The sequence below is a fragment of the Mesoplodon bidens genome (assembly GCF_964165515.1).
Source record: "Mesoplodon bidens genome assembly, chromosome: 17".
Taxonomy (NCBI): domain Eukaryota; kingdom Metazoa; phylum Chordata; class Mammalia; order Artiodactyla; family Ziphiidae; genus Mesoplodon; species Mesoplodon bidens.
Window position 1 is genome coordinate 77,247,729 of NC_138174.1, and position 68,717 is coordinate 77,316,445.

At 58.7% G+C, this 68,717-nt stretch overlaps 2 protein-coding genes across 3 annotated transcripts in view; one reads left to right on the forward strand and one right to left on the reverse strand.

The window, feature by feature from the left end:
• Window positions 1-1,800: 1,800 nt before the first annotated feature.
• Window positions 1,801-34,327, forward strand: TMEM255B (transmembrane protein 255B). 2 transcript variants are annotated; one of them, XM_081214681.1, is made up of 9 exons: window positions 1,801-1,945; window positions 8,201-8,340; window positions 11,150-11,212; window positions 18,307-18,396; window positions 22,682-22,762; window positions 24,555-24,640; window positions 25,683-25,842; window positions 28,950-29,093; window positions 33,711-34,327. In XM_081214681.1, exons 1-9 carry the CDS (start codon window positions 1,891-1,893, stop codon window positions 33,876-33,878), a joined length of 987 nt encoding a protein of 328 aa, XP_081070807.1. In that variant the 5' UTR covers window positions 1,801-1,890; the 3' UTR covers window positions 33,879-34,327. The 2 variants fall into 2 exon arrangements, with proteins under 2 accessions (XP_081070807.1, XP_081070808.1); XM_081214682.1 differs by lacking the exon at window positions 1,801-1,945 and adding an exon at window positions 6,611-6,739 and having other exon boundaries at window positions 8,198-8,340.
• Window positions 34,328-45,271: 10,944 nt separating this feature from the next.
• GAS6 (growth arrest specific 6) overlaps window positions 45,272-68,717 on the reverse strand; it is a 33,507-nt gene continuing 10,061 nt past the window's right edge. The window contains exons 3-15 of the mRNA XM_081215197.1: window positions 65,871-65,895; window positions 64,441-64,503; window positions 59,942-60,064; window positions 59,049-59,171; window positions 56,444-56,566; window positions 55,772-55,893; window positions 55,012-55,130; window positions 54,545-54,734; window positions 52,562-52,726; window positions 51,381-51,549; window positions 47,943-48,115; window positions 46,549-46,777; window positions 45,272-45,695 (exon numbers count right to left, since the gene is read on the reverse strand). Of these exons, the coding sequence (XP_081071323.1) occupies window positions 45,544-45,695; window positions 46,549-46,777; window positions 47,943-48,115; window positions 51,381-51,549; window positions 52,562-52,726; window positions 54,545-54,734; window positions 55,012-55,130; window positions 55,772-55,893; window positions 56,444-56,566; window positions 59,049-59,171; window positions 59,942-60,064; window positions 64,441-64,503; window positions 65,871-65,895 (1,776 nt within the window). The 3' untranslated portion in view covers window positions 45,272-45,543. The remainder of the gene's footprint in view (window positions 45,696-46,548; window positions 46,778-47,942; window positions 48,116-51,380; window positions 51,550-52,561; window positions 52,727-54,544; window positions 54,735-55,011; window positions 55,131-55,771; window positions 55,894-56,443; window positions 56,567-59,048; window positions 59,172-59,941; window positions 60,065-64,440; window positions 64,504-65,870; window positions 65,896-68,717) is intronic.

Sequence of the window (68,717 nt, forward strand, 5' to 3'; positions counted from 1 at the left end):
AGGGCAGGACGCAGGGGAGCAGGTGCGGCTTCCAAGGGCAGCGGGTACAGGAGGGAAGGCACGGGGTGAGGCCGGCAGATGCCGCTGGGCTGTCGTTTGGCTGGTGAGAGTCGGTCTCGGTAAAGGAGAATTTATTTCCTGTTTTTGGCAGAAGGGGGGACTTTTTCTGCTCCTTCAGCTCCAAATAATTTTTATGTCAGAGAGGCACATACTTCGGGGTGACGTGTTCTGGTTTCCTTCAGCCTTTCCTGTTGAAGGTGGGCTGGGGGAGGAGATGCCGCAGCCCCGAGGCCTGTTCTCAGTGGGATCTGCTGATTCCCCCTCCCCGCAGCCCAGGCCACCCCCCAACACCCTCCACGGACGGAGACTCTGGTTTAGAGCCCTTAAGCCTCACACATACCACTGTGTATTGTGGTTAAAACAACACAATTTATTCTCGTGCAATTCTGGGGCCAGAAGTCCAAACTCCGGCTCACTGGGCTGAAGTCAAGGTGTTTAGGGGGCACCCGCTGTGTGTCTGCACGGTATGAGGTTGGTGTGACCATGTCTCACCGCCTGCTCTACACCACGGTCACTTCTCCCTGGATCCTAACCGCCTTTCCGGCCTCCTGGCTCCCATCCTGCTGCACTACAACCCCCTCAGTGACCCTTCTGATGTGGGCTCCCCTGGGGCCCTGGCGTCGCCGGTAAGACCTCCTGCCGCCCACTGCGTGCCAGGCCCACCCCCGGTCTGCCCAGGGGCTCCTTCCCAGACGGCCGAGCGGCCCCACCTCACGCCCCCTGGGCGGGCGGGACATCTCCTCTGGTGACCAGTGACCGAGCCCTGCTCTCCGAGTCACTCCCTCCTGCCGCAGCAGGTGTGGCCGTCTCAGGCCCCCCGACCCCCCGCATTTTCCTCGGTGATTGTATTTATTGGCCACTCTCTTCTCCGAAGGGTGCCCGCTGCACCAGGACCTCTGTCCATTGGCCCTTCCCGAGTGCAGGGCACGGTGTCTAGCACGTGGGGTGGGTGCCCAACGTGGCCTGCGGAGGGCCACTGTGAGCGAATGGTACCGCTTTCCACGCCTGAAGCCTGTACACGGGTGGTGTTATACTCACCTCGACACCACGAACTGTGGTTTTGCTCCACGCTGGGTTCGAGTTTTTCCTGCTGGTGCGGGAAGCCTCACCACGTAGTGGACACGTAAATCTATCCCTCGTCCTGGTGTTCGTTGCTTTGCCGTTACACACAGAGCTGTGTTGCATATTTTGCGTGCAAACCTCACACGTCAGGGTTTTTCTGCCCAATGGAGACCCTTCAGAATGACTGGGGCCCCTAACAATTACTTCACTGCCAGACATTCGGATTGGACTGGTCTGGGTTGGCTCAGGACAGCAGTAATTTTTAAAAAGAGGGTCTTTAGATGATTCTCAGGGCAGCCTGGGCCTGGAACCACAGGTTTTGGGCTTGTCCTTACGCAGGGAATTGCTGGCTTGTAGGGACCCATCTTCGACTTTCCCAAACACTGCTGTGGTCACAGCGGGCGTCACCCCACCAGCAGCGCACGCGGGTTCCTTCCCCCAGATTCTCAATACTATTGAGAATACCGTCCCACCTTTAAAGGTTTGCCAGTGCCAAGCCCGGGGCAGGGGGCGGTGGGTGGGAGCTGGCTCTCAGTCCCCCGCTGCACCGCCTTCCCTTCCCTGGTGCTTGCGCTCCGGGAAAACCGGGAGGCGGGCAGGGGGCGGGGCGGGGGCGGGGCGAGGGGCGGGGCGCAGGTAGGAGGCGAGCGGACAGACGCTGACCGGAGGGGCGGTGCTCGGGCATCTGGTCCTCGCGGCCACCGCGCCCCACGGTCGCTGTCGCAGCGGGAGAGCAAGCAGCCCCTCCCCCCCGGAGCAGCCCCCGGGATGCAGCCGCTCCCGCCGCCGGTGCCCGGGCCCTTGGCCCTGCTGGACACGACAGGTGAGCGCACAGGTGAGCCAGGCTCCGGTCTTCCGGCGCCCGAGCTCCGCCGGGGCCCCTGGGCGCGGGCACAGGCCCTCTCCCTCCGCTTTTTCCTGAGCGTCCAGACTTGGCGCCCGTCTCTCCCGGTCTCGTTCTCCGCTGTCCTTTACTACGAGCAATAGACGACGATCCGTATAAACCTTACAACGCACTCCTTTGCCATCTCTTCCACCCCATTTCAGGCTCCAAAAATTTCTAGGAAAAGGTCATTTCGTGGGGCCAGGTGGCTTCTTCCTGCTTGAAAGTGACCAAGGCCCTTAGGGCATTCTTCGCGCGGCTGTCCGCCTCATCCGCGCCCTCCCCAGGCTTCTCCCCCGTAAATTCACGGAATCTCGAATTCTCGTATTTCCCACCAAGCCCGATGCAGCTGAAGCCAGGCGGCGGGACACAGGAAGCCGGCGCCTTTGTCTCTCTACCGGGAAGTGGCCGGGAGGGGAGTAATGGGGGTGTTTTCCTGACGGGGAGGCCGGGAAGGCTTCAAGAAAAGAGAAGGTAGTTCCACGGCGAGGCGGGCTCTGACGGACGGGCGGAGGGGTGGTGAAGCCTCGGGGTTCGCCGCTGCTTCACAGGGGGTCCAGTGGAGAACGCAGGGGTTTACCACCCAGCCCTGTGTGCAGTGGCTTTGCAAAGTCTCTTAAAAAACCAGATTAGATTAGTGATGTTGCTTGATTTTTAAATGATAATCAAGGCATCCGGCTTCTTCCTAAAAGAAACAATTCTATACCCACCGCCCTGTAAAGCCAAATGCTCTGTGACAGACTGACCTACACGTGTACCATCCTCCTGGAAAACAATTACTTATTATAATGACAACTAGTTGTTATGACTAGTTATTAACTACTTACAATTATTACCATCATTATATTAGAATGACTTGATTTCAAAAATAGCATTTTTGACTTAGAATTTTCTTCTGAGGAGGAACTTTAAATTTAAAAAATACTGAGAGTTGGTTTTTTATTTAAAAATACTAAACTGGAGTGTAGCTGGGACAGGATTATGGGTATTTTCTACCTTACATGTCTGCACTCGTGCCCTGGGGGATGTGTTCTGTGTAAAAACAAAATAAAAGGGAAATTGTTGGCTGAGGGTACGTCCTTGTGCCTTTGTCTGTTTCCCTGGGACAGTTGCTTAGCCCCCACGGCTGCTGTCGAGATGACATGATTAAATGAGCTCATTCTTCTTTCTGGGAGGCCCGGCCCTCCTGGCAAGGAGGGGGTGACGAGGTGACTGCCCCCACCCTGGTCTTTGTGACGCCCCCTTCCTGGCTCCACTAAGTGGAGAAGGTGCGGAGGGGGGCAGCCCCTGTGTCTGCTCCATCCTTGCACCTGGTCGTGGAGCCACAGAGGCTGGGAGGAGGCTGGGAGGGGGAGGCTGGGAGGGGAGGCTGGGAGGAGGCTGGGAGGGGAGGCTGGGAGGAAGCTGGGAGGGGAGGCTGAGAGGGGAGGCTGGGAGGAGGCTGGGAGGGGAGGCTGGGAGGGGAGGCTGGGAGGAGGCTGAGAGGAGGCTGAGAGGGGAGGCTGGGAGGAGATTGGGACGAGGCTGTGAGGGGAGGCTGGAAGGAGGTTGGGAAGAGGCTGAGAGGAGGCTGGGAGGGGAGGCGGCAGGTGCAGGGAGCTGGCAGGGCTCCTGGGGAGCGACATTCTGCACAGGCTGGAGTCAGGAGAACAGTGAGCAGGCAGGTGAGACGCAGATTTGGCCTCAGCCCCACAGCCCCAGACGTGCCCCCTCCGCTCCCAGGTGGAGAGCACCGGGTAGGAGTAAGTGCTGCTTCACCTTAACGCTAACAGCACCCACGACCATATGTCCATTATGCACACAGATGCGCATCTGGAATTCTCACGGATGTTCTCTCACTGCATCCTATCACAGTGAAGAGGCAGGCAAGCATGGGGTTGTCATGCCCCCTCTTTGCAGATCAGGAAACCGAGGTTCCCTCATTCATTCAGCATGAGGAGATACAGGCTCGGGGACCGGCATCAAGCAAGATCTCCAGGGCCCCTGCTCTCAGGTCCTCCTTCTGCAGGGCTCAGAGCGGGGGGGGGGGGGCTGCACGCGATCACTCAGCAGGTCTGGCAGCCCCACGACAGTTAGGGCAGCGTTTGTGTAAGTTGCCACCAGTGCTATAAGCCTAATAGTAGAGATTTTAACTAGGAGTCAGGGCACCGCCTTAAGGATGCTTCAGTTGTAACAACACACACAGTAAGACTCCTGCTAATGGGACAGGATGGCCGAGGGAACAATTCAGGGAATTCTGTTTTTTTCCTTCAAGGTGGATCCCCTTTTCTCCAAAACTTGACCTAAAAACGCATATGTCTTACGGCAATTAGAAAGATACCCTACCTTCTTTTCTCGAGGTTATTTCTCGTCTTATTTTTTATGCAAAGCCCTCTATTTATAAAGACTGTTGAAGGTTGGGACTCTTCTCTTTGTCATCCCTGTTGTACCTGGAATCAAAATATTCCAGTTTATGTCATTGGGATGAGGTCACTCAGAAGAAGCATTCCTTTCCCACCTGCCTGTCTCTCCAGACCTCATGGTAAACTCGGAACTCGCAATACGAATCCTGACAAGGAGGACAGCTTGCATCTTGTGATTTTTGTCATGTAGAAGTTTCAGAGGGAAAGTCATACTAGGGAAAGCCTGGTGAAATGGTGAAGTTATACTGAAAATGGCTCCTAGGAAGCTTTACACGGTCCCGAAGGAGATGTTTGACGTAACCTGTCAGAATGTCACTAACGGACTTGACAAGGTCCCAGCAAAACCATTTGCCTGGTGGAGCCCCTCAGGTCCCTGCTCATCACGCGACTGCCCTAAAGGGACAAATCAAAGCGGAGCCAAGAACCTTCAGAACCAGAATATCGCCACAGGGGGTCTGCCAGACGGGCCCACAGGAGCTAAGAGACAAAGCCCAGCGGCTGGAACTGTGGTTTGAAGCGGGTGCTGAGACATCAGTTAATTATTTTGAGCATAAATAGATGTGTAATGCATTAAATTAGGGAAAATAGCAAAAAGTCCTTTGAGGAGGAGGGCATTCGATAATTTTCTCAAATACTTAGTCCCAGAAAATTTACTTTCAAGAGCCTTCTTGCTCTTTTTAAAATTTATTTATTTATTTTTGGCTGTGTTGGGTCTTCATTTCTATACGAGGGCTTTCTCTAGTTGTGGCAAGCGGGGGCCACTCTTCATTGCGGTGCGCGGGCCTCTCACTATCGTGGCCTCTCCTGTTGCGGAGCACAGGCTCCAGACATGCAGGCTCAGTAGCTGTGGCTCACGGGCTCAGTTGTTCCGCAGCATGTGGGATCCTCCCAGAGCAGGGCTCGAACCCGCGTCCCCTGCATTAGCAGGCAGACTCTCAACCACTGTGCCACCAGGGAAACCCCTGCCTTCTTGCTCTTAAAAGACATTTTACAATGGAGATAGGGACGGAACCTCAGGAAGAACAGTTGAGGAGAGCCGCTGATAAGGAGGCGATGCTGCTCTGGGTCCATCCGCAGGGGCTTGGGGACTGGCAGGGCGGGCGGCACACGGGAGAGGTGACCCTGAGGGGCGGGTGGGCGGGGCGGAGTCTGGAATGCCACCCCCTACGACTGCTGGACGACCCTGGCGTGAGTGTCTCATCAACTTCCATGGTAACAGCTTCACTAACTTCCAAAACATAGAAGAGGGTGTGTTTTCAACGTTTGTGTCCATTGTTTTCCAATGTACCTGCCTTTCTAAAGTTAATCACCCAGAGCAGAATGTCGCCCGAGGGGAGCCTTCTTTTTTCCTCTCACGCACTCATTTTCAAAGTGGCTTTGCCATTTCTGTCCCGTTTCCCTACAGACACCCCAGATCAGCTGTAACTGCTGATCTTTCTGACTCTGGGGCAAACCAACTTGTACTTGTATCCTCGGTTTCAGGCTCTAAATACATGCAAGGAAAATAAGTGTTTGCTGTCTGCATGCACACGACTTTGCAAGTAAGAGGCCATGAATAATAGCGAACAAGAGAAAAGCCCACCAAAGGGACCCCAGGGCTGCTGGGTCCCAAAGGCGTAAATCGTCTCCTAGCACCTGTGGCTGTGCTTCTGTAGACACTCCTATAAATGGTTCACCCTCAACAGTTCTTATATATTTGCAGTAAAAACTACGAGAAAACAGCAATGAAAGGGCACGTGAAGGGAGGTGAGGGCCTCGCAGGAAATGAAGTGACCTTCCTGAGAGCTTAGCCCTCGCCAGGCCAGTGGGTAGAAGCGGCGTTGCCGGGCTGGCCAAGTGATTCTGAGTGAGCACGTTGACTCAGAGTTGTGTGTAATTTATTTCTGAGTGCGTGACAATCCCTTTCTTGGGTGGCGTGACCTTGACCTGCCGTTAAACTTTGCTGACGAGACTATGGACGGGCGTGTAAATCTTCAAGGGCACAGTCTGGGCGGGGGGCCTGGGGTCATCTGAGACAGGGGTTGAGGTCAACTGAGCAGCTGCTTCCGCACCAAACACACACACACACACACACGTCAATGTAAAAAACTTTGTTGTGGGAAGAAGCACCACGGTTTTCTTTCATCCTGTTTTGTTTTGGGGTCACAGGGATGAAGATGGTTAACCTTCCAACAAACGAAACACACCAGCATGGCTGTGTTCAGTGTGGAGTCTCGTCCTGCCCTCTGCCTGGCCTGTGTCTCTGCCTCCGTTGTGCGGTTGCTGATGACTACATAGGAACAGGCATATCTGAGATCGAAGAGCTGTCATAATTATTACAATTACAGTTCTTGTAAGTGAGGCTTCCTTGCCTTCCCTGAGACACACGAGAGGAAGAACGGTTCACACGAAATCCAGAAGTCAAGGCTTGAGGGAGGAAGGTGCCAGTGATGGAAGGTTTCCTTTCTTGCTTTCTTGAGTTCTGTGACAGTTAAAATTAGGTTTGGCTACAGATACCAGTACCTCCACAATAGTGGTTTCTAGTCTGGAGATTCCATTCTGTTCCCTAATCAAAGTGTGGAGGTGGACGTCCCAGGGCTGTCTTTCTGCTCCGCCTCTGTGTGAGCGACTTCTAGTGTCAAGGTTCCCTCATGGTGCAAAGTGGCTGCAGGGGCTCCACCTTGATGTTCACATTCCAGGCAGCGGGAAGGATGAAGGGGAGAAAGGCAAAGGGACTGGCTCCTTTAAGAGATTTCCTGTAGGTCCCACCCAACATTCCCTGTTGAGATGGAGATTATTTGCTGAGAACACAATCACCCAGCTGGAGCAGAGGCTGGAAAATGCCACCTTTCAGCTGGCGTGTTTCTGCATCCAATAACTGGGGCCTGTTGACAAGGGGAGAGGGTCATGGACGTGCAGGTGGGCAGCGGCGGGCTCTGCACAATTTTATACTTTCTTTCCACCCCCTCCCATTTGATCACCCGCGTGTTTGGCGCTGAGCCAGGTACAGGAGTGGAAGAACAGCAGGATGCCGGCCCTCCGGGGAACGGCTCGGTGTGGACACGGCGGCACAAGTGCACCCACGGAGCGGCGTGGACGTGCTGGCCATCCCAGAGGGAAGCGTGCCACCTCTCTGTGTGGGACCTGCTCGACCTGGCCCAGGGCAGGATGCAGAGGTCCTCTGTGCAGTCGTGGAGTAGGGCAGGGCCCCGGGTCACGGACTTGGCAAGGCCCAGGGGTGCTTGGTAATGCAGGTAAAGTGCTCAGTAAGACCAGGCGCGGAGCAGGTGCTCCATAAGCGGCCGGCGTGGCTGCTGCCGTGTGGGGTGAAGCCAGGGCGGAGGCCGTCGGGGGACTTGGAACCTGGGGAGGGCTCAGCCAGCCCCTGATATTTACGGAGAACCTGCTATGCGCAGGCACTGTCTCAGGTGGCAGGGACGCAGCCCACCCTCACGGGGCTCGTCGTCCGGACGTGTGGGTGGTGACGGTGCCTGGAAACCCCTGGGTGCGGTGGGAGCCGCAGGGGAGGGCGGCCGTGCAGGGGTACCGGCGGGGTCTGGGTGCCCTGTAGGAGGTGACGGTGAGTCCTCAGGGCGGGCGGAGGGGTGGCGAGGGGTCCCGCTCTGAGGACGGCGATGGGCGGGGAAGAAGCAGGCGGTGGTGGTCCCTGGGGAGTGCATCCCAGGCTCCTGCCAGCGACCAGCGGGGCTACAGCAAACAGCCAGGCTGACCCGGGATGCGCTCGAGGTCCTGGGGCCCCCCTCCCCAAGCCCAGCCCCTTACCAGCTGGCTCCTTGTTTGTCCTCCCCAGAAGGGTTTGCGAGAAGAAAGAAGACTTCCCTGTGGTTTGTGGGGTCTCTGCTGGTGGTGTCCACCTCCATCCTGACCGTCGGCCTGGCTGCCACCACCAGGACGGAGAATGTGACCATGGGCGGCTACTACCCCGGGATCATTGTGAGTGGCGCGGTTCCTGGGGTCTGCCGGTCGGGGGGCCTGGGGGCCGCGGGGACACAGATGTCCGTGTGCTGCTGACACTCTCCACCCTAGTCCCCCGAGGTGGAGGTTTAGGGCGATTATCCTGCATGCTCAGGTGGCCCAGTGGGGCACAGGGTCCTGAGAGGTTGGGGGGGGGGAAGGAGAGGGGTTGGAGCCAAGAGGCGCAACAGGCCCTGGCCCAGAGTCTCCCCAGAGTGCCTGGGGAGAACCAGCCCTGTGACACCTGGATTTTAGCCCCATGAGACCAAGCTGAGCAAACCACCCCTTGGAAACTGGACTCAGAGCTTTAAAAGATGCCACGAAATCTGGATAGAAGGTGCATTCGTGGGACCGCATGGGATCAGCAGGAAAACGAGCTGACGTGGTCCTCACTTCCGCTTCTGGGCAATAACCCCACGAGGTAAACCCACAGCCCAGCCAGACCTGGCAACAGCCGCCCCCAAATCCATAATCATCCAGACTTCTGAACTGTGGAATTATGTCCATTTGTGGGCAGTAAAATTTGCTCCAAGCATCTGCATCGCACTCAGGGAGCGTCTGTGAAATTGCTTTTTATCGGATATGATGCCCTGCAAATGTGCCAGAGCCCTGAGGGGCTGTGTCACAAAGTGCTGAACCAAGACTTTAAAAAATGAAGCTTATTGAATCTCATTACTCTCACTAGAGGTATCGTCCAGATTAGGCCTGATGTTGAGAACATTTTTAGCAAGGATGAAAATATTTTAAAATATTTTACAAATATCATTCATTTTCTCTTTATATTTTTCTTTTTGTGTGTGTGAGGTACGTGGCCTCTCACTGCTGTGGCCTCTCCCGTTGCAGAGCACAGGCTCCGGACGCGCAGGCTCAGCGGCCATGGCTCATGGGCCCAGCCGCTCCGCGGCATGTGGGATCTTCCCAGACCGGGGCACGAACCCGTGTCCCCTGCATCAGCAGGCGGACTCCCAACCACTGCGCCACCAGGGAAGCCCTATTTTCTTTGTTTTTATGTTTTATCTGTGCTTTATAAATCTACATTATCTTCCTGTGTATACTTTCTGAGTAAACCTACATAAATAGTGTCTGTGCAGATAGTTTTCTCAGTGAACTCTTGTGAGACTCTGCTTCCCGGCCTGTGTCCTGGACAGTAGGGGAGCCGGGGATGTGGAGGCCAGTGGCTGTGAGCACGCATCCCCCCAGGTGACCTGCAGAGCAGGTCAGTCTTGAGTAGGATTTTGCAGTGTTCTCTACGCGTCACTGGTTCAGGAGTTCACCTGGAGGTCACCTTCAGAGCATCCTGGGTGTGCTCAGAGCCTCGCTCTGCAGAGAACCTGACTCCTGGGTGAGAACCAGAGTGAAATTGGCTTCAGCTCAACCGTTCTGAAAGCAAACAGTGGACATAACAGATGAGGTTTGCTCAAAGAAAATGTGGATAAGAGTCACTTCTGTGGACACACGGCATCCGACCTTGAGACTTACAGCAAGGGCGGGTCTCAGGAAGACACTGGGTGAGAAGATGCAAACACCTCAACATTTTGGAAAGAGGAATTTTTTCAAATCCAAAAAAATGCAACTTAGCGAAACTTAATAGATATATTTTAATACATTTATGTTGGAGTGGGATTGTGATATTTTGAAGAAAATGCTCATCTTCCCTCACTCCTTGAGAATTCTTAAATTATTGGTGAAAACCACATCTGTGCATTCACGTCCATCTCTGTCGATATAATACTTGTAGGTAAAGACATCCTTGGACATAAATAGGTCTCATTTTTAGTGCATTACATCTGGCACCATGGTTAGAGATGCCACAGCTGCGTGGGCCAGTCGCTCGGCTGTCCCCAGGCTGCTGCCCCTGCTTCGCGTGGTCACTCAGAATCTGACGGGCCGGGCAGAGCCGCGGGTCACCCACTGGGCGGGCTCCCGTGCGGGGTCTTGGGGCAGCCCTGTGCCTCTGAGAGGGGCTTGTCACCGGCTGCTTTGAGCGGTGCCTCCCCTGGCGTTGCTGGAACTCTGTTCTTCAGGCTGAGGGGAAGCTTAGGAGTTCTTCCCAGGTGGGTGGGTGGGGGATGAGGCCACCAGCACCCCGGGGCACACTCGGGTGATGTAAGACGAGCACAGTCGTGGTGTTTCTTAGATGTCCCAGCGTCACCTGCACCCAGGCTGAGAGCTGAGGCCGAGGACTGGTTCTCAGGAGCCCCTGGGTGCCCTTCCTGCCTGGGCTGGAGCCCCCGTCCCACCTCTTCCTGCCCCAAGATTACCTGTCTGCCTGCTCACCTGAGTCAAAAGCTCATTTCTAAGGGGTGTCAGCCGTGTCCGTGTCTGAAACACCCTTGGTTCCAGCTTCCTATGATCCTCCCTGAGGGGTCAGCCGTCCTCCGACGATGGCCCAGGAGAAGCTCTCAGGCGGGCCTCTCCCTGACCACCAGGCGTGGAGGATGGGTCACCATGAGGAAGTTCTGCTGTCTGGGTGGGGGGCACGTGACACTCTTTTCCCGAAATCGAGAGTTAAACTGACGTAGGAGTTAAAACATTTGAACACAGAAGATGAGACAGGTCTGTTTCAGCAGCTTCTATTCCGATCACTGGCTTTGATGGATCCCGAGAAGCCCACCCCAACGGGCATGAACCTACCTGCCACTTAGTGCTTCGGGCTCTGTGAGTGGGGGATGGCTGGCCTTGCTTTTTGATAGGATGTCCTGAGGTGGGTGGTCACTGTTCCCTGTCGGCATTAGGCTGCCAGGCGTGTAACCTGAGCGCTTTCTCCCTTGTTTTCCTTTGGTGTCAGCTGGGCTTCGGATCTTTCTTAGGAATTATTGGCATCAACCTGGTGGAGAATAGAAAGCAAATGGTAAGAATGTGCATTGTTTCTTTCAAATGGGGTTCGTGGGGCTGTACGCGGTGGCGGGGGGGAGTGCTGCCCCTATAGCTGTGGGTGTTCCTGGGAAAGCCCCTGCCCCAATCCAGCACCCCCAGGGTCAGTGCCTAGCTTCCCAGGCTGTGGACGGTACACCCCAGGACTCAGGGTTGAGTGGGTGCCATTCACATCTTAGGCTAAGTGAGCATTGCCCCTGGGATTGTAGGGTACATTCTACAACCTCATGTGGTGTCTTAGCAGCTAAGGTTGGGCCACGGGAAGAAAAGTTTAGGGGATGGGGTGGGTTGGGAAAGTTGACAATTAGTTTAAATCATGGTGTATAAGGTTCAGGCAAAAACACGCGTGTATGATCATCTGTCCTTGAGTCAGGAGCCTGGCATCTCCTCCTACGTCTGGGGTGTGACGACGGCTCTCCCAGACTGAGAGAGAAGGGGTCAGTGGAAAACCAGGAGAACCGTGGTTCAGAGGTCTTTGCAGAGGGAATGTCTACAACTGTTTGTCTGTGGGACGTATGAGGGCCAACCTTGATCAGTCAGGTTACAAACCTGACTTTTCGTTGATCATTTCAATTTGGAATCTGTCTTGTTGATGCAGTGCTTTGGGGAAGAGAGCTATAAGAATAGTTAATTCTTAGTTAATTCACAATAATGAACTTTGCCAAATCATTGTGCCGCCAGTGCTGACCTCTGAGAGGGTTCAGGGGGATGCGGTTGGACCGCATGCTGGTTCTGTCTCATCTCCAAGTCATCGTATCAGCCTGTGCTGGTGTTTCGCCTCTACCTGCACCGGCCATCATCCTGACGTATCACCAGGATCACAGTGGCTGCCCTGGGCTTTCACGGGTGTGTGAAGATGTGGACGCGGTGGAGACTTGCACACAGCTGGCGGGAATGTAAAATGATGCAGCCACTTTGAAGAACAGTCTGGCAGCTCCTCAAAATGTTACACGTAGACCTACCATGAGTCAAGTGTGTGCTATCGTCTGTTTCTACTCTGGCCATTCTGTTGGGTGTGAAGTGGGGTCTCATCGTGGATTTGTATTTCCTTGATGACTAATGATGTTGAGCTTCTTTACGTGTGCTGATTGGCTTTTTATATATCTGTTTCTGGTTGTTATTGAGAAACATGTATTCAAGTCCTTTGCCCATTTTTATTTTTATTTTTATTTTTCTTCTTATTTTTTGCGGTACGCGGGCCTCTCCCTGCTGTGGCCCCTCCCGTTGCAGAGCACAGGCTCCGGACGCGCAGGCTCAGCGGCCATGGCTCACGGGCCCAGCCGCTCCGCGGCATGTGGGATCTTCCCGGGCCGGGGCATGAACCCGTGTCCCCTGAATCGGCAGGCGGACTCTCAACCACTGTGCCACCAGGGAAGCCCTTGCTTTCTCTTTATTTTAATTTTTTGCAAGAGAAAAAATCTAAATATATGCAGAAGTGGACAGAATAGTATAACAAACCCTCTGTATCCATCTCCCAACTTCATCCATTGTCGACTCATGACCGACCTTGAGTGGTATTTTGAAGCAAGTCCCAGACATGGTATAATTTTGCCTGTAAACATTTTACTCTCCTCAAGCTAAGGGGTGGAATCTAATCATTACAAATGGCTCCTCCACGATCTCTGCCCGTTACGGCATTAGTCTCCAGTGATGTCCAAAGAATGCCCTCAATGGAGTCAGCTTTTGTTTGTTTGTTTTTTTGTTTTGTTTTGTTTTGTTTTTTTTGTTTTTTGCGGTACGCGGGCTTCTCACTGCCGTGGCCTCTCCCGTTGCAGAGCACAGGCTCCGGACGCGCAGGCTCAGTGGCCATGGCTCACGGGCCCAGCCGCTCCGCGGCATGTGGGATCTTCCCAGACCGGGGCACGAACCCGTGTCCCCTGCATCAGCAGGCGGACTCTCAACCACTGCGCCACCAGGGAAGCCCTGGAGTCAGCTTTTGATATTTTCCCATTGACGAATGAGTTCTCGCTTTCTCCTTGCCCAGACATCAGAGTCCCTGATTTCACCAATAGCTCTGCAGTCCAGCTTGGTCCCCACGGCCGGGGATGGAGAAGTTAAGGGCTTAAAGCAGCTTGTTAACTGCCGCCTCCGCCCACCCCCAGCCATATGTACGTGCATGCACACACAGACACACGCACACACAAGAGACACATACACGGACACACACACAGACACACACACACAGAGACACACACAGACACACATATACACACACAGACACGCACACAGACGCATACACTGGAATCTTCCTGGAACATAGTTTAAAACCCCCTGAACTAGAAGGACTGATGGGATGTCACTTAGCGGTAGAAGCGCGTTTCCCACAGAGGATTAGGGTACCGGCCTCCGTCTGTTGGGCTTCTGTTCCTTCGAGTGTTGTGCTAGAGGGTCCTGGCTGTGCCCTCCGGCACCCCCTGCTCTGGGTCTTGACATCACGGGAGTCTCCTCGGCCGTTCACCTTCCTGTGCAGAAGCCAAGCTGGTCTCTGCCCCGCCCAGGACTGAGCTGGGTGGGGCTGAGACAGCAAGACCTCGAGGGCTGGGCAGGCAGACATTGGGGTGCTGGGGGATCCGAGGGCCATCGGGGAGGAAGCCTGTGAGGTCCACGGTGACCCACGTGGAGGCTGTGCAGGGGGGACTGGGCTTTCCCCGTGAGGGCCCACTAGTGACGGGGTTCCTGGCAGGCAGGGGTGGGAGGGTGGTGGCCAGGTTCACACGCTGTCCCACCTCCAACCCCGTGCTCCACCAAAGGGCCTGCACACCGTCCAGTTCTTTCTTCACCAAATGCTTCCTGGAACAGCTGCACGATGCTGAGCTGGGGGCTGGGGCTGGGCGGTGGGGGAGGCCCTGAACTCATGGGGCTTCGACCTGTACATGCAGCTGGGGGGCCCTTGGGGCGGACAGGGGAGAGGCAGTGAAGGCAGAGAAGGGCTGGAAGGCCTCTTCCCAGGCCGGGGCAGGAAGGTGGACGCTGTCGGCAGATAAGGCCGGGCACCAAACAAGGCACGTCAATTGTGTTAACAGTTTCAAAGAACCAACCTGTGGTTGCCTCGATTCTCTTTGCTGCTTTTCTGTTCTCTGTTTCTTTTATCTCTGCTTAAGCCTCTCCTGGTGCCTTTGCTTCTACTGGTTCTGGGTTAAGTTTGCTCTTCTCTTCTAGTTCTCTAAGGTGTTACCGCCTTCTCCTCGGTGTGTGTGTCCACAGTTCTCACTTTCCCTGGTCCTGGCTCAGCCGCGTGGCCTCTTGCCTGGACCCTGTGGTCAGGGCTAATTGCTCCTGTCTCTCTCCACTTTCTTCCGTCCCTCTGGCTCCAGGCAGCCTCCTTCTTATCACACCCTTATCTGTTTGGTGTTTGTCTTTGAAAATCACTTTCCCCTGTTGGAATGTAGTAAACTCTGGGGGCCCAGCGGAGATCTGAAGATGACCTTCCCCCAGAAGAGACCCTGACAGGACAAGGAGACACAGTCCCAACCCTAATCTAGCGCCTTCCTTAGTTGCTAGAGTCACAGACAGACCTTGTCTGCAACATCTGTCGGGTCTGGCAGCCCTCGTATTAGAGAGCGGCCTTCGGGGCGTGGGCGGGTCCTTGCGCGAACGTTGCTAAACCACTAGGCTGCTTGAGGGGCAGCAAGGCCTGGAAAGGACGTGGCGGCTGTGACCGAAACCAGGACGTGCAGGCCTTGGCCGAGAGGCAGCGGCTCGTCCTGGCCCGTTTCCTATCTCCAGCCCGAAGCGTCGGAGGAGAGAACTTCCAGTGTCTTTCCCAGCACTGTCAGCTGGACCCTGGTGGTCCCCGGGCAATATCGCGTGTGTGGTCACCCCAGGGCCGAGTTTACCACATGTGAGGTCGTGACTTTGACTTTTTCCAGGGCAGCGGGAGGACGGGCAACCAAGCAGAGTCAGCGGAAGGTTGACGAGGACGTTCAGGTCATGGGGACGTGTGCAAACCGGGTCAGAACACGTTTACACACCCAGCCGCGGGCAGCCCTGCGTGCTAGGAGACACTTCGGAAGTTGTGTGCTTTCTGTGGAGACCTGGATGAAATCTGGTGGAGGTGTGATGTGAGGGTCTCTCGGCCGAGACTGTGGCTGAGCCACAGTTGGGTCGGAGCCGGCCACTGGCCAGCGTGGAGCAGGGCGTCCTCTGAGGCACTGAGTTGGTGCGTGGAAGATTCACCAGGGCAGCGGGTCCGACGATGGCTTTGCTCACCCGCTGGTGGTGAGAGAAGCAACAGGGCCTCAGGGGCCACTTCTGGGAGTGTCTCAGGCGACTGCAGTGCTTACTGGACTTCCTGAACCAGCACCCGTGCTGGAGCACACGGGGCTGGGCAGACACCCACTTCTGACAAGATCCCGGGGACCAGGCTAGCCGCAGACCCACTGGTCCTAGGAGAGCCGTTGCTGGGGACAGCTCCACTCCTTAGGGACACTGGCAGCGGCCCTGAGGGAGGTGGGGAGGGGGAATGGTGCCATCCCAGGGGTGTCAGGCCGCAGGCTGCGTGGCTGTCTGCAGGAGCAGGTATCCCGGACCGAGTGCACGGCTGGACCCGGTGCCAGCCCGGCATCTGGGACAAAGCAGGTGCTGGGGGAGTAGTTTGTCTCTCCCGTTGCTTTTGTGCCTGAAAGTCGTCCTCCCTTGCTGAGGTCACAACTACTGGGGGGTCTGGGAGGGGCCGGGGCTGCGTCTGAACTTGACTGTAGCTGTGGCCTCTCCGTAAGGGTTGGGTGGGAATTCCAGGTCAGAACCGGGGCTTTCCCTCCCTACGCGGCTGGGGCGTCAGGATGAAAAGGGTGCCGTGTGCTGAAGGACCCGGGGTTCCAAAGCGATGCTGTTCAGGTCGCGTCTCTGTGTTGGGCCCCTCTGGCCGGAAGGAACCGTGTCCTTCCCGTCGGGCTACGGCATCCAGGGGCCTTGTGGTGAGGCACAGGAGCTGCCCTGCTCTCCGGCCGATGCTAAGACGAGACGGGGCGGCCTCGCGCTCCAGCCTCGACGAAGCATGAACCGTGGGCTGAGCGTCTCTGTGCGAAGGGCGCGAGCCCGGGGGCGGCTGGAAGGTCCGGGGAGGAAGCGGGGAGGACGCGGCGGCCAGAGCAGACGCAGGCCGTTCATTCGCTGGAGACGCGGGCCCGCCTGGCTCCCCGGGACAGCGGAAAAGTGCCTTCCGAGTCTCTTATGTGTTTTCATGTAGTTTGTCACAAGGCAGTACAAGCCTGGGAAGGCTCGGTTCGGTGTGGTTTCTGCAGTGATTTTTCCCAACACCCTTTAGCCAGCCGCGTTGCATTTATGTGCAGTAACTTCACGGGAAGGGACCACGCGGTCTTCCTCCCCTGAAATGAGGGAGGCTCTGCCCCTGGCCTCCCTGCTTGGCATCGAGGCCCTGCTGGGGTGGGACCCCCCATCGTGTCTCAGGGCAGCTCCTGCCTCGTGGACCTAGAGCACCTGGGCGGAACGTGGGTCTGACCGGGGCTCCGCAGAGCCGCAAGGCGAGGTCGCTGCCACTGTTCAGAAGCAGGCACGGTTCTCTGCATGGCTGCCCACAGGGCGTCCCCAAGGTCCTTTTTGTTCAATTCTCCATTACTGTCAGAAGTGTCACATGGGGGGAAGGGCCAACGGCAGCAGCCAGGCTTGTCACACCTGCATCCACACAGCACCTGCAGGGCATGGATCCGACGCATGGAGAGGTCAGCCGCACGGCTCTTTCTCCGGATGGGGACACAGGACCAAAGGGATCAGCAGGGCAGAGACCCCCGCAAGGCTGGGCGACAGCTCTGACGTGCGGTGTCAGGGGACAGGTTTCACTTGGAAGCAACATGTGGGGCTGGGCCTCAGGCCTGTGGGCTGCGAGGAGGGAGCCCGGCCACCCTCCCCCTTGGGACAGCCTTGTGTGGCCCTCCCGCCCATTCTGTCCCTTGAGTAGCCACTGGGAGTCTCACGTCAAAACGGAAATCAAAGTTGCAGTCTGTCAAACCAGCCCACGTTTCATGCCAATCCCTGTGCTTTGTTGAAGAAACAAATCCCTCAGGCTGCTGAGGGTGGGAGGGCGAGGCAGGTCAGTAGCCCCGGAGCCTGACTCGGCCGCGGGGCAAGAGGCAACCAAGGACGCGGGTGGTGGGAGGCAGCTGCTGGCCGTGTTCTCCAAGTTGAAGGCAGACGGCCTGCACGCACGCATCGTGCTCTAGCTCGCAGCTTGTTGTTCACAAGGTCTGGGTTGGAAATCCCGGTTACTGTACACACCTTCTAGGACGGAGTAAATGCACTGACGCCATGGCTCGTGGCTGCCACGGGGGTCCTGCCGTGGTTGGCGGGGTGGACACTCGGTGTCGCCAGCGGCAGGACATACAGGAATTTTGGTGCCACTTTTGCTATCTGTTTGCTATCTGAAATTGTTCCCCGAGAGAGAGAAAAAAGTTTAAAGAAATGGCCAAACAGACGTAAGAACAGGTTCTCAGCCTTGATAATAACAGAGAAATGCACATGCAGTGACAGTGAGGCTTTCTGCCGTCAGATGGCAGAACCGAGGAACGAACAGCCAGCCCTGTCCTTTGGGCCCTCAGGGGGTGGGCGTCTGGCCGTGGGGTGCGGGAGCGAAACGCATGTCCCCTCAGATTCTGACGTGCAGAGACCCCCCACCTTGTCCTGTTGGCAAGCTTGGGTCCCTGTGTGTTCCAGGAGAGGGTCCTGCAGAAACACGTGTGTGTGAGCCCAGACTTTTATGTAGAATGTAGTTAGGGTCTTTGTAGCAGAGTCTGTCAAAGCAAGAAATTGCAAACCGTTTAAATACCCTGGGAGGCCCGCCGTTACCCACAAGGCCGTAGGTGGGGGCACAACTTCCCATCCACAAGCTCCTGCCTCCTGCTCTGTGAAGTAAACAAAGCAACCAGGATGGGCTTTGCTCAGTGGGATCGGGCCTGGGGCGCCGCCCCGGCCGTCGTGGAGGGTGTCTGGAGAGGCCATGGTGGGAAGTGAGGACCCTGCAGAGCAACCTCGGGGGTCGGGACAGGGGGCCTCGAGTGGGTGGGCGCTCGGGGAAGGTTTCTGACAAGACTGAGCCTCTCCTGTCTCTGCTTCCAGCTGGTGGCGGCCATCGTGTTCGTCAGCTTCGGCGTGGTGGCCGCCTTCTGCTGCGCCATCGTGGACGGCGTGTTTGCTGCGCGGCACATCGTGAGTTCTTCCCAGTCTCCCTCATTCTGTTCTCAGTTGCTCTGTGGGTTTAAGGAATCTTCAGAAGTTCAACTTCCTCTTGCAGGACTCAGCTCGGTGACCTTCACAGTCTGACAAACACAGATTGTGTTGGCCAATCGCAGTCTCTCCTCCTGCCCCTCCCCTCGTTTCCTCCAAAACTGACCCAACACGCAGCCCCTACCCCAGCCGTCACATCATTAGAACCAAAGTCCTCAACTTCCCAGCGACACTCCTCAGGACCCTCTTTAATCAATAAGATGAAAGATGTCCCAGGGCCAGTGCCCCACGACTTTCCAGGCTTTTCACTCAAATACATGCGTTGGGACCTCCTCACTGGACCCTGTGCCCATGAGGTCCCTCTGCCTCTGTCATCCTAACGGTGGGGAAGCCGGGGGAGGACAAGCCACGTCAGACACTCGTGCTTTGGAACCGTGGGGCGGTGGCCGGGACCTGCTCAGAAGGAAGGGCTGGGCACTGCTGCTCTGTCCACCTGGCGCCCCGTCCAGGCCGGGAAGGACCCGCCGGCATTTCTCTGCGGCCCCAACGGGTCGTGTGTGAGGTGGGAATGCGACACGAGCTCAGGGCTTTACGTGCACTCGTTCACGTCGATTAACACTGAACTCTCTTAGGTTATAAAAAGTGCCGGCCCTGGTGGGAATGTTAGGCTAAGCTTTACAGTCGCTATTCTTGGGACTATTCGGTCAGTTTGAAATTATTTCCAAATAAAAGGCTTACAGAGTGCTGGCCCTGGGAATCCTTACCGATTCCTCTCCAGGAGAGGTGAAGGGCCAAGGAAGGCGCAGTTTCACCCTCCCAGTCAGGTTTTACAACTAAAGAGGCAGGTACGCTTGATTCCCGCAGCCTCCCTGGAGCCTCAGGTGTGATTGAGCACCCCCTGTCCGGGGTGTAGGGTGTGGAGCTCCGTCCCCACGCCCCTGCGCTTTTCTTTCTTTATTCCTTAGATGGGTTTCCAGCTTCCTCTGGCTGCATGTGGCCAGTGTGCCCAGGATTGGCCGCCCCCCCACCCCAAGGCTGGGCCTCCCAATCAGGAACTTGGACGTGAATAGAGGGGCTGAGTTTCCAGGTTGAAAACACATAGCCTGAAGCTGCAGGGAGATGGCTGTGCTTGAACTATGGAGAATCAATTAAAAATGCCCTTTTCTGCAGCTTGTAACTGGCTATCGGCACTTCCCGAGATTACAGCTTTAAGATGCCAACAGCTGGGATAGAAAAATGTGTGGAGGGTGCCCCCAGGGCAGGCGAGCTGTGGACGTGTCGGGTGTGATGGGGTCCCGCAGGCTGGCACCCAGCAGGGCCCGGGAAGACTTCATGAGAATCCACGACGAACCCGACCCTCAGGGGCCTGTGAGCCCGTGCCCGCCGGCGTGTTGCCCTTCAGGTCGATTCCAGCCTCTGGGCTCAGTCTCTGTCTGGACCAGGCCCTCCTTTCTTCCTGTAACCAACTGACCCGAGGAGGATGAGGGCCCGCGTCTGGGAGGCAGCCTTAGGGAGCCCCGCCTTGCTGTGGGCAACAGAGGTGGGGTCTCAGCCATGTGGGCCGCTCTCTCGGGCCTCAGCACCCTCAGCCCTCCCTTCAAACGCACTGGCTTCCCGGGTGGAAGAGCCTCCCCGTCTTTCTGTAGGAGCGAGAATGGCCCTGCCTTGTTTCAGGGCTGCACAGGACGCCTGAAGTGGCACCCCTGCAGGTGAAGACTCACAGCCTGCAGGCACCTCCTTCCCAGCTCCAGAGCCAGGAGGCCCTCCCGTCAGGAGATCTGTCGGGAGTTAGCGCACCGGCTCACCCCCAGACGGAGGGGCCGCTGTGTCGCCCCCGTGCTTCTATTGAGCGGCTGCTCAGGGGCATCCACACCCGGCACAGCATCCTCTTGCCTCCAGGCCAGTCCTGTTCCTGCGTTTGTCCCTCAGCCGCTGACCAGGCCCTTCCTGTGCACCGGGGCCGCTGGCCTCTCTGGAAGGGCCAGGAACTCAAATGTTAGGCTGTGGCCGCGTGGCCTGTGTCACAGCTCTGCTGTCACGGCACAAAAGAGCCCCAGAAGACACGCAGGCAAATGTGCCGATAAGACTTTATTTACAAGACCAGGCAGGGGTCTGGGCTTGGCCCAAGGGCCGTGGTTCCCCAGCACTGCAGGAGACACACGGGATCCTCCCTGAGCTTTAATGACTGCAGTCTGATGACCAGTGTGCTGATTGCCTCGGCTTTTGTCGCTGTGGCACGGTGAAGAAACACCCGTGACGAGGCCTCCCTGAGCGAGGCGCCCGCGTCCTGAGCCACAGGGCACCCCGCTGGGCTCTATCCAGCCCCACAGGAGAGCAGAATTATCCCCGGAGGACAACTTCCTGTTTCATCACGAATTCAAAACCTAAGTTTGTGTGATTTCCCTAGGGCTAAAATAGGTTATAATTTTATTCAGCGCAAACTAATAAGAATTCTTTCACCCCGATCGAAGAGTAAAGATTAGACAGAAACTGAAAGCAAACCACTGGTGCCACTGTGTTAGGACCAGGATTCACTAAATGTCCAAGATTTGCACCAAGTCTTCATTGCTTTGGGTGGAATGTCCCCAGGTCCATACATCGGAGTCCTAACCCCCAACGCGATGGTGTCTGGAGGTGGGGCCTCTGGGAGGTGCTGAGGGTGAGCTGAGGTCACGAGGGATTCGTGTCCTGAGAGCAGGAGGAGGGCAGCGAGGCAGGAGGAGCACCCCCAGACCGGCCATGCGGCACCTTGATCCTGGACTCCGGCCTCCAGACTCGGAGAAGCGCCCTGCTGCTGTTTAAGCTGCCCCGTCCGTGGCGTCTGTTATGGCGGCCGGAGCAGATGGACCAGTGGTGACATGCTGTGGGCTCCCAGCCCTGCGGAGAGGGCGTGACGGTGACCTCTGGGCACCGGGAACCTGGACTCTTTTGGCCGGGGGTCCCTGTAGTGTCTGAAACGCGTGTCTGCCCGACTGCAGGCATGAGGAAGGATGGGGTGTGAACCTGAAGCTTGTCACCCGCATGTGGGGCACCCACACGAATCACGCCCGGGGGAGCAGACGCTGACACCAAGGCCGTGTGTGGACCGGGCCGGTGAAGAGACAGGAGGGGCGGAAGCTGGCACGGCACTGGCAGAGGGGCTGCCGCAGCGGAGCCAGCCCCGTCACGGGCCGGGCTGAGTGTGGCAGCCCCGCTGGCCTCCCCGGCGCCCCCGTCCCCGTGTCCCACAGCCCCTCCCAGCGCCCGCCACGCTCCACACGTATCTCCTACACCCTACGGAGACCCAGCTCCCTTCCCTCACTGCGGTGTCTCCCTAAAGGCCCGGCTGCTGCCTGGAGGAGGGGCTGCCGGACCGTCCTCTGTCGCTGGTAGTTTCATGCTTCCTTCTCAGGTCAGAAGCAGGAATGCTGTGAGAAATGTGACGGACAGAGTAACAACACTAAATACAGTTATCGGGACCCGGACTCATAACTTACGGATGAGGCAGCTTCATGGCATGTCACGTGTGCCCTTGCTGTTCACTACCATGCAGATGACAAGCATGCTGCAATTGTCAGTTTATTGGTCTCTCTCCTTCACTGATCCCCTAAGGGCAGGAACTTGTCTTACCCGGTGCCCTTATGGTTTGGCACCATGTGCCCTATGAATGTCGGGGACAGACTCATGGATGGATGGTTGGATCGGCACGTAGGTGAATGTACACTCCGGTGGCTGGTGAGTGGATGGGTGCATGGAGGGAGGGGGATGGATGGATGGATGAAAGGATGGACGGATGGATGCTTGGATGGATGGATGGATGGAGAGATGGATAGAAGGATGGATGCATAGATGAGTAAGTGATCAGGTGGATGACTGGCTGGTTGGATGGATGAATGGATTAGGCTGAAATCCACCTTGCTCCCTCCCTCGTGGGAAAATTGTTGTGCTTTGAGGAAAAGAGGCAGGAGCCAAGGGGTGTCCTTGTTGAGACTTGTACAGGAGCATGACCACCTCCCTCAGCTGCCCTGCGTTGACCGATGGGGAAGCTGTGTCCCCTGGCCGGTGGGACGGGGTGTCTGCTTCCCTGCTTCCTGGCTGCAGGAGCCCAGCTGCTCTGGGATGAGCCCTGGCATTTCCTGCTCTTTGTACTCCTCCTGGGAGGGGTTCGTTGGCCTTGGCCTCTCTCCTTTGGGCTCAGAGCCTGTGGCGACAGGTCTGAAATCACCTCCGGTCCCTCCTGATATGGGGGTGAAGCGGTCCCATTCCATCTGTGCTTCTTGGTCTCTAGGAGCCCAGGCCCCTCACCGCAGGAAGGTGCCAGTTTTACTCCAGTGGGGTCGGCTACCTGCACGACGTCTACCAGACGGAGGTAAGTGCCAGCGCTGGTCCTACTTGTTAACCTGTGTCCCTGGTCCAGATCTGACTGTTCTGGCCCCAGCACGCCCTCACGTCGTCCTCACCCGCACCTGGTGAGGTGCTTCACTCCGGGGTCACAGCTGCCGACTGCCTTTGATGTGGCCCCGAATCCACCAGTCCAGTCTGTGCGGTCCAGTCTGTGGGGCTTTTACGATGAGCTTTCTATTGACGTTAATTAGTGCACTAAAATCTAGGATGCTACGTTTACACTGGCCCCAAACTCGCCGGCTGTCCCTGGGCCGAGGATGTCTGCAGGGTGATGTCACTTCTCTTTCTGAGAGTGGCCGGCGTCTCCTCGTGGACCATCCCAGGTGGCTGCGTGGCTCCCTCTGTCCTGGCGTCTCACTCAGCTCTGTGTAGATTGATCGATTTAACTAAACGTGGCCTCTGACACTGCGCACAAATGTCAGGAAGGAGGGGCGCGGGGCGGGCAGCGGGGAGAATGCGGGGAGCAGACGCCGTGGCTGAGGCCACGTGGCTGGCGGCGGGGGCGAAGGGGCCTCTGCAACTGCCCCTCAACAGGGGGCGGCACACCTCGTCTCCGAAGGCCCGGCCTGTGCTCCTGGTCTTTCTCCCGGCCGGATGGAGCCCTGGGGACTCGTCCTGTTCAGTGGGGGTCACCGGGCCCTCCAGGCCCTTCCCACGTGCCCCTTGCCCCACCCCCAGGCCCTCGTGCTGCTCTGTCCTTCCTTCTTGCTCATCCCAGTGTGTTCCGTGCGGTACTGGGGTCACAGAGGTGACACCTCCCAGGAGGGGGCACCTAGGGTCAGGGTCAGGGTTAGGTCTCGCGACCTCTAGCTCGCCGTCCTGTGGCTCTGACCTTCCCATGTGCTGGTTGCCAGGCTCAGAGCCCGGCATTGCCCTGACTGCTCCCCTGCCCCGCTCCGTGTCCTCCAGTCCTCACCTGTCAGGCCGTCCGCCCAGCCCCCTTCCAGGCCTGAGTCACATGGGCTCCCTTTCATGGCTCCCAGCAGCCTGTCTCTGGTCTCCGCCCCGTCGGGACTGTTTTCCCAGATAAATCTTTCTAGGACCCCTGCTCAAGGCCTCCCACTCCTGATGTGGGTGGCTTTCGGGAGTTACCCACAGAACCTTGAAAGAAAGGCTACATGCCCAAGGGTCGCTTGAGGTGCTGCTAAAGGGGCCGGGGCCTCACGGGGGCCCCAAGGGCCTCTGGGGTCAGGCCCTGCCCCGGGCGCCTGGCCTCTCAGGCGACCCCAAGCCTCTGCTCGAACCTCTGTCCTCACTGGTGCACGGCCCTCCCTCCAAGTCCTTCTCCCCAAGGCCCCCGTCCTCTCTCTGCAGCTGGGTGGTCTCTGCCCCACTTACCTTCCACACGGGGGTGGTTACAAAGCGCCGGGGGAAGGAGGGAAGGCCTCCGTGTGACCTGGGGAAGGGCTGGCTTGGTCAGACTGGGTGGCCGGGAGCTGTCCTCTGGGAGCTCAGGAAGGGTCTCCCACCTGAGGGGTCCCCACCTGCAGGCTCCTGGGCACGTCTCCCCCTCCCTCACCTCGTCCAGCAAGCTTTGGTCGCCTGGTCCTCTACCTGTCCCTGCAGGGAGGGCCCTGTCGCCCCCCAGCCCTGCTGCACCTGGACTGGGTGGAGGAAAGGGAAGGTCAAGAAACATGGGCTCAGGAGAGGCAGCTGCCGGGCTGATGGGGCAGGGTGGTGGGTCCTTACCCCCAGGGAGGCCCCTGCCCGCTCCGGCCTGCGGACACGGGGCGCCTGACCGCACTCTCTGCTCACAGGTCACCTGCCACTCCCTGAACGGTCGGTGCCAGCTGAAGGTGAGGAGTAACACCTGCTACTGCTGCGACCTCTACGACTGCCAGAGGTGAGTGGCGGGGAGCCCGACAGCCGGTAACCCCACGTCCCTGGACGTACCTGCCCCCACTCCGCACCCCCGTCCTTGCACGCTGCACCCACGTCTCATTCAGCCCTCAGACATTCTTGTGAGGCCAGGGCGTGGGCTCCGTTCCACAGATGAGAAGACCGAGGCTCAGGGCTGCCGGGAGGTGGAGGGGAGGGGAGGCCTCTCGGGGAGCCCTGTCCTGCTGTGGGCTGTGACCGTCACAGGTGACCCGTTTCTTCCTCCCCGGGTGCTGGTTCCCTCAGGGTCTCCACCCCGGAAGGCCGAGACCCTGTCTCTGCCTGCTGGTCTCTCCGGTCTGGGGACGGGGGCGGCAGTTTGCCCTGGGTCCCCCCACCTCCCATGGGGCCCAGAAGAGCTGCTCCATCCAGTCTGTCCAGCTTTTCACCTGTCGTTTGGACCAGTGCAAGGTCCCAGCGCCTTGGGAGTCAGAACCCTCCCCACATTGTCTTTTAAATTTTGTGTTAATAGCTTGAATACCTACATTAAAGCCAACAGGAAGTTTAGTGTTTGTGTCTTGGAGACCCCTCCCTGAATAGTTGAAAAACCCAGGGGTGGAGGCTGCAACACCCTTCCCCCAGAGCAGGAATTCACCCGATTTCCAACCCAAGGCTGTGGTCCAGAGCCTGCACAGACCACGACCACGGGGCCCAGGCCACAGGGCCAAGACGAGTCCCCTCTGAGGCTCACCCTTCTGTGTTCCCTGCCAAAGCGGCCAGCAGCCGCTAAGCCCTGCCGGCTCTGAGGGGACCGGGTCGGGGATCTGTCTGCCCGGCCCATGTTTGGGGCAGGCTGTCCTGCTCAGAGACCTGGGCCCCCTCCCAGATGGATTCTGGGCTCCCTGGGACAGCCCTGCCCCCAGGGCCCCCCTCTGCCGCCTGAGGGGCCTGGGCCCTCCCAGCAGAGCCCCAAGCCCATCAGTACACGGAGCGTCTGCCCCGCTGGCTCAGGCGGCGAGGTGGCCCCCCTGCAGCCGCGGGTGACGCTGAGGCCCCTCCCCACACAGCGCCGAGCACCCGCCCACCTACTACGAGTTCGTGGGCGTCCGCGGCTGCCAGGACGTGCTCCACCTGTATCGGCTGCTCTGGGCCTCGGCGGCACTGAATGTCCTAGGCCTGTTCCTGGGCATCGTCACCGCGGCCGTCCTGGGGGCCTTCAAGGACATGGTAAGTAGCGTCTGCCGCGTGCTGGGCAGACTCACCGATGGTGACATGGGCCTGTGGAGCCGCCAGCCGTGCTGACCACAGCCTGGGGGCACTTCAGTCCCTCCTCCCCGAGGCTCGCGCCACCTGAGCCGGTCCAGGGAGCGCAAGTTCAGCGGCAGAGATGGGCACCGAGCCTGGCGCCTGACGGCCGCGTCAATCCCTTGGTGGCCCGCTGAGCACGGAACCCCAACACCTCCGATCCGGTAGATCTGGGGCTCAGGCCCGTGCTTCCCAAAGTCAGGTAACTCCAAAGTGAGCCCCCGAGAACGTGCTTCAGCATCTGGGCGGTCCTGGGCAGGGACCGCACTGCAGGACCCGTGCCTGAGGCCACCCTGCAAGTCTCTCCGTGGGCAGCGTCCTCTCCAGGAGACCAGCTGTTCCAAGCCGTGTTCTCGCGCGGGGCTCAGATGGCACCTTCTGGGACCTGACACTTCATCCGTGGAGGTGCCGCACGTGAGGCCACAAATGCCAGGAAGAGCTCACAACCGCCCACAGACCAGCAGCCACCCGCCCCTCACCCGGTTTTAACGGGGAGGCAGTGCAAATGCACGTGCAGACAACCCCGCAGGCCAGACCCCATCCGCAGCTCACACTGCCGAGGGGTGCTTGTGACCTCTGCCCAGAGACTGTGGCCATTGGCCACACTTCTCAGCCTCACCTGGAGCCTCCCGAGATCAGTGACATGTTTCTTGGAGGTTTCCTGACCCCAGACAAAGCCCGAGACACCACGGGAGACCCTGGCGACCCCCCGCCCCACTCCCACTCTGGTGGTGCAGACGCCAGGCCCAGCTCCTGCTCGGTCGCAAGGTGTCTTTCCGTGCGTGCACAACAAGCATCCGGTCCTTTAAGGACGAGAGGTGCCTGCCCCCGGGACACCTGGGGTCTGCAGGTCCCACAGTGCGGTCTGTGGGCTCCCTCGGTGGGGCTTTTCCTGCTGTGGCCAGGTCAGAGTTTTCTCTCTTGGCAGATTCCCAAGGAGAGTGAGGTTAGACTCGATGGCTACACAGAGTGTCTTGTTCGGGTCCTGCCCCTGGGAGCCCGGGTGGAGGCTGTTGAGCTGTCCCCAGGGATGGCCGTCAGCCCGGTGGCTTTTCCAGAAGAGGCCCCTGTACTCATGAGTTTATAATAAAACTTCTGGAGCTTCTCTCGGGAACGTAGCGACGCCCCAGAAAGGCCGCTTGTCACACGGGACACAGAGTTACCTGTCAGCCCCGCTCTGGAGAGTTTCCTTTCTCATACCCAGAGCTCAGGGGTGTTGTAAGAAGCAAGTAAGGTGCTTCCTTAAAATTTTACACCTACGAGTAGATGCTCTTGTAAGGTAATGGATCTTATAATTTAAGAATTATCTTAAGGAACGAAGACACGTCACTAGCCACCCAAAGCTCTGGGCACTCAGGGCTCCAGAGGGCCGGTCACAGACAGCTCGTCCCGTGGGGTGCTGGGTGGGCGGGTGCGCAGAACGTGGAGTCTCGTGTCTGCAGAGGGTCTCTCGAGGTGGGGTTGCCCTGGCAACGTGGCCACGCTTACAGCCCAGCCTGGGTGCGGAAGGGTCTGCGTTGGCCTCAGGTATGAGAGCTGCAGGTGGACAGTCCTGCTGGCCCAGGTGGGGTCTCCTTGCCGTCCTGGGAGGCTCGGAGGTGAGAGGGTGCACGAGGGGTCAGGGCAAGACCAGGCAGTGTAGGCAGCCAAGGCCGGAGGAGGCGCCTAGCGTCCCCCGCAGAGTGGCCGTAGTTCCCAGAGTGAGGCCGCCTCTGGGAGACCCCTACACCTCCACCCCATCCTCCCCAGGCCCCGAAATGCTGAGCCAGGCCAGGCAGCTCCTCTCCAGCCCATGACGCCCTTTTGATCCTTGACCCACGACCCTCACCAACCCCCTTGGCCCGGATCCCCTTAGCCAGGCCTCAGGCCCGAAACACTCTCCGCAGCCCTGGGGCCCAGCTCCGGTGGTACCGGGCCATGTCGGGGCGCACACAGTCGGCCCTCAGCTGTGCTTGTTCGTGAATAAGGCATCAAGGCATCGAGGTGGCTGGGCTTGGGCCCCGTCTTGAGTTTTCCGTCCTCTCCCTGCTTTCAAGCTGCCTGTTCACTCCTCAGAGTTTAACTGACTCGACGCGCAGACCAGAGCTCCTGGTAGGAAAGGGCGGAGCACTGGGCCTGCGGGATGAAGGAAGCGCGATGGCCCTCCTCCTACCTGGGCTACCTGCGTCCCGAGGGCAGGGGCGGCGAGGCAGCTCTGGGGTGCTCTCTGCCCGCTCCGGCTGTCTCCTCTGGGGCGGAGCGCCTGGTGCACTCCTCGCTGCGTTCCCCCCTCCTCAGGACCCTGCTCTGGCACCTCCGGGGCTTGATGAGTTTTCAGATGCTCCGTCTGTGCTGCTACCCGTGCTGTCGCGGCCCCTCCCGACTCTGCCCCATGGGTGTCAGGCGGGATCCAGGTTCTGGGCTCTTAGGGAAGCATGCACCTCTGGTCTGGGAACCCCGAGCCCCCCGTCGGGAGCGGCTGGCCTGCCTCTGGAGAAGGGTCCATCCTACAGCCCATCCTCTCTGGGGGCAGGTGAGAGGTCAAGAATCAGGGCCCACATTCTGTTTTCCTTTGGGGAATCAGAGCCTCCCATGAGCTAAGGAAGCCGGAGTTCGAGGAGTTTGGGAAGCTCTGGTCTTGGTTGTGCTTCTCCAGAAATCCCTGCGGCCAGAGCCCTACCCCCGCCTGTGCCACCCGGAGCCCCTGTGGGGAGAGGGCCCTGCTGACTAGAGCCGGGGGCATCTTTGGAATCAGCGCCCCTCGGAGATGCCCGTGACACACGCTCCTGGAGCAGACAGATGGGGTTTCCTCACTGTTCCAAAAAAAACCCAATAGAGCCTGGTCCTAGCTGGGCCTCTCGGCAGATCCCGGAACAAACAGGAAAAGGAAAAGCAAGAAGAAACCCAGCTTTGGGGCTTTAGTTCTGGTTGGAGAGAGGCTGGTGGAAGGACTCGGAATCTCTCCCTCGGGACTCCACCTTCCTGAGCGGCTGCCGGACGGGGCTCCCCAGAGCGGGGCTCGGCTGACATGTCTCCATCCTTTGCGGCAGGTCCCGCTGCCCCAGCTGGCCTACGGCCCATCCACAGCGCCTCAGGTCCTCTACAACCCCGCCCAGCAGATCCTGGCCTACACAGGCTTCTGCCCGGTGCCCCCGGCTGTCCCCACCTGCTCGTCGTACCCGCTGCCCCTGCAGGTAGGCCGAGCGTCCCCGGGCCGGAGCGGTGCTCACGTCCCAGGCAGCTGTCATCCAGGGAGTGCTGCTCGGGTGGGACACGGGAGTGGGGGCTTGGGTTGAAGGAAAAGGGGGGGTCTATGGCTCCCCCTCCCGATTTAGACAATGGGGTGATGTAGCTGGTGTGGACCAGCAAAGGGGGTGGGACGACTGAGGGATGTGGCGGGTGACCCCAGGCCCCGCACTAGACCTTCGGCATCCCCGGCGGCATTTGGGGCACCTGCTCCGTGTGGCCCTGGTGACCCAGCCAGCCACGTCTTTCGGGGCCTTGAGATTTTCTGACCCCTGACCAGGTCCCACACAAGTTGGCTGCAGTTTCCTGGCCAGAGCGGCCAGGGATGTGCCAGCTGCCGGGCCCCTGTGACAAGGCAGAGCCACTGAGTAGAGCCGAGGGCTTGTCAGCACCCACGAAAGCGGCAGGAGCACAGGCTTCACCCGAGGACAGCTCTGGTGGCCTTGGGGCTGCTGTGGAAGGGGGCACGCGGGGGTGAAGCCTGTTCATAGAGCAGCGTCCCGCCCAACGAGCTGCCACTGTGGTGACCAGGACGTCCCCAGATATTGCCCTGTGTCCTCGGGGAGCAGGGGTGAGCACCTCTGGCCCAGACAGCCTGTCAGCCTCTGTTTTGTCGGGGGCGGGACGGTGGCCTTGGCACGTTCTCTGGTCTGTGTCAATGACAACAGCCCCTGAGCAGTTCTGGGAAGTTCGCAGGGTCAAGGTACCGGAGGGGCTGCGTCTGTGTGTGTGGGCAGGTGGGGTGCTGAGACCCCGGCCGCTTGCTGTGAGGTCGCACATCTTCATCTGCAGCTCGGGGTCCCAGGGCCCGAGAAGTGATGTTGACGGGACGTGAGACCTTTTCAGGGCCAGCGGCTGTTTAGGACAGGTGTATGTATCCACCAGCTCAGGGACAGAGGCGGCGGCCAGACTTGAGGAGGGGCTGAGGGGAGCGTGGTGTCCCTCTCCGCGGCCCCTTATGACGCAGAGGAACGCGCAGATTCGGCCCGGCTGGCCGCCCGGGGCTGCGGCACAAGCCCGGCCAGCGAGGTCCACGGTGGCCTCCCCAGGCCCGGCAGCTCGTGGGGCTGGAAGTGGGTGTGGGCTCTCTGGGCCCCAGGGCGCAGTGGGTGTGGCGAGCCTCCATCCCGCCCGGGACAGGCCCGCTGGGCGGGGATTCAGGGACCACTCCACCTCCCCGTGGAGGCGCAAGTCCTGCCTCTCCGCACCTGGCTCCTTCCGCTCGCCACGAACATGAAGCTGGTGGCTGCGCGCCCAGGGCTCCGGGGGCCTTGGAATTCCCAGAGGAGGCTGTGCCACGGTGGCCTGGCCTGAGGGCGGTGCCACGTCTGTCTCCGAGGAGTGGTGGCCCACGGGCTGTGCCATGGGAGGCCTTCTCCTGCCCATGAGAGCCGACCCCTTAGCCGTCCCACCAGTCCCGAGCAGGCGCCCTGGCCGCATGGGGACCTGCAAGCTGAGTCCTGAGTCTGGGAGGGGCCTGGCTCGAGAGTCTTCCCATTTCTAAGACACGGAAAGGAATTATCCAAGCGTCAGGAGATGAGCTGGTTGCCAGTAACCCCCGGTAGCGTCACTTCTCAGGGCGGGTACGTCAGCTTCCCCGACACCCAGGTGCCATCCTTGGCAGCCCTCGTCTTCCCTGGGAGCGTCACCTGCATCCCACCTCCAGGCCACCCTCCCTGGTCCCCAGCACGGGAAGGACCACATCGTCTGGGCGTGGCCTGTGTCCTGGGCGCTGTAGTCTGCCCCTCATCTTCTTAGTTTGCCGAACCCAGAACGTGAGACCCACAGCTGGAGGGAGGGCTGGACCCGTGGCTGGCTGGCCACCTGTGGTCTCAGACACCAGCTTGGAAATGCACAGACGTCGAGGAACGGGCGTGCTCCACGGGCCGGCTGTCTCCAGTCCTCCCAGCGTCCCCCCCAAGACCCCACAGTCACGCCCGCACACGGGGACTCCAGGCAGCTCTGGGACGTGGCTGGGGGCAGAGGCGATCCCCGCAGGGCCCTTCCTCCTGGCTGAGCCCCGGCGTTTGGCTGGTTTGTCACCAGCCTCCCGCAAGCTTGGCCGCAGGGAGGACCCGGAGAGGACGGCACCTCATCCGGGCGCCTGCTGCTCTGGGTCCTGACCCGAGGCACTGGCAGCCGTCCTGCTCCTGTTCCTTCGGGAGACGGGGCTGCAGGGGGCGGGCACGGTCTCCCCTCCTTACCGCTGGTGCTGGTGAACACGTGGCTCTGTTCCGGTGTCGTACTCCAGCCTCATCCACCTTCGGGCCTCTGGCTCATCAGAAACAGCAGATGCGCCCAATTCTCCCTCCCAAGGGCGGCCTGGGCTCCCTCCACAAGGGCCTGATCAGCTTTTATCACCAGCACACGTAGGAGCGTAATTACACACACGTCAATCATCAGATTTTGAGGAGCTGACAAATCAATGATGCTATGTGTCTCGTCAGGAGGGAAACGACAGATTGATGTTTCTGACTCTGTTCCCATCAGAGGAGGAAAGGGATATTGCAAGTGTCCTGTCCAGTCCTTAGCAGCGGAAAGCACTCCCACATAAGAGAGGGAGTGAGCAGCTCTTGGGGGCTGTTTGGAGCAGTTGGTCACAAGAACAATCACCTTAGAAGAAAACCCACCTTCCTTATTCCCAGAGTCGCCTGGTCAGGAAGTGCAGGCACAAGGACACGCCAAGGATTAACTCACATCCTGTAACTAAGGACCTCGCATCCTGTAACTAAGGACCTCACATCCTGTAACTAAGGACCTTGCATCCTGTAACTAAGAGGCTTTTCGTCTGCCCCCAATGGGATTGCCTGTGTGGACAGAGCCTAGTTTCCTCTGTGATTCCTGGTGGTTTGCTCTGTGGTTCCTGGTGGTTTTCCCTGTGGTCTGTGGTGGTTTTCTCCATGGTTCCTGGTGGTTTGCTATGTGGTTCCTGATGGTTTGCTCTGTGGTCTGTGGTGGTTTGCTCTGTGGTCTGTGGTGGTTTCCTCCGTGGTTCCTGGTGGTTTTCTCTGTGGTCTGTGGTGGTTTCCTCCGTGGTTCCTGATGGTTTGCCCCGTGGTTCCTGGTGGTTTACTCCGTGGTTCCTGGTGGTTTACTCTGTGGTTCCCGGTGGTTTACTCCATGGTTCCTGGTGGTTTACCCTGTGGTTCCTGGTGGTTTATTCTGCAATCCTTGCTGGTTTGCCGTGTATTTCCAGCTGTCTCCTCTGTGGTTCCCACTGGTTTATTCCGTGGTCAGTGTGGTTTACTCCCTGGTTCTCTCAGCTGCTCATTTCTGGTAAAGAACTGACCACACACATGCCTGGTGGGAGCTGGGGACCCGCAGATCTGAGGGATGTTCTCTAGAGGTTTCCTTTGTCCCCTGACGTCAGAAAGAAGTGTGAATTTGAGAGAAAGAAAGCAATGGAGGTGTGCAGGGGCCCAGGGCCCTTGGATCCCTAGAGCCCTGACTTGTGAGGAAATTCTCTCCAAAGCCCGAGGTCCGGGGTTCCTCCAGGGAGAGGGGGCAGGCAGGCTGGCATCCCTGGTCCCTGGGCACCTGCTGAGCAGAAAGCAAGGAACCACCTGGCCCCACCGAAGACGAGAGCCTGCACACACTCACCTGTGTCCCATCACAGAGGGGTTGCTTGCTTTATTTAATGTTGGTTTTAAGCAGGCATTTTTAACCTCTAGAAGTTAAAAAAAAAAAAAAGAAAGAAATTTAAGAGGTTGTTGGCAGGTGGAGGAAAACTGGAAATTTTATTAATTTAAAGTCTGTGGCATGCCCCAACATTCTCTTTGCAGAATCACTTTTTGTGTCTATGTGTATTAGTGTGGGTTCTCCAGAGAAACAGAACCAATAGCATGTGTGCACATAGTAGACACAGGTAGAGATATATTTATAGAAAGAGATGATACAAATATAGATATATAGAGGGAGAAAGTCCAAAATCTGCAGGGCAGTCCACAGGCTAGAGGTCCCAGGAAGAACAGATTTTGCAGTTTGAGTCTAGTCAGTTTGGAGGCAGAATTCCCTCTCCCTTGGGAACCTCAGTCTTTTCCTCTTCAACTGATTGGACAAGGCCCACCCACACCAGAGAGGGTGATCTGCTGGTCTACATGTTCATCATGGATACCAAACACCTTCAAAATGACATCCAGCAGTTTGAGCAAACATCTGGGCACTGTAGTCTAGCCAAGTTGATGCATAAAATTCACCATCACACTATGTGGAAAATGTTGATGTTCTTGGTTTTTTCTGTAAAATATGAAGTGTTGAGTAAACCCAGGACCCCAGATGAGCTGGGCAGCCTTTTCCTTAGACGGCGTTTGCACGTCCGTGCATCCCGATGTCAGGTGGTCACCAGCCACCCTCCTGAATGTCAAGACCGGTGCCCACAGGCGAGAAGGGGGCCCAGTGGGGCTGAATCGGGGCCTCCCTGCGGCCCCCTGGGAACGCACACTGATCAGGGAGCGGTTCCCACCAGGAGGGCCTGGGTCTGGGGGTTCGGGCCAGGGTGGGCTCTGAGGAGCGCCAGTCGTGCTGGGCTCCCAACGGCTGAGGAGGCTTTTTCTGTTTGGTTGCAGCCCCCTGGTGGCTTCCCGGCCTCACCTGGCTCCGACCTCTCTCTGTCCGAGGATGTGCAGCCTCCGTCCCAGCCCGGCTCCAGCTACCGGCCCCCCCCGAATGCCCCCCCCATCTTCACCCTCACCCACTTCCTCCCCGGGGAGAAGCCTCCCCCCTACGCGCCATGATGCAGAGGGTGGAGATTGAAAACTAGTTTTTGGCTTGTTAGAAAACAGAGCAGCTTTTACGAACCCTGCTTCTGCGGCCAACCTCCTGGAGACGTCCGAGCCCTCCTCCCCTCCCTGGGCACATCTGGGCAAGGAGAGGCCGGACCGTGGCAGGGAGCCCTGGTGGTCAAGGCCACCTCACTCTGTGTGAAGCCACACACCAAGCTGTGCTAAAATGCCCGCTGGAGCCGCCTTGCTCTGGTGGCATCACTTACAAAACAGTTTCATTTTCCTCCTAATTCGTTATCACTATGATGGTCAAGGGGACTGTGGCAGGTGCCCCCGTGTGAGGGAACGTGCTGTGTTTGTATTTATATGTGTGTGTCCCTGGCGAGGGCAGGGTCGCCACCCTCAGTGCTGCCCTCCTGGTACCCATTCACTCGAGTGAAAACTTGTCCCAGCTCAAATATAAGTGCTGTTTCCAAGGCCTGCGAGTGGTCTGAGGTCTGCGTGTACTCTGTTCCAGTCGCGTCCCGCAGCTGCATGTGCCCTGTGTACGGTGTCTGGGCCCCCGACTGTCAGCCTTTGTGGAGAATCCAGGGGAGCCTGGTCTGTTCTGCGAGACACCCCGTGTGGGACCCCACCCGCAGAGCAGGTGCCCCTAAGATGCAGCCTCTCTGCTGAGAGACCCCTGGAGGGGGGGGCCTCTGTGGCCCAGCAGCCATGGCCTTGGTGAAGCCGTGCCCAGGACAGACCAATGGCTACCAACTGGGGCCCCATGTGCACCTGCCCACTGCCAGACACACCTGAGGAAGCAGGTGAGCGTGGCCTTGGAGCCAGTCAAATCCTGGTCGAGAGACAGACCGGAGTCTGTCTCAGAGTTACAGTCATGGATCATTGGGGAAAAGAGATGGCGGAGCAGGGACAGGAGGGAGGAGAGGTGAGGGGAAGGGAGAAGGGAGGGAGGCAAGCGGTTGAGTCTAAACGAGACGCGGTCTCCTCTCCCCCTGCTGGCTGGGAACGCAATTGTGTCCAACAGACAGAATACTCCCAGCCCTCACTTTCAGAAACGCTTCTCACTACATTTTCTGAGCATGTGGACCGTTTCCTTAGAGAGGAGGACACGCGTGGATGCGTCTGGCCCCTTGGCCTAGGGAAGGCTATTTGTCGCAGACGAGGCAGGAAGGACCTGGTCACTGGTCAGAGCATGCAGATTGTTGTGGTCCCTGCAGCGCCCCACGCCCCCCACCAGTACCGCAACGAGGGGAGTCACAGAATTCTTGGTTTCCCGGCACATGAAAGTGATGTTTACACCATCCTGCAGTCTGTTGCCAGTAGCATTATGGCTAAAGAAACAATGCGCAGCCTTAATTAAAAACACTTCATTCCTAAAACATACCAAAACAGTGGGGGCTTCCCTGGTGGCGCAGTGGTTGGGAGTCCACCTGCCAATGCAGGGGACATGGGTTTGTGCCCCGGTCCGGGAAGATCCCACATGCCGTGGAGCAGCTGGGCCCGTGAGCCGTGGCCGCTGGGCCTGCGCATCCGGAGCCTGTGCTCCACAGCGGGAGAGGCCACAGCAGTGAGAGGCCCGTGTACCCCCCCCCAAAAAAACAAACAAACCCAAAACAGTGACAAGAGTAACATCAAAGATCACTGGTCACGAATCACCCTACAAATATAATAATAATGAAAAAGTCTGAAATATCATGAGAATTATGAAAATGTGACACAGAGACACGAAGTGAGCAAACACTACTGGGAAAACGTGCTAACAGACTTGTTTTGCACAGGGCTGCCCCAAATCTTAATTTGTAAAAAAAAAAAAAAAAAAAAAAAGCAGTATTTGTAAAGCGAGATGTGACTGTGTTTTGTTAAACGTGGGCTCGCAGGCCCAGTGTTTCCAGGCTGGCCTGATCCGCTGGACCCAGCGTGGCCCTGGCCTCTGTGGCCTCCATGGCCTCCATGGCCAGGGCGTGGCCCCACCTCCTGTTGTCCTGGAACTTCAGCTCTAAAAGCCACGAGCACAGCAAAGTCACTCCTCCTCAATTTGGAATTTTAGGCCAAACTCTCAAGTGGCCAATCCTCCCTAATTGACTTGCTTTGGGCATATCGTAAAAAGTAACAAAACTAGCAGAATTTAGGAGGAGTAATTCCATTGGCTGAGATGGAGCCCGTGGCCACACTGAGAAGCAGCGTGAAGTTAGTTTTTGAAGCATCCTTTGTCTCCCTTTTAGCCCGATTTTGACCCGATGGTCTTGCTGTCCCTCCACCTGTCCGCCCCGTCACCAGACTCACTAGTCTGGGTCCCAGTTCCTCACGGCTTTGCTCGGTAGCCTCTGCGGCTAAGCTCTCCCTTTCGGGGCTTCGCCGTCACAGTGGCAGGCATTTGGGGCCTGGTGGGGGGGGGTGCCTAGTGCGACCACAGGACCAGCATCCCTGTGCCCAAAGCGGGCTCTTGCAGGACGAGTCCAACTCAGCTCTGCGACTTGGGGAGACCATCTTTCACCAAAGAAACCTAGTTTGAACATCATGTAAAACAATGGAGTATGAAAGGAGAATTCACGTGACCGACTGTGTTCCCTGCCTGGATTGTGCAGAGAACAGGGAAGATGGTTCTTCATTCTGAGGCTCGTAAGAACCAGATGGGTCTTGTTTTACATAAGGAGGATGATCTCTTTCCCACGGAGGACCCTCTACAGCCCACTCGAGACCTCAGCTTTGCTAGAGGCCCATCAGGCATCCCTGCGGCCTGGGGGCCAGGCAGGGGCAGGAAGGGGCTGCCTGGACACCAGCTGGAGCCGGGTAACAGGACAAGCTCCTGTACTCCCCCTAAACACAGCCAGTCCTCATCACGAAGGCAAAGAGGCAAACTCATTACTTTACAAAAGTTACACGTATAAATTTAGGGACTTTCCATAAAATCTAAGAACTTAAGAGTCACTGAGATGCTTATTTATGTTGAGAATTATGTTAGGATATTAGTGTACAAATCACAAACCATCAGGTGACCAGAGTGGGGTGAGACCAGGTCCCGGCTTCCCCCCTTCCAGCCTGCCTGCCGGTGCGGCAAAGCCCAGGCCTGGCTTCAGGCTCATCCAGGTGAAATCCACCAAGAGCTCCCTGTGTGGGGACTTGACGCCAAACCTGCCTTCCCAGCCTCGTCACATCATCATCTGTTCATTTTGCTGCGTCAGATAAGGTCCTGGCAGTCCCGTTTCTCCCTCGCGGCGTCTGTTGGGAGATGCGAGCTCACTGGCACAGATTTTGTCAACATTTATTGGGGACACCTGCGTGGACCCTACAGGCACTTAGGGTTCCGCATGTGAGGTGCCCAGCCCGGCCTGGTCGGGGCCAGCGCCTGCCCATCCAGCCGCCTTTCCCTGCATGCCCACCCTGAATGCGTCAAAAGACGACACAAACCAAGCCGCGCGGTACTGGATGGACAAGCGTCCCTTCCAGCCAGGGAAACCTCAGCCTAGTCTGATGGGATCTATGAGAGATTTTTCCTTCTCTGGGTGACTTTCCAGTGGATCCTCGGTTTTATGTTCTTGGTGTTTTTGGTTCAGCGGGCAAAGACACGTGACATTGAAATGCCCGCAGCCGTGTTGCTTGGGAACACCCTCCGGCAGCAGGGCCGTGGCTCTGACCGTGGGCCTTGCCCTCTGCCCGCAGCCAGGTCAGCCCCGCATCGCAGCCTGGAAACGCCTTCACCTGTTTTATTCTTTCCACCTTTGTTGCTCCTAGAAATGTCGGTCAAGGTGGAGATACTGCCTGATCACAGGACCCCCTGCGGCCCCTGGGCTAGAGCCTCTGGGGGGAGGACGTGCCCTCCCCCGTGTCCGTGCTGGCCCTGCTGCTGCTCCGTGGGGCTTCGGCGTCCTGCCCTTCAGGGGGCATTTAACCCAGTGCAAACCGTACCAAGCAAAAGCAGGAGAGGAGAAAGGAACTGGGGCTGGGACTTGAACGGGATGTAGGGGCTGAGCCCCAGAGCTGCTCATGTGGGCACTCGGCTCGGAGCTACCAGAGGGAGGGGGCTCCACGCTTGACCAGAAGCCCTGCATCCACAAGGCTGGACCGTGCTCAAGAGCAAGGAGGAAATTCTCTTTCCTCCACGTCTCTGGGTGCCCCCCGTACGGTTTCTGCACTCAGATGCGAGCCCCGGGACTGGGGTGTCCTGGAGACAGAAACCCCTCGTCCATCAAAGGCTCCAGGTGCCCGGCCTCCGCTTTCCTCACGTGACGGCGGGGCTCGAGGCTACTGTCCGCTCGGTCCAAGGAGGGGAAACCAGACGGGGCCAGCGGGCACAAAGGGCCGACTGCACGCCCAGCCGCACCCTGAGGGTCAGGACGTCCACCGGCCCACTGACCCGCCCGGGATCCCGCAGCAAGCCCCTCTTCTGCCCAGAGTTTAAGACCCATAGCGTCCAACCGAGCCAGGGGTCTGTGGTCCGAGACGTCGATCCCCTCGGTGGCTCCCGGACCCACGAGCGCCCGGGCCAGGAGGGACCTTGGCTCTGGGCTGTAGGGAGTGAAGCCGCAGCCCCTGGTCCCAGCAGGCCCATGACTGCCTTCGGAGCAAGTGTCAGGGAAGCCGGTCGCAGGCCTGGACGCGGGATGACCTGCAACCCCTGAGCACAATCCAGGGTGGGGTCTGCAGGGCCGCAGGGTTTCCCCGGACGTCCACACCCGCGTGGCCTGACCCACACTGTCTGCCCTGCCAGGTCGTTTCATCTCGCCGAGAGCCGGGAGCTGATAAAAAATATCAAACTCCAAGGCCAACAACTTTGCTCCTGCCCACAAAAATGTCTTTATCCCTCACCCCAGCCACAAAGAATGTGAACAATTCAGTTCCCAGCCTGCTGGTGGCTTCCAGGCACCCCCATCCCCAGTCCCCGGGACCCCCCAACTCCGGCTGGCCTCAGTGTGCTCTGGGCGCCGTTCCCTGGGGACCCCTCTCTGCCATGCCCTCCCCAGAGCAGAACCCGGCCAGGCTCCGCCCGCGTCCTGACGTGTGTGAGGCCCGGCCCTGCAGCTCTGACGGGCTCCACCACGGGGTGGGGATTGGTGGGGCCTCTCCCCCGGCCCCTCCCTCTGCTGAGCGGCCCTTCCTCATCCTCAGTCACAGACTGAGCCCGGTGCTCCGGGGACCGGGCTGGAGGCTGGTTGGGTGGAAGGGGTCAGGGAGGCTGCTGATGGGAACAGGGTTCCCTGCTGCCGTGGTGGAATGTTCTGGAACTGACAGTGGTGATGTTGCACAGCCCTGTGAAGGTGCTGAAACCCACTGAATTGCACGCTGTTAGGGGGTGAACATTATGGTATGTTACTGGGTCTCACTGGAAAAACACTCAGGGCAGGGCCGGGGGATAGTACGTGCTTGGTTAACAAGAACGACCCTCAGCAGCAGTCTGGTCTGGTCCGAGCAGCCTGCGCTCACCCGCACTGCCCTGCCCTCCCCACTCCCGCCTTCTCAGTCCTTCTGCAGCCCGACTCCGCCACCTCTGGGTGTAGGGAGAGAACACAAAGCTGGCGGAGCAAAGGTGCCCATTGGATTAAGGGGACGTGCCCAGCCGAGCATCGTCCAGCCCAGAGGAAAGGAGCCGGGGCAGGCCTCGCTCTTTTAGCAGCTCTTGGGTGGCACCATGACATGCCTATTGCCCTTTCCCATTTGCTAAAACTTTTTAATTATGACATTTAATACACGTGCAGAAAGCCTGCTGGAGACCAAGGTGTAACGTGGTGACTATTTGCAAAGCGAGGCAGTCACCCGGCCCCGGGGCTGGCCCTCCCTCCGCCCGGCGCCCACTCTCCCGCTGTACTGTCCTCTGTAGGCACAGGTGCCCAGCCTCCGCTGAGCTTCCTGCTTGTGAGATGCACGCGTGGGGTTCTGCCTCTGATCCCAGGACCCGTGACTGCCCCTTTGGCTGTGGGAAGGCCTCGGCTGATCTCGGGGCCCCTGTGTGTATGCGGGGCCCCTGGCTTGGATTTGGAGCACATGGCGGGCTTTGGAGGACGACGCCCGGCCAGCGTCGGTGGGGTTGGCCCAGCTCAGTCTCAGCTGCGGACCTGGCGTCCGGTTGCTCCAACCCACCAAGATCTGGTCCTGCGCCATCCGAGAACCTTTCACAGCTGTGGGTGCAGTGGGTCCTCCTTGTGGTTTCTTCTCGTGGTGTCTGTGACCCGCATTTCCTCCTTGTTAGTGAAGCGGGGCCCCCTGGACAGACAATCGTCCGCTGGTGTTTCCTGTTCTGTCCAGCGCCCTCCTGGTCTTCTGCCCGTTCTTCGTTGGGTCATTACCTCCTCTCACTGATTTGCAGGAAGAACTCGTTCCCCCTCTGGGTTAACCCACGTTAGCGGGTTCATGTGGTCCCCAGTAACTTCTGTTCTGAGCTGGTCTCGTCACCCTCTTTGTGGTACCTTGGTGAACAGATGTTCTTGATGTATCTACTGATGGATATGCTTGGTTATTTTTAATAGACTTTATTTTTTATAGCAGGTTAAGTTCACAGCAGAATGGAGAGGAAGGGAGAGAGAGTTCCCGCAGGCCCCCTGCCCCACGCAGGTGCAGCCTCCCCCATCATCACCATCCCCCACCCGAGGGGCCGTTCGTTACCATCCATGAACCTACACTGACAGGTCCCCGTCACCCAGAGTCCGTCGTTTATATTCGGGGTCACTCAGTGTTGTTGTACATTGTGTGGATTTGGACAAAGGTTTAATGTCCCGTGTCCACCATGACTGTCTCACGTGGAGCACCTTCGCTGCCCTAAAAACCCCCCATGCTCCACGCTCTCATGCCTCCTCCCCTAACCCTTGTTAACCGCTGGTCTTTTTATTGTACTATCTCCATAGTTTTGTCTTTTCCAGAGTGCCAGATAGCTGGAATCATACACTACGTAGCCTTTTCAGATTGGTTTCTTTCACTTAGCAATATGCATTTAAGTCTCTTCTATGTCTTTTCATGACTTGATACCTCGTTCTTTTTATCACTGACGAATGGTCCGTTGTCCGAGCATAACACAGTTTGCTTATCCATTCACCACCTGCTAAAGGGCATCTTAGTTGCTTCCAAGTTTTGGTAATTATGAATAAAGTTGCTATAAACATTTGTGTGTACATTTTTATGTGGACATTAGTTTTCAGTGCCTTTGGGGAAGTACCCAGGAGCACAGTTGCTGAATCACGTGGCGAGAGTATGTTTAGTTTTGTAAGAAACTATCTTCCACGGTGGCTGCACCATCCTGCGTTCCTACCAGCAATGCTGAGGGTTCCTGCTTTTCCACATCCTCACCAGCACTTGGTGTTGTCTGTGTTCTGGATTCTGGCTGTTCTAATAGGTGTGCTGTGGCATCTTACTATTGTTTTAATTTGCGTTCGCCCTGACATATGAGCATATGACATATGAGCACGTTTTCATGTGCTTATTTGCTACCTGTGTATCTTTGGTGAGGTGTCTGTTAAGGTCTTTGATCCATTTTTTAATTGGGTTATTTTCTTATAGTTGAGCTTTAAGAGTTCTTTGTATATTTGGGGTAACAGTGCTTCATCAGATGTGTCTTCTGCAAATTTCTTCTTCATCTGTGGCTTGGTTTTTCATCCCCTTGATGGTGTCTTCGCGGAGCAGAAAGTTTTCATTTTAATGAAGCCCAACTTATCCATTATTTCTTTCATGGATTTTGCCTTTGGTGTTGTATCTAAAAGGTTATCCCAAATCCAAGGCCATCTAGATTTTCTCCTGTGTTATCTTCTAGGAGTTTTATAGTTTTGTGTTTTACTTTAGATCTGTGATCCATTTTAAGTTGACTTTGTGAAGGGTGTGAGGTCTGTGTCTAGATTAGTTTATTTGCATGTGGAGTCCAGGTGTTCCAGCCTCATTTGTGAAGAAACTGTCTTTGCTCCATTGTGTTACCTTTGATCCTTTGTCGAAGATCAGGTGACTCTATTTTTGTGGGTCTGTTTCTGGGCTCTCTGTTCTGTTCATTTATCTCTTTGTTTATTCTTCTGGCAACACCAGGCTGTACTGACCGATGCAGCTTCATAGCAGGACTTGAAGTTGGGTAGCTTCCTCCAACTTTGTTTTCTTGAAGTTCTTAATTTTATGCAGCCCAATTTTTAAATATTTTTCTTTATCATGAGAGCGTTTTGTTTTATTTTCTATTTTAAAGCAGTATTTCTTTACCCTAGTTCTTGAAAATACTCTTCTATCACAGGGGTCAGCACAGTTTCTCTGTGAAGGAACAGATAGTACATGTTCAGGTTTTGAGGGTCCGTAGCTGTGAAGCCACTGCTCAGCCCTGCCATTGTAGCAGGAGAGAAGCTGTAGAGAATCATAAGTTAACGGGTGTGACCGTGTGTCAATAAAGCTTTATTAACAAGAACAGGGGTGCATCACATTGGGCCCGCAGCCTACAGTTTTACATTATCTTCTAAATGCTTTATAGATTACCTTTAGAGTTAAATACATACTGTACATAGAGTTAATTTTTTGTGTCATGTGAGCTGGGGTCAAATTTCCTATTTCTTTAATGCAGAGATTTCAATAGGGATGATTTGCTCCAGGGGACGTGTGGCAGTGTCTGGAGATGTTTTGATGTCTCAAGTGTGTGTGTCTATGTGTGTGCATTTGGGGGACTACTGGCAGCAAGGACGGAGGTGCCACCAAATGCCCTAAAGGCACAGAACAGCCCTTCACACAAAGAACCGTTATTAAGCAATCGATAGTATCTGAAAAACAAACAAAAGAATTAAATACAAACAAATAATACAGCTCTTCTATTTAAAACAAAAAAAGCAAAACTCTGAGATCAACGCAGACCACAAGTGTCAGCAGCATAATCCACCTGAGTTCCTCCTTCCTGGCGCAGAGTCAGACCCATCCCAGCTCCATCTCCATGGCGCAGAGTCAGACCCATCCCAGCTCCATCTCCATGGCGCACAGTCAGACCCATCCCAGCTCCATCTCCATGGCGCACAGTCAGACCCATCCCGGCTCCATCTCCATGGCACAGTCAGAAGACATGCAACTCTCCGTCTGCCCCAGCCTCGTGTGCAGTCTGGCCCGGACTGGGTAGCAGCAAGGACGCCAATCTGGCCAGTACAGCTGGGGAATGTCTTGCAGATTTTGGCTCTGCTCTGGCCATAAACTTTTTCTTGGCAGTAGTTAGAATAACCCCTGGCGCCCAGTGGAAGTCTATGGAAACCACAGTAGGAAACAGATGTGGCCCTCACTCTCCCCAGAGAGAAGATGAACCCAAGGTGGTCAGAAAGCCCCTGAGAGCTGGCCTCGACTCCGTGTGTCTGTGAGGCCTGAGTTTCCAGTCCCAGAGCTCAGCATATGTCTTGTCTGTTCTCTGGCTATCCTGGCCTTTGTGAGGGGGTGGGGGCTGGCCTGGGGAGCATTCCGTAAGAACATTCCAGAGCTGCCTCCGGAGTGGACGAAAACCAGAGAGGATGGCGGGAATGCTGTGGTGACTGGGCTGAGAGCAGGCCCCAGAGTGGCTTTGGGCTCCTGAGGTCACATGGAGCCAGAGGGTGGGCAGCAGGGGGTCTCCTGGTGTCGCGGGAAGGACTGTGTGTCCCCCATTTCTCAGAGCTGTGCTCAGCGGCTCTGGGAGACCATGGGCGGCCGGTGAGACCCTTGCTCCCTGAGCTGATGGCACCCGTGCCTGGTCCTCGTGGTCAACATCAAAGTCCCCAGGAACTGGGCTCTCAAGCCCCCAACGGACAGTCTGAGGCACGTCCTACAGCTCCAGGCCCCAGCCTGACCAGTTCAGCCCACCAGGCCAGTCCCCAACCCGGAGCTGGCACAGGGGCCTGGGTTGGGGTCCACTTAGGCTGTGAGCCAGACCACACGTCCACCCCGGTCATGGATGGAGGGGAGGGCTCCACGGTGCTGTGGGAAGAGGCTGGCTGGAGGTGGACTTTTCACGAGGACCCAGGCTTGCCGAGTCCCCTGACTGACCTCCCTGCCAGCCCTTCTGTGCAAATCACTTGAAGAACTCTCGGGCTAGTTTCCTGAAGTCCTGAGTCAGCAGAACTCTCACCCACAGCCCACTGAGGTTCAGGGTCACCTGAAGGAGTGCAGCGTGCCCACAGCTGGCCTGGCAGAGGAGGGGCCCAGACGCATACACGCGTGCTCCTGCACTCACACAGCCTCACACAGCCTCACACACACACACACACACACACACACACGGTTTGAGGCAGGCCGGGCAGCAGACAAGCGGGTTCAGGCTGGCAGGAGGACATGGGTGGCCATGGGAGGGGATGACCCCGGCTGCACGTGCCAGCCCTGCTGGGCCCTGGGGCCTGAGCACCTCTGCCTCTGGGGTCCTGGGCAAGTCACCTTGTACCTTCAGGCCTCAGTCTGGTCATCTTAGGTGAGCTTGGCCTGCGGGTCCCGCCTGACGGGCATCTGTGATTGCCAAGCCCTCCCCTGTGTCGTGGAGGCCCCGCCCCCCCCAGGGCGCACCGGCCGCCTCTGCCCACGGCCCCCGGGGTCACTCCACTTGCCAGTCCTGCCAGGCAGAGGCCCTGCTGCCATCCTGGAGGCCAAACCTCCTCCTCCAGGATCGAGAGGGAGCTTCTCTTCCTGAGGTGCCATGGCCACTCTGCTTCCTGTGGGCTCCGCACGTGGCTGGGCTGGGGTCTTCGGGCCCTGCCCTTCCTCTCGCCCCCGCTCGTCTCTGGGCCAGGTTGTGACCGTAAACTCACGTTCAGCAGCGGGGTGGGTGGGGAGGTGGGTGGGTGCGGAGACCCCAAAGCCGCTTTGAGGGATTAAAGCCATGAAGCTGAAATGGGGCCGTGGGACCCTGGGCTGCCTGCCCTCCTGCCTGCCTCAGAACACACTTCAGGGTTTAGTATTTAAAAAGATAGAATCTCAGTCTTGGGGTGGAGGGAAGCCCAACCGGATGCTGGAAACTCCCCTGGGACCCTCTGCTGAGAGAGCGCCCACAGCCCCGGATGTGTCCGCCGCAGCTGCAGGCCGCGGGCTCGCTCTCCCCCATGACCTCGGCTGGCGTCGAGGTGTCGCTACTGCCCCCCATGCTCCTGGAGCCAGAGTGAAAGGCCCGTGCGCTCGACCCCCGGCAGGCCCGGCTCGCTCTACAACGAGCAGGTGCCTTCCGCACCGCGCACGGCCTCCCGAAACGAGAAGGCGGGAGAACCGAGGCTGCGGGTTTGCACGGGGAGCTGGCGGCGTTGACCTGTGCTGCCCGCCCTTGGCCGCGCAGGCAGGCGACTGGCACTGCCGCCTCCCGGAAAGCGGCTCATCCCCGTCCTGGGGACGCCGGGCGGCAGGCGGAAGGGATGCCGCCTGGAGTTAAAGCCGACGGGCCTGGCGGACCTCTCGGCCTCGGACCCGCGACGACTGCGCCGCTGCACGCCAAGGGGCAGAAAGCGCCGACACAGAGCTAGGAAGGTTCCGTAAACGTTTTATTTTTCCATAGTTTTAGGTCAGAGAGAAGCATCTGGTAATAAAAATAACAGAATTCTCTTCCCGGGTCCGCTCGGGCGGTGCTGAGGTGAGTCCGCTATTTACACGTATGGTACACACGGGCAGGGAGGCCGTGAGGGGAGCTGGCGGGCGAGGGTTCAGTGTCTCGGGCGGGGGTGCGGGGGCCTCCCGCCGTCCTTCCTGGTCTGGGAAGAAAGCTGTGGCCGCACGGGCGTCCGGCGGCGGCAGAAGCCTAGGCGGCCGGCTCAGCTGGGGGGCAGGAGTGGGCCGTGATGTCGCTGTGCTTGTAGGTGGCTTCGTCCAGGTCCAGAACCTTCCGGTTGACCTCTAGCGTCATGCAGCCGCGGTAGAAGGCTGTGACCGGGGCCGAGGTCACTGGCACATCTGGGCCGCGGGGGAAGAACAAACACGTCTCAGGGGGCGAGATGCCCGGCGTCTGGGGCCCGGGCTCCCCGCTCTGCGTCTCCGGCCGCCTCGAGGGCACGGTTTCCCTTCCCTGTGGAACCCCTCCGTCTGGCTCAGGCACACACCCTAGGCAGGCGCCAGGCTTGACGCCGCCCCCCGGCCCCCAGGAGCGCACACAGAGAGTCAGATCAATTAAATATTATCTTCTCGGCCCGAATGAGTCATGCCCAGGGCTTCCAGGCTCTCGTCTTCTTCAAAGCTCTGCTTACTAAAACTAAAGGCACTTTGAGTCTGGCAGCCAAGACAGAGATGCCACCGTCTGCGGCAAGTAGACACCACCCTGAGGGGTGGGAGCGGACGGGGGCTTACGTGGGGCCCTGGCCTCGTCCTCCTGCCACCACTTTGCCCCGATTCCTGGCTCCACCTGACCAGACCTGAGCCCCGGATGCAGGAGGGGCCGGGGTCACTCTGCCTGCTGCCATGGCAACTGGACACCAGGCCTCAGGGGTGAGGCTGGCTGGGGCACTGGGGCACCTGGCCCCCAGCGTGGGCCAGTGGGCTGAACCCTCCTCACTAGCCTTGGCTGGAGCCACCGTCTGATGCCCACGGTTGGGGGTGGGGCTCCTGGAGGGTGCAGGAGCCGGGGAGGGGAAGCTTCAGGCTGCTGCTTGTCCCCGCAAGCGTGTTCTCAGCCTGGACGCCACACACAACGGCAGGCCGGGGCCGACACCCCACAAGGCACCCGATGCAGCCATGGGCCAGCTGCTTCCCTCTTCCTTTTAGTACAGAGCAGCCCAGTTCTGCTTGGGGCGAGCAAGTTGGGGCACCCTACCTGGCAGCCCCCCAATGAAGGTGAGCACGGAGCCCTGCAGGTGCCTCCCGAGGACGGCCAGCCTCTCCTGCAGCCCTGCTGGGCTCACTTCACTCTGGCCCTTGGTGCCGTCCACCTCCAGGGTGGCCCCGTCCCTGTTCACAGAGACGGTCACAACGTGCTCCTGGCCATCGCAGACCTTGATCTCCATCAGGACCAGGGTGACGCTCTCCACGGCCAGGACGACCAGCTGCGGGGAGAAGCGCGCCTGAGCAGGGGCAGGGCAGGTGGGGTGGCGGCCAAGTGCCCATGGGCCCTGTTGTCCTGCCCTGTCCTGCGGGCCTCCTGCGGGCACGGTCGCCTGCGGCCGGGGCGTGACAGGGACTCAGTCTCTACTCGGGTGAAGGAGGGGACCACCTGGACCCTGTCCAACGTGATGGAGGAAGAACGAATAAAGCCACAGACCCTCGGGCGGGAGCTGGGGGGAAACACGCTCCAGAAACGGGAACACACGTGCACTGGCCTGGGCAGAGGTGACCGCAGTCACCAGCGTGTCCGTAGCCGGGACACAGGATGGGGCTGCCCCTCCACGTGGAGCTGCCACGAAGCACCACAGAGGGGTCAGGGCAGCAAAGGCACACGCCAGGCAGATCACGCCTCTGACAACGCGGGGCAGAGGCGCTGTGATGACCGACGGCCCTGCCCTCTCCTCCCTCCCTCTCCTCACCCGGGGAGGTGGTCTCAGCTGGCCGGGCCTCGGGGCCGTTTGTCCCAAGTACTGGGACGGGGGAAAGCTGGCCTGGGCAGGGCGCGGACCCGCGCCCATCAGCTTGCAGCCCCGGTAATAGGGGAGCTGGGTGGCCCTCGCGGGTGGGCTGACTTGGTGAACACACCCCTCTTAGGACAGAGGTGAGAAAATAAACCTATTTCCGCCACCTCTTAGCTGTTCTCTGAGAAAACAGTAAGTCCAGTGAGCACGGTGTTGGCGTGGTGTCGGGAGAGTCGGGAGAGGGGGGCTGCATGGAGGTGACGGGCGGCGCGTCCAGGGCGTGTGCCAAGAGCTCGGTCTGCGTCCCCAGGGGGCCGCATGACAAGGGTCTGGGGCACGTTTGCACATCTTTTTCAAAAGGAAGATCTGATCTGTGAGCAAAATCCTTTGGCTTACATGCGAGCAATTAATTCAAACTGCTACACCACTGAGCGGGTGGGAAAGTCTTCCCACCGCACAACTGGCTTTCGGAACCCCAACATCGTCCCCGAGCCATGCGTGGCTGCTCAGGCCCTGGTGAGAGACGGGGAGGGTGGGCTGGAAGCTCGAGGGGCACGGTGTGGGCCGCAGCCGGGCTGGGCACTGGGCGCTGGGGGCAGCAGTTCATCCTCAGGGGTCAGGGGTCGGGTGGGGCAGTGAGTGGTACCTGCTTTTTGAGCTTCTTGGTGGAGTGGTAGTCGACCAGGGCCACAGAGAGGGCCACGGCCTGGTCATCGCCCACCAGCGCGAGCAGCATCCCCGTGTCGGTGGCGGGGCGGATCCGAGCCACGGCCTCTACTTCCCAGGTGGTCTCGGTCCCGACATCTGGCGATGTCCGAGCTGCGATGAAGGCGGCACATCACAGGGCGATCCAGACCAGAGAGACGGGGAGAGAGACGGGAGGAGCAGGGCGGCGAGCTCAGCTCCCCCGCGGCCCCGGGCAGCAGAGGACGCCGGGCAGCGGAGGAGGTGGGAAGCCGGTGACAGCCTCCCAGAACCCGCGGTTCGTGCCAACAGCTGGGAAGTGACGGGGGGCCAGGCTCCGGACTCAGGTCTGGGCCGCAGTCCAGATGCCCCCGGCCGCCTGAGGATGGCCACGCCGCGCGCTCCCCCGAGCGCCCCTTCGCGTGACCACTGGGCCACCTAGTCCCGCCGGGACCGCAGACGCGCCACTCGGGCCGTGCTCAGCCCCCGGGCGCCCCTGACTCCCTCCCCGCAGGTCAGTTGAACGGGGCGGGCGTCTCAGCCTTTGACCCTCTGCACCTCACCTGCGGCCTTGCGCAGCCCCCCAAGCTGAAGGGCTTTGAAAAGTTAAAGACACGGAGAAAACGGAAGCTTCCCCGAGCCCCACTCAACAGCACATACGATCTTACATCCTGAGCTGCACTTTTCTACCGTCACAATCGACGCCTCCGTGGGTGAGGTTTTGTTCAGGTGTGTTAGGCGGGCTGCAGTAAGTACCGCGTGTGGATTATAAAGCACACGGCACGTGTCACGTATACGCCGCATCTGAATGAGTATACGTGGTGCACGCCTCTAGCACAAACTGCTCCAAAGCACTTGTGGTACCAGGGCTGCATCCTGGTTCTCGGAGGGCGAACACCACCTCACGTTTTCTCCCCACGTTTGATCACCTGCTGCTGAAGACGCCAGACAACCTCCGCCCTCTCGGTTTTTAAGTGTTTCTACCTCGTGAGAATGACAGGCAGGGGCTGCATCGGCAGAAGGATGGTGAGGCCACGTCTGTGAACACTTGGGCTCGGACCTCGCCGTGGGCCGGCCTCTCCCCCCAGTGGACTGTGAGCCCCTCGAATCATGTGTGCGTCCCCATCCCAGAGGCGCCTGTTATGGTCAGTTCCCATAATTGTTCATCGAATCGAACGCACACAGAATTGGAAAAAGAAACCACCCCCCGTCCCAGCCTTCTCGTCTGCTGCCGAACTCCCCCTGCACCCCTGCGGCAGGGGGAGTGTGTTCCCCGCTGAGTCCCCTGAAGGATGAGGTCTGCGGCCTGGTTGCCAGAAGCGTGCTTAAGGCACCAACGCCTCGGCTCCCCTGGGGAAGTTTTCTCGGGTGCAGAGTTGGGTCAACCGCACGCCCCTCACCGAGGGCTTCTCAGGCTTTGAGACCCAGTGAGTCCAGATCCACTGGACCTGCTGCTGAGGACAGTATCTGTCATTTCCTAATGCGTCCTTCCTGTGTTGTAACGTGAGAACGTTGACGGTATAGTTCGAGACATATTAAAAATGCGTAGAGTTCTAACTACCATTTGGCCTTTGTTGTCGCAGAACTTGAAGCTCAAAACCATGCAGCAAACGCGGCGAGCAGACCACAGCAGGCATGGTGACGGGCACAGGGACAGCACTGCAGCCAGTGGAGACCGTGCCTGCGGTGTCTGCGTCACCACAGTGTTAGTGAGAAAAGAATTAAACGTTTATGCTCCACGATGTGATATTAAACGGCACAGGATGCTCTAGGTCTGCACGTGCACAAAAACAAACACTGCAAGGGTGACGTGTTTTGTATGAGGTGGTGCGATTAGGGGTCAGTGGTTCTTTTCTAAAAACCCTTCAGTGATATGGTGATGCTTTTGACAATTAAAGACAGAAAGGGGACAGTGACACAAGGTCTTGAGAGGATGGCCCAACTTGCTAAGGAGGAAGGAGCAGGCCCCACGTCCTCCAAGCTGGACGGGCCCTCCTTGAACTTGCAGGCCACCGGGGCAGTGAGGTCTGGAGGAGGCGGCAGACCACCTGCCCTCCCGGGCTGACGAGCAGGGCCGGGGCGGGGTGGGGGTGGGGGGTCACGTGTGCGCCTCCAGCCAGGAAAGGCTCAGAGTCTACGAACAGAGAGGGCTGGGGATACCCCGGGGACTCTCGCAGGGTGAGAGGGTGGAGCAGGGACCAGAGCTGGGGGAGGGGGCCTTGGCAGCAATGCCAGGAGCCTGGCAGGAGTGCGCTACGGAGAAGGGGAGGGGGGCGACCCTGGAGCCTCCCTGGACCAGGTGTCCACCTGGGACCGCCGGGCAGCCCGGGCTCTGGACGCCTTCCCGACCCTCAGAAAGAGGCACGCGGTTCTGTGCGAGGTGCCCCTGGGCCGGGACCCGGGGCTCTCCCAACATCCTCAACTCAGAAGTCACTAAGGCCTGTAAGCCCAGGCACGGTGACGCCTCAGGGCTCCAGCTGGTGCCCCCTGGGAAACAGAGGTTAACTTCCACCCTGTCTGAGGGGACGTCGGGGAAATCCCGGGTCCAGACTCAAATGGAACCGTCACCGTCCACCCCCACCCGGCCCCTGAAGTCCGCACCGTCCGGGTTGACATCCCCAGAGCAGAGGTGGCAATGGTACCGCCGAGATTTGGGACATTCACTCAGTTCACATAAAGCTGACATCTAAGTGCTCACCTATCAGCACGGGAGGATTATTTGTCTTTACTGTAAAAGTTCTCACTGATGGATGATAAAAGGGAAGAGATAGTTGTGGTTGGTTCCAGGAATGAAGGGCCCTGCTTTACAGAAGCCGAGGGACTCTGGGTCGACCCTGTGTCCCCTGCAGCAGCACTGGCCCCCAGCTGCCCACCCCGCCCGCTACGAGGCCTGCTCCTCTCTCCCCAGGTGTGAAGGAAAAGCTCCTTTGCTGCCTTGCACGCCGGCTGGAAAAGCCTTGGCTCTTTGGGGCCTCTCTCCTCTTCCTTCTGAAGCTTGAGCTCAGGGACTCCTTGAAGTGTTGCCCCCTCCCCGTGGCCCACAGCGCTGTGACTGCAATGCTGGGCGCTTCCGAGTGGCTCCATCTACATCTACGTGGATAAGCCTGAGCCTGTCTTGTCTCAGAACCTCTGTGAAGTTCCCCTTAGAGCCCTGCATCCGCCTGGCCTGCCCGTCTCAGCCACCGAGCACCGGCACCCTCCTCCAACCCTTTTTTTCCCAGCCCTGCACCCTGGAAGTGGGCCTGTACCCCGCCCTGTAGCCCGGGGGCCATGAGACCGTCCCTCGTGCCGTCTTCCCAGGTAGGAAACTGGCTCCTGCTTCTCTGGCGTTTAGTGTATTTCGGCTTATTTTGGCTGGAAGGACAAGCACAGCCATCCCGATGCAGGAGCCAGGACTCACCATAATCCAGGCTGTAGAAGGCAAACCCGCTCCCAGGGAAGAAGGACCCTCTCTCGGTCAAGGAGAAGCACTGCATTTTCACGTTCACCTTGACCGTCTCCTGGACGGTGGTGTCCTCACCGTCCAGCCAGTGCCAACTCCTCAGGCAGCCGTCCAGACGGGGGTTCATCTGGAAAGACAGAGACCCCCGGTGGCTTCCTGGTGCCGCCCGGTCCGACGGCGCCCTCCCAGCGCAGGCACATGGAAATCCACCACAAACGTGGATGAATCCTGCGGGAGGAGGTGTTTCCACTACAGGCTCCGCGCTCATGCAGGGAATCGCTGCCCGACTCCAGGTGCAAGGCACACGTAGCAGCACACGTGGCACATCCGCGCCCCACGCAGACGAGGACAGCGTGCCCATACTCCTCTGCCTGCACCCGGTCCCCACTTGTCTAAGAGACACAGGGCGCTGACCACCGCCTGGAAGGATGAGGGCGAGGGGACCCTTACACAGCAGCTGTGCCTGCACTCCTACCAGGCACCCAAAGCACCTGGGGTGTGTAGGGCAGGGGCTGGGGACCCGCAGCTGTGCACCTGCCGCGTGGCTCTGCGCAAATCAGGCCGCCCCAGCCTTTGTCTGTAAAACAAGGAGGCATGAGGTGCACGAACGGGCCTCTGGGGTGTGGGCCAGCCCTCTGCTTACACCACCCTCTACTTGGAATCTCAGTGCGCTGGACTCACGTCTCCTGTTCAGTGTGGAAATCAGACCCGGAACACCAGGGATTCTGGCCGTGGACATCAGCACACCGGGGGAGTGGGGTGATGAGGTGGGACAGGACTTTGGGACATGGCCAACGCCAACCTCCCATTACGTCTTGTTTCCCCTATGGGAATCCCAGCAGGGTTAACAACCCAAATGTTCTTGGGAACGGTTCAAAAAAGGTGAGTGTTCTTTTTATTAAAGGATAATTTCATTGTGATTTATCTCCTCTGCAAAATAGACATTTTTATCATCAATTTAGACGAAAACGCAAATGAGTTTCGTAGAGAGATGGTGAGGTACGTGATGTAGCTGCAGTGCGGCTCGTTAAGGTCTAGAGACGCTCGCCTCCCTTCCGATCCTCTGCCGGGGCCCTCAGGGTTAAACCCCGGGCTCAACCACCTGGGCTCCGACCTCAGGGACTCAGGACAGTACTTACAGGCTGGACAAGGTCTTTCTCCTTGAAGGGAACGCCTCCCACGGTCAGGTTCAGATGGTATAGTCCTCTGTCCAGCTGAAACAGGTCACCGGCCACGGCGATCTTCATGACAGCATCCTTGTTCACCTTGATCACCAGGCTCCGCTCGAGCTCCTCAACGGAGATCTGAAGAGCACAAGTGCTATGAGGTGGATGTGCACCTTCTGAAGGGGCGCCGAGCCTTGGGTACCAATTCCCATCACCACCCGGGGCCAAGAGACCCCCAGCCTCGGGGGGTCACGTTCCCATCACCACCCAGGGCCAAGAGACCCCCAGCCTCGGGGGGGGCCACATTCCCAATCACCTATACTGCTTCCCTGGCATCTATGGTGTGGCTCCGACCCTGCGGGTTTTGGTTTCCCTCCAACGCTGCTCCCTCCCCCTGGCCCGCCCCCCTCCTGCAGGTGAGCCCACCTGGAGCCCCTTCCCCATCTCTGGACCCTAAATTAAGCCTCAGTCAGGGAGCTGCCTTCTGGGGCCCTGAGGTCACTACCCCCTTGGGTCGGCCCTGACGTCTCTGGTCCTTTGCTTCTCCTACCCCTCAGCTGAGCACTTTGAATACAAGAGAACATACATTACTTCGGAATCTCCAGCAATGGTGCCTGGCACGGACTGAATGCTGACTGAACATAGGAATTCTTTCTATAACTTGCCACTCTTCCCTGCTTTCCTTGTAGGAAAATTAAAAAATCTGTCACTCTATACACGATGCATCTTCCTAATGACCCAGAAGCCCCTCGATTGATTTCCTTTTTGGCTCAGGTGGAGAAACACTTAGGTACTGGGTCTGAATTTGGTCAGAAGACAGCAGTGTGCACACATGGGGAGCTCAGGGGCAGGGAGAGTGGGCAGAGGTCCTTGTGGAACTGGCCCTGCACCTCAAGGACCAGTTTGTGCCTTGGGTGGGCTGGCAGCCACGTGCATCCACTGGTCATGCCTCCTCTAGCCCCTTCCCCTCGGGCAGTGTCCCAGCCCCGCTCGGGACCCTCCTGCCCTCAACCGCGGGGCAGCGGGTTCCCACGTGTGGAGCTCCCTCAACCCCGGGACGGCTTCCCTCTAGATCGACTGTTTTATCTGTAACTTTGCGGAAGGCATCCCTCCTGCTGCTTTGGAGATGCTGGTGCTTTAAGAGTCCAGGAAAGGAGGAGCTGGACGCCACTGACAGGATGGAAATATTAGCAAACGTCTACACTGTTTTTATTCGCAGAGACCAGGGCAAATTTTTCCATTTAATCTTCATTTCTAGAGGAAAAAAGAATGCTTTTCCCATTTCTCTTTCAAGCACTTACTTCTAAAAGCCCAGTTCCAACTAAGGGGCCTCCAAGTTTGGGGAGGGAGCCTGCGTGTCACAGGCTGCTTTGCTCCAGGCATCATGATGCAGGACAGAGCGGCAGCTCCAAAGCCACCGGCTGCCGGCTGCCGTTCAGGCTCTGGGCGGTCAGGGCACCTCCATCAAGAGGCTGGAGGTCAGCATGAACGGAGCAGGCCAGGAAGCCAGAGCCTGGGACGGCGTCACGAGACACGTCTGACCCTGCCCCACACCGAGAGCCGGGCACCGGGACCTTGGCCAGTTCTCAGCCTCGACGCAACTGGCGGTCTGAACCGGCGGGTCCTCGAAGTGGGGAGTCCCGAGTCCCCCTGGCCTCAATCCAGCTGCCAGGGGACCCCAATGCCCCCCACAGCTGTGATAAGCAGAAGCGTCTCCAGACACAGCCAGGTGTCCCCAGAGGAGTCACCCCACTGAGAACCACGGCCGCTGCGGCGGGAGCCCTGCTCTGCTTCTGTGGGGACGTAATGCCCATCTGAGCACAGGCTTTCTGGTGCGGGGCCGTCCTGCCATGGCTGCACCCACTAACTGCTGAGTGAGCTAGTGCAAGTAGATGCTGTGTCCTTGGCCCAGGAGCCCCGGGCCGGCCCAGGCAGTGCAGCGGGGGCCACGCTCACCGTCTGCCACGAGCCGTGGTTGATGATGGGCCCGCTGCTGGTGACGCGGCCCACGCCCTGGTAGCGGAGCTGCAGCTCCAGTCGGCCGGCCCGCAGGCCCAGGACGATCCAGGTGCTGTCCCGATGGCCTCCGGCGAAGAATAGAACGCCCTCAGGATCAAAGGTCCTGAAGTCGAACTCAGCCACCAGTCTGAGTGCCGGCAGAAACGAGTGGGTTACATGCAGGTCGTGGTGCGTAAGCCCTCCCGGCGAGGGCTCGCCTGGCCTCGGGAAGAGCCCAGGTGAGCAGGCCGAACGCCGCCCGCACCCCAACACCAGCAGCGAGTCCCCGGGGAGGCGTGCAGCTGGTACCAGCCCTGAGGCCCACGCGGCTGTGCTGGACTGCGGGCTCCCTGGCCGGGACGCGAGCACGGGGCTGACTTTGCCCCCCTCCCCGCCAGGCCCAGACGCTCGGGCCGTCCTCTCACCTCGTGGGCTGCAGCCGTTTGAAGCGCAGCCTGATCACGGGCGTCCCGCTGAACATGCGGCCCAGGTACAGCGACTTCACACTCTTGGCCACGTTGAAGGGCACGCAGGGCAGGATGTCCTGTCAGGAGCGGGGAGCTGGCCTCAGGTGGGGGCCCTCAGCCGGGCTCCCACTGGAACCCCCAGGGACCCTGCTGCCCCCAGCCCAGCCCACGATGGGGGCTCCCAGGGGAGGCTGGTCTCCGATGCTTTCAGAGGCCTCCCGCTCCCTGCTGGCAGTTTCTCCAGCACCCTCCTTCCCTGTGCATTTCCCTTCTGCTTTCATATTTTAATTATGGAATATTTCAAATGTACAGAAAAGCATGGAGAATAATAAAAACAACTATAAAATGTTGTAAAACAAGCAAAAAATGGAGACCTTGAAGTTGTTTCTAGAATGGTTCCTACTCTACGATGCAGCTTCTCCACTACCTGGAGGACCACACGGTGGGAGCCCCGGGGGGGTCACAGGGCGGCCGGGGTGGGCCTGCGCTCACGGTCAGGGGGCGCTTGCTACACATGCGTCGCAGAGCCTGGGCAGGGGCCGCGGTCACGCATGTATGAGTGAGTCACTCTGGGGGAGCTGAGGGGGCCACAACCCAACGTCGTCGGATGGCACGGTCACGCCTCCCACCCCGCCTCTCCCCGTGGGGCCCGAGGATGCGCTCCCAGCCAACCCCACGTGGGGCCACAGTGCAGCCGGGAGGCCGGGCCGGGCGCTACCTCGCAGGTGTTCATGTCCCGGGACAGCTTGAGGCCCCCGCGCCCGTTGCAGTGGCAGGTGTAGCTCCCCGGGGAGTTGACGCAGGCCTGCTCGCAGCGCCCCTCCGCACACTCGTCCACATCTGCCGGCCACAAGGAAGCGCCTGAGCCCACTGGTGCCACCACGCACCCTGCTGCCCCATCACACCGCCATGGACGTGAGTGCCCAGCCTGAGACCCGGGAGCTCCAGGCCCGTGGCTCCCACCCAGCTGGCCGGCTCCTTCCTGGGGACGCGGGACGGAGGCTGTCAGCATGCGGCGCAGGGACGGCCTGGGGGGTGGGCAGGGCCAGACTACGCCATTCCCTCCCTGGTGGAGGGGGCAGCCGCCGGCCCCAGGCAGGAAGGCGGTGGGAGGGAGCATGGCTCTCGGCGCCCCCGGACTCGGCTGGGCTAGGCTGCACCGAGGGCAGGAGAGAAGCCCGTTGCCCAGAAGCACAGGGGCCCCGCCTGGTCGGTCTCCCTGTGTCTCTGGGGAAGAGGCCCAGGTGCACAAGAGGCACGTGCCATGTCGCATGTGTGCAGGTACGCAGAACCCACACAAGTGCTCACAGCACGCTGTGCTCCTGGGAGAGCAGTGCCCTGCGCGCACGTGTGCGTGTGTGCGTGTCCCGTGTGGTGTCGGGGCGGGTACCTCGGCAGGACTTCTCCCGGGAGTTGAACGCATAGCCCTCTTCGCAGAGGCAGGAGTAGGAGCCCGGCAGGTTCTGGCACTGAGCCTCCCCGCAGGCGCCTGCGTCCTCACATTCATCCAAGTCTGCAGGAGAAACCAGCTGTGTTTCAGGTCCACCAGGCCTGCTGGCAGCCGGCCTGAAACGAGATGCCGCCAGCCAGGCTGGGAACCGCCGCTGAGAGGCATCCAGCTCTGCAGAGTGAGCACAGCCTGGCCTGGCGGTGTCATCACTGCACCCCTGGGCAATGCAGCCCTCCTCCCCTCCCCCTCCCCCTCCCCCTTCCCTCCCCTCCCCCATTCCCTTTCCCTTCCCCCTCCCTTCCCTCCCCTCCTATCCCCTCCCCACTCCTTCCCCTCCCCCTTCCCTTCCCCCTCTCCTCCCCTCCCCCCTCCCTCCCTTCCCTCCCCTCCTATCCCATTCCCCTCCCCACTCCTTCCCCTCCCCCTTCCCTTCCCCCTCTCCTCCCCTCCCCCCTCCCTCCCTTCCCTCCCCTCCTATCCCATTCCCCTCCCCCTCCCCTTCCCCCTCCCTTCCCTCCTCTCCCCTCCCCCTCCCCTCCCCCTCCTTTCCCTCCCCTCCTATCCTCCTCCCCTCCCCGCTCCTCTCCAGCCTCCTCCCTTCCTTCCATCCACTGGGCTTTCCGGCCCCAGCCCAGGAGCAGGGGTGGGGGGCGGGCACTGCTGATCAGGGGCCTGGTTGAGAAGGCTGATTCGAGACACTGTACAGGGCACTGCCTGGCCGGGCTGCACACAATTGGTGCTTAATTCCAATGACTGCAGTCCAGGAAGGTAAAAAAGTAACTCCTGGGGCCCTTTGACTAGAAGTCCCAGCCTGCGCCCTGGAGCCCTGAGCTGACCACAGAGCTGACCGCTGCCTGCTAGGCCTCACTCAGGCTCCCTGGTTCCTCCCCCCTCTCCTCACACCGGGGTCTGCCCTGTGGGAAGCCAATGCCGCAGTCACTGTAACTGACAATCAAGGGTCAGTCCTGAGGTTCCATCCCCTCTGCCCCTCTGGCAAACAAGTACAGAAAGCCTGCAGTTAAGAACTGGTTCCTAAAGTGACAAAGGGACTTTCTAGCAAGTGCAACTGTTACTTCAAATAACATCGATTCCTCAGATGGCACACAGAACCGCACGCCGCAAAGACTCGCAATTACTCGTGACTTCATTACAAGGGCAGTTGAGCAAACACAGGCCTTCAGATGTGGAAACTAAGATTTCGTGGTGGGAAGGAGACAACACAAAGGGCACCTGCTCCCCCAGGGAGCCTGTAAACCTACAGGGCTCCACATCGTCAGGACGGATCTGCACGAGGACCAGACTGCAGCCGTGACACAGGCTGCACCGTCCTGAGCAGAACTGCATCTCTGGCTTCGCAACTCCAAGCACTGGCCTCGAGAGAATGGGATTCACACTATTGCTCACAATAGTCCGTATCTTTGTGGGCATCAACATAACTGCAGCTTGCTCTGCCCGTATATGTAAGCGGACAATTAAAACTGTCAGCAAAGAGATGCTACAGACCCACGTCAATGTCTTCCACTCTGAGAATACGGCATCTATGTCAGCACGAAGAAGTTACAGAAGACGGGCCTTCACCCCTAACCCCATAGAAATGGACTGATGTCTGACAGGGGGGATTCATAAGCAGCTCTCTACAGGAAACTGCCCTCAGGAAGCCCCCTTCCTTGTCACTTTAGCAGAGCCATATTGCAACTGGCTTTCAACCAGTCACCTCCAGCCCAAGCACACCTCTCAAATCTTTTGATCACACAATACCTCGCCTAACCTGTCTCTTCTTTCTGTAGATCAAAGGAGTAGAAATGAAGAATAATGAACAGATGACCAGATGCGCACCCCTAGCTTCCCCTCCAGTAATCTCCCAAACAAACTGTGTGACCAAGATCGCATCTAGAGGGAGGCCATGAGGAGTCGACACTCCTGCACACAGTGGGGGACGGCGAGGACTCTGACCCCCTATCTCAGGGATTAACTGAGATTCCTTCTGTTTCCCTTTAGAAGCTTTCATGGCCGAGCAGAATCTTCAGAGGTGGTTTCTGGGGGACACCGAGGGCACCATCTCCCCAGATCGCTGGCATTCTGATTAAAGCCACCTTTCCTTTCTGCCATTTGTGAGCGCTGATTTTGTAAACAGTGAGCAGTGGGACCCTGGGCTCCCTGCCCACCCCCCCCGCCCCAGATGTCCTGGGCCCCGACTGGCACAGAAACCTCTGCAGGCTCTGTGGCCTGGAAGGAGGCCTGGCAGCCGCCTCCCAGCCTGGGACAGTAGGCATGGCCTCCCCAGCTGGGCCGGCCCTGTCCACAGGTCCTGGTGCATCAGCCCATGTCGAGGTGCTGGGGCAGCTCCCTGTGGCCGCGGACATGCCCGGGCATGTGCTGTGTCTGCAGGACGCCCACAGCCTCCAGAGCCGGAGGGACCAGCCACGCCTGCAGCCTCTCGCAGAGGAGCAAAGCGACTGTGGCTTCAGCCAACCGGCAACTTGGCAATCGCAGAAGAAAATGGGGGAGGAGGAGAGAGGAAGGCAACCAGGACCCAGGGCCTCACCGTGGCAGGTCCGGCCGTCCAGGGAGAGTGCATAGCCGCTGTAGCAGCCACACTGGAAGCTTCCTGGCTTGTTGTAGCAAATCTGGCTGCAGCTCCCGTTCTCCTGGCTGCACTCATTGACATCTGGAAACAGGACACAGGCACAGAGAGAGCCAGAGGTGACCCACAACCCGCTTGGAGCACGTCGCAGCGTCTGCGTCTCCGACCCCATGGGATCCACCCTCAGATCCTGGGTGGGAGGGCACAGGGGCCCAGGGCTCCCACTGCAGCCAGGGGGCCACCTGAGGGTTCTAACCAGGTCCTGGGGGGTTTCTGCAGCTTCTCTGCTGACCCTGCACACTGTAGACTCAGAGTCTCGACTCCTTTCTGATCAGCGGGGGGCCGCGCCGGGCAGGGCAGCTACAGGGCACTCCTACTGCCCACCGCAGGCCCAGACCTGCTCTCAGGAGGGGTCATCGCCCTCCCCAGTGCCCCCTCCAAGGAGGTGGCCTGGCTAGAGCAGAGTTCAGGGCTCAGCATGGTGGCTTTTCAAGCTGGGTGGCGCCCTGCCCGGGGGCAGAGGCAAGACCTCCCGAGCTGTGCAAACCTTCGCGCTCTTGGGAGGACCGGAGGGGCTGAGGGCCCCGCCCGCCCATCCTCTCCCGGGAACTGGGAGGGGGCCGGCCAGCGAGGGGCCTGGACCCCCGGACTGCCGTCCTCCCGCTTCTCCTCACTCTGCTCTCAGCCAGACGGGCCGGTGCGGCTGTGTCCCTGGCGGGGCAGGTAGGGGGCCCGGCAGGGAGAGGCGGAAGAGAGCAGGACTCAGGGACCCACCAGCCCGGGGCCCCTCGGGTGGCCCTGCGGGGAGGGTCTGACGCCTATGCCCCCAGCCCGCCCCCAGGCCGTGGCCTTACCTCTGTTGCAGAGCCGTCCCGCCCAGCCGTCTCTGCACTGGCAGTAGAAGTTGCCCATGAGGTCCTGGCAGACTTGGGTCCCCTCCTTATCGCAGGGGTCTGGGGAGCACTGGTCAGGCAGCTCTGAGTTGAAAGGAAGGAGAAGATGTCCCTGAGCTGCTCCTGGTCAGCTGGGAGGAAACCGAGGCAGGTCTGGGGCACTAACGTCCCCTCCACTGGCCCTGGCGGGCCGCACAGGACACCCACCTCTGGGCGGGAGGGGGTCACAGACCAGGCTGGCTGGGCCACAGCCGATCCCAGGAAACCCAGGTCAGCTCGGAGGGAGTGGCCGCCCACCCCCTGGGCCCAAGGTCAGGGCCGTGGCCCCGAGGCAGTGGAGGACAGGAGTGGGCCTGGCTGGGCCCCAGGAGCTTGGACCTCCCAGGGAGCAGGTCCACAGGGCCCTGGCCAGCCCATGGGCCAGCCCAGCAGACACAGAACATTCCCTTCCCCTGGCGGCCGTGTCCACCCTGCCAGGCCAGGACCCCGGCCCACTTGACCCCTGGCCTGTGGGGTCCAGTTTGCAGAGAGGGCGCCCACAGCCTCCCCGCCCGCCCCTCGGGTGGGCCTGCTGCTTCTGCCTCTGCTTGGACACGGTCCAGACCGTCTGGGCCCCGGCCTCCGCTGCTCCCCTTTCTCTCCGACACGCGCCGGCCCCACGGCCTGTAGGTTTCAGCGGTGCTGGTGACCAACGGCCATCCTGTTTCTCTGGATTGTCCTGCTTTCAGCGGAGGGGAACGGGGCACATTTCCCGGGGCCCTGGAGACCGCGGGGCAGCCACCCGACCAGGCTCAGCCCTGGGCTGCCGCCTTTCTGTGTGCCAGCGGCCACTACCTTCTCATACCTGGGCGCCCACCTGCAGCACCTGAGCCAGGCACTGTCGCGTGTCTTTATTCCCCAAGCGACGGGCCCATCTGAGCGCTGGGAAGCCCAAGACAGGTGGTCACGGTGCTTCAGCCCTCCCTCTGCCCCCGCCCCGTGTGGAGCTGGGGTCACCATTCACTCCACTGCCTGGTCACTAGGAACAGGCCAAGCCAGCACGTGACCGCTGAGAGCGCCAGGCCGCTGTCTGCGCTGGTGGAGCCGGCCAGGCGGGCACTCACCCCCGACTCTTCCCTTCTTTCTCAGGACGGCCGACGTCCCCAGCCGGATGCTGGTCTGGGGACAGTGTTTCCACCGTGCACTTGCTCCTGGTCCCAGGAGGACAGTGGGCCCCTGTGTCCCCCAGCTCACCAGGCCGCGTGCCAGCCCTTGTCCTTGGCATGGACCCAACACTGTGCTTTGTCCCTCTGCGTCCCCGTGGGTCTGGGGACCCGGTCACCGGGGACCCCCTCAGGGAGGGCCCAGCATAACTGTTTGTGTACGCAACCTGGAACCCACGTCTCGCACTGGGCTCTTCTCGTGGCCTTTCCACGGGACCCCTCAAAGCTTGCTTGTTCTGCACAATTACAGCCAACAAAACACTTGCAAGTGTGCCCCAAACACAGCACCTCCAGGTACTTTGGAGACACATGCACAGCTGTCTTTGGTGGACTCAGTGAGCGCCTTCCACCCCTAAGCAAGTAGGAACTGGGTCTGGCGCTCGGAGAGTGAGGAAGGGGGGTCCAGCGGTCAGCCCTGTGGCCCCCATGCCGCTGTAATGAGGGCTCCCCCGGGGGACAGGAGGGCCAGGGCGGCAGGGGTCAAGCCCAGTGCCAGGGTTGAGATGATGGACGGGTCTGCTTCCTGACACTGTCTCCGCAGGATGGGGCTCTGAGGGGGCAGGGAGACTGCAGCGGTCGGGGGGACGTGTGCTGGGGCCCGGACAGCACCTGAGCCGAGGGTCCGGCTGTTCCCCCAACAGCACTCGGCACATCAGAGGCCCTGCAGGAGGGACGGGCAAGATGGGGTGTGTCTCCACGCGACATATTTGGTGAAAGACTTAAAAAGTTATTTCAGAAGGACACACCTGGGCTCGTTTCGTCTGGAATTTGACTCGAATGCCTACCCGCCCGCCCCCACCCCCCTTTAAAAATCAACCTCCCCTGGGGTGGGACAGCTCCAGGAGATCCCACAGGGAACCCAGCTGGAGAACTCCACCACCCCGGCTTTCATCTGTTGCCCTGTTGGGAAGCTTATCTGTAGGGCAGAGGAAGGAGAGTGTTTGCAGGTGCCCCTGAGCTTCTAGGAATTCGGTGGACGCAGGCAGCCTGCAGAGGGGCTCTGGGCTGAGTCAGACCTGAGCCCCGACCCGGGCCCCCGACAGGCGGGAGGCGAGGGCCATGATGGCTGAGAGAGGATGGAGGGAGAAGCGGCTGCTATGCGGACAGGGACGTGAGGCCAGCAGAGGCCTGTCTCAGTGGCTTTTGCTCCCACTTCCAGAAATGCGTGGGTGTGACGAGTTATATAACCTGGGAAATGCATGCAAACGCGGGCAGTCATTCTCACGGAAGAGAAAGGCACCGAGACCCTTCCTCGTGGAGACAATCGGCCAGGACTCCGCAGAGGGCATCGCCCACGTCTTCTGGGACCCAAAGGCAAAGCCGCAGAAACCGATCCCGGACCCCCGGGGGAGGCACATCTAGAATAAATGACCACACGGAGCCCCACCTCCTCACTGCATCAGAGACGTCCGAGGCAGGTTATAAGATTAAACATGAAATATCAGACAACTTTTTATAGTCTCAGGAAAAGGATAGCCTGAAACCCAGGAAGTAAAACAATCTAATCAGTTTGAATACATAATTTAAAAAGAAGGAACTGGTATGGCAAGTTGACAACACCAAAAATCTGCTACAGGTGAAGCGTAATGACAGGAAGCTGAACTGTGTCTGCCCAAGGCCGGTGAGGTCCCACTCACCCTGAGGGGCCGAGGGCAGGGCTTGCTCACGCCAACCGGGACGTGTGGGCGTGGGCTCTGGTTCCCTGAGTGCACACTGGCCTCTGCCCCTCACTTGCTCTTGTGAGGCTGCTGAAGCGTCCGTGGGGAGCCGGGCCTCACAGCAGGGCCCCCGCCCTCGTTCAGTCTCTCACTTCCTTTGTGCGCCTGGGCCGGGTTGGGGTCTGTGACCCACGGCGAGACAGGCAAGGCCAGCGGCTGGCGCGTGGGAGGCTGGGTGACTGGTCACAGCAGCCGAGCCCTGCCCACCAGGCCCTGGTCCTCCACCCGCCCTGGGCGACCCTGCAGTGCAGGCCCGCGTGCAGCGCAGGTCTCCCTGTGCAGGGCTGGCTGTGTGCTCAGAGACCATTTCCTCACTGGTGGAGCCGGTGCAATAAAGCAGCTAACATCTGGGCTTGGCGGGGACGAAGTGGCCACATCGTGGAACCCCTATGCAGGGCTGTCTGTGCGCTTAGAGCCCGTTTCCTCACCGGTGGAGCCGGTGCGATAAAGCAGCTAACATCTAGGCTTGGCGGGGACTAAGTGGCCACATCACAGAGCTCTCTGGCCACAGCCAGGCCTGGAGTCAGGCTCAGCTGAGACGGGTCTATGGGTCTACGTGTGGATTAAAGTTCGTGCAAAATGTCAGTGTTACGTATGATAATTTAAAATAATAATAATAAAGACGCATGATGAGCTGAAGAAAAATTTTGCTACCTTTAGTACAAATGGCTAATTTGCAAAATATATCAACAGCTCCCACAAATTGAGACAAGTAGGCAAAGACTCTGAACAAACTATCCACAGAAAAAGAAACACAAGGTTCCTCAACATATGAAGCTCCGCTTTACTTATGAGTAAGAAAAAAATAAACTGAATTGACTGGGGGTCTTTTTTCACTTTTTCTACTGAAAGATATAAAAAAGTAAGAAGCAATACACTGGGCTGCTGCAGGTACTGGGAGAGGCACTCCCGCCCTCCACCGGGCGGGTAACGGGGCTGGATCTGCATCAGAATTGAAAAAGAACACAGCTTTCCCACTGCAAGTCCACTCTATTCTGCAGATCTATTCAGACAAGGAGGTCACTCTGGCTTTGCCTGTTACAGTATAAAACTGGAAACGGCCCAGGTGTCCACCAGTGCATGCTGGTTAACAAGCATGCTGCCCACCAAGCACGAGTGTGGACGCAGCCCCGTGTGCTGGCCTGGCTCGTGCTGACACAGGAAGCGCCTGCAAAACGTGGAGGGGAAAGGGCGGTGGGGTCATGGGTTCAGGAAGCTGCCACCTGTGTGGAAATAAGAGACTCCGAGTACAATCCTACGGGTCTGGGAATATTCTTAGAACCGGTGGCCGTGGTGAAAGGGCCCCTGACTGACCAGGAGGCAGGGCCGGATGCACCTTCTCTCCACCTGTGAAAGGTTTACACTTCATACCGTGTGAATTTCCTGCCTGTTCGAAAAGCCAACACGTACTCGCTTAGAAAAGGAAGCTCAGGGCAACGGAGCGGACCTCAGGCAGGTGCCGTGGCTCCAGAGACAATGGAAACACAGCAAAGCCCCAAGACCCCGAACGCAGGGGCTTCGAGGAAGGAGACAGACTTACTCTGCACGCAGGTGATGAAATCTGTGTTCTTTTTGTACGGAGATCCATGTTTACTGATGCATTCTGCAAAACAGGGAGGGCAGGGCGTCACCCTCCGGCACGGGGCCAGCAGACGTGACACTCTGGAGGGAGACTAGTCACACTGACACGGAACATGGAACACCGTCTGACGAGAAGACGTCTCCACCCATGGGCAGAGCTCGGTCTCCAAGGAGCCTTGGGCCCCCGCAGCCTCCTGGTGGGGTTCTTTCTGTCGTACAGAAGGCTCGCCGCTGGCACTCAGGAAGCTTCTGACCGTGGTCAGAGAGCTGGCCTCCATTTCAACCTGAGCCCCGCTTGGAAACGGTGCCCTTGGTTTGATGGTCAATCTCTTTGGAGAACTAGCCCCCCTCCTCCTCTGTGCTGTCTGACTGGGTGCTCCACATGGAGGCCGGGGTGGCAGGGATCACAGGCATCTGGATGGTCTGAACTTGAGCTTGGGCATAATGGGTGTTGGTTGGGCCACGTCACTGGCCCTGTGGCGGGTCGCTGCGGCTCATCCACGCCTCGGAGGACGTGGGCACAGGCGGTGGACAGCACTGGAGGTGGCCCAGGGGGCCACCGTTGCCTTTGCCTCAGGAAACAAAGCCATACACCCGGGAGCAAGGCCGGCAGGGAGCCCGGATGGGGCTTCTCAAGGCCAATCACAGGTCCACTACGCTTGTTGCCAGATACACACCCAGAGAAGGTACCTCTAAGACGCTATAAGGCCAATGGAACATTTACCAAAATGCACTTCACACAATTAAAGAGGAAAGCCCTGGAATACTTCTCTCTCATTATAAGCAGAGACATAAAAGAACCCTTACAACAGTATTGATTAAGGAGCAGTTCGCAGGGGAACTTTCAGGTCGTCCTGAAAACACGGGACCGCCTTTGCCTTTTTCCTCTCACTCTCCCCACAGTGTTCAGTGGGGCTTTCCAGGCACCCCCCGCCTCCATACATAGACACGACTGCTTGACGGCCAAGGCTGTTAGCCTGTACGTTCCTGTTGTCCAAGTTAAACAAAAGCATTTTTAAATGTTCTCTTTAATTAATAATATGGTATCTATAACCAGAGTCCGCATAAGCAAAAGCTCTTTGGGGTCTTCAGTAATTTCACAAGGGCAGAGTCCTCAGACCAAAAAGCCCGAGAACCACTAAAGCAATCATATTTCCAGTTAATGAGCTACGCCTGGAATCAGAGTGGGGCAGAGGTCTGCAAACAATGGCACTGGCTGGAGGTGACACTACCGCGGTCACTATGGTATAAAAGACACAGACTCGGGCTTTGCCCCGTGAGCCCTGGAGAGCTCCCACCTCGCTGTGCGATGAAGCATGGTCCTTCCGGGAACAACTCGGTGATGAGGTGTGAGTCCCCAAACAAAAGGAGGAAATGAGTCCAACTTACCTAAGTACCTTGGATAAAAGTACTCCTGCGGAAAAAGAAAAAGAAAAGGCAGCGGTTAACCGGCAGAGTGCCTGGCGTCTGGGCACCACCCCCTGGCAGCTGGTCCACCAAACCTCACCCTTCTCCCCCCACAGGAACGGCCCGGCCCGGGGGGCAGGTGCTTGAGGGAGGACGGCAGCCCAGAAAGCCACTTTCTGCCCTTGAGAGGGCTGGGGGAGGGGACGGAGGGAGGGGGCATCCCTGGGGCCATGCAGCTTCTGCAGAGTGAAGTCTGCACACTGAGACCAGACCTGAGGTAACCAGCAATGCTGTGCGGGCGAAGCATCTTTCAGGAAGACAAGAAACATGCCAAGAAAAAACCAAGCCTTGGACCCCGGTGGGTGGTCGCAGGGGCCCCTTGGGAGATGGGAGGCCTCTGTAGGTCTCCCAGCAGCTACTGTACTTATAAAACAAACAGCTGGATGAGGGATGGAGGGTGTAAACGGGGAGTGCTTTTATCCATGACTGCAAATTAAGAGATGGGCGCTGGGCAGTGAATGTCAGGTGAGAGAACACCTGCCTGTGCCCGTCCCGGCAGCAGCTCCGGGGATGGGGCAGTCACAGCAGTCCTGACCCCACACGCTCTGATGTCCCGCTCAGGGCTGATCGCTCAGGGTCGATCGCGGAGCAGTTTGGCCCTGTATCCCCTCCCTGACGGAACCAAGGCGCCGGGTGTTGGGTGTCACCTGCTTGCTCACGACCACCCTCCCAGGAGGGTCTTGCTAATCAGCCCCATTATCACAGATGAGTAAACTGAGGCTCCAGGCGGCTGTGGAGTCTGACTGAGTCCCGTCCCAGGGAGGGCAGGGGTGCCGGACCCCACGGGGCCCGTGCTTCACGCCCGCTGGTCCTCCACCGCCTCACTTGTCCCCTCCGCTCGTGCTTGGCCAGGGCGTCCCGCGAAGACGCGTTCAGATGTGCTTTTATAAAGTAACGTTCTGGTAAAGATGCTTCTTGTAAAACTCAACTTCTTTAAAAGAAAAGTAAGGATCAGAGCAAGCTTGGGACTCATGCAACACTTGCGAAGGTGACATTCATGCAAATGTGACAGAGAGACAGGCGGGAGGGGACTGCCCTCCTCTCCGCTCCCAGGCCCCCGACAAGCCTGGCTGCGTTTCTTTCTCCTGCTTTCAGTGCCACACCAGCTGGCGCTGGGGACAGAGAGACAGACAAGTCTGGGGCCCTGTGACGAGAGCTCTCAGGGTCCCGGGGGTTGTGGCATCTTTCGGGGTTAGAGGGAGAACAGAGGCCACTGGGCTTTGCAAAAGGAGGGGATTTGGTTCTGAAATAAAAGATTCAGGATGGACGCAGGAAGTGCCCGCTCAGGCTTAGGAAGCCAGGGATTAGACTAGGGTTGAACATGATGAAGAACTGTGGGGCAAGTACCCGATCACACACACGTTTACACACTGCAGCTTTCCGGAAAGGCAGATTCTATTCTTCAGAATCGTGACTAGTTAATAGTAACGTGTAATATGTTTTAATACTGAGCCCTACTGTTGTGAAAAGTCAGGCTCCTCAGCCCTCCATGCCGCCCTGCTCCCCGCAGGTCTGTAAACATGGGAACGTGTGGCCCGAAGCCCCTTCAAGGAGCTGAGCCCAAGGGCAGCTGGGTCCACCTGGGTCTACAGTGAGGCTGCATGTGCTCTGGAGCTACAGGAAAAACTTCCCTGTGAGCCACCTCCTCTGCCTCTGCTACTTGCGATCTGCCCCCCAAGCAGGAAAGGACAGCAAACCTGCTTTACCCCCGAGCTCCTCAGAGGCCGGCCACGTCCCTGCGGGGCCCAGGTGAGGCGCGGGAATCCAGGCCTGATGCCGTCCCACTGTTCACCCGATGGCCTCACTTCCTGGCCCTGCGCATAGATGGGCCAGGGGACGCCCGCTCCCGGCTCTGCTGACCGGCGCGGACGCCACCTTGCAGACACACCAGTGTCGGTGGTGCATGAATCTTTTTTGTCGTGGAATATCTGGGACTTTTACCTGGATTACACAACATGACAGGAGTCACACATCACACTACCACAGTGTGGTTACTTCTCAAACAGTAAACTGAGAATTTATTACTTCCTTTAATACATAACTGCGCTAAGTTGTTTCCAAAAATCTCTACTCTTTGACAAAGTAGGCTGGGACTTGGGTGTCAGGACAACTTTGCTTACTGACATGAAACGTGTAGAAGGTGTTTTCCCTGGGGAACAGTCGGGAGGGTTGACCAATCCTCTGGCCACAGCCTTGCTAGCAAATCTGTCTTCTGGCAGGAGACTGTCAAGGTCACGGCAGCCTGAACTGCCCTTGCCGCGGCTTCGGCTTCCTAAGAGCGTGAAGCTCACAGCGGCCCCTGAAGACGCCTTCCTGCAGGTGGGTGCCCAGGCTCCACTGGTCCCGCCCGGGGACCCAGAAGGGCTCCTAACCCCTGGGGCTGGCGTTGCACGGCTCCCCACGTGTTCTCCTAGCACGGTTCATACAAAACCCTTTTTTCCTTCCTTTCTCCCGAATTCAGCTCCTAAGATTCTCCAAACCAGGTGCAAAAGACTCCACAAGACTGAAGGAACACAGACACCACTTCTCAGGACACGGACCTCTGGGACCCCCAGGCCCTACTCCACCCAGAGAACCCAGGGCGGACCCTGCAAGGGGGGCAGCCCCCAGAGACACCCCGCGAGGGCACTGGGTCCTCTCCTTCCTCAGACACTGAAGCGCACGTTGCAGGGAGGTCCTGGAACAAAGTCCTGGGTATGACCACCCAGTGGCAGGGGTGACGCTGGGATCAGCCCCGGCCCTGACCCTGGGGCCCTGCTGCAGCTCTGC

Bases quoted from the DNA above. Each gene is read 5' to 3' on its own strand.
- TMEM255B (XM_081214681.1), top strand. From the start codon at position 1,891: ATGCAGCCGCTCCCGCCGCCGGTGCCCGGGCCCTTGGCCCTGCTGGAC. The intron at 8,341-11,149 runs GTGAGTGGCGCG...CTTTGGTGTCAG, and splicing joins GCTACTACCCCGGGATCATT to CTGGGCTTCGGATCTTTCTT. The intron at 24,641-25,682 runs GTGAGTGGCGGG...CTCCCCACACAG, and splicing joins GACCTCTACGACTGCCAGAG to CGCCGAGCACCCGCCCACCT.